This window comes from Budorcas taxicolor, chromosome 7, assembly GCF_023091745.1.
Source record: "Budorcas taxicolor isolate Tak-1 chromosome 7, Takin1.1, whole genome shotgun sequence".
NCBI classification, from domain to species: domain Eukaryota; kingdom Metazoa; phylum Chordata; class Mammalia; order Artiodactyla; family Bovidae; genus Budorcas; species Budorcas taxicolor.
The window spans coordinates 20185671-20237694 of NC_068916.1; the positions used below are offsets into that span (position 1 = coordinate 20185671).

At 55.8% G+C, this 52024-nt stretch overlaps 5 protein-coding genes across 5 annotated transcripts; 3 read left to right on the top strand and 2 right to left on the bottom strand.

Moving 5' to 3' along the window:
* The first annotated feature begins 471 nt into the window (after positions 1-471).
* On the top strand, positions 472-7940 carry MATK (megakaryocyte-associated tyrosine kinase). Its single transcript, XM_052642837.1, has 13 exons — positions 472-537; positions 1652-1711; positions 2087-2200; positions 2288-2403; positions 2492-2711; positions 3114-3207; positions 5025-5090; positions 6336-6435; positions 6517-6601; positions 6749-6822; positions 6937-7132; positions 7509-7595; positions 7701-7940. Exons 1-13 carry the CDS (start codon positions 472-474, stop codon positions 7938-7940), a joined length of 1518 nt encoding a protein of 505 aa, XP_052498797.1.
* Positions 7941-11832: 3892 nt separating this feature from the next.
* On the top strand, positions 11833-12995 carry RAX2 (retina and anterior neural fold homeobox 2). The gene is made up of 2 exons (XM_052643861.1): positions 11833-12048; positions 12657-12995. Exons 1-2 carry the CDS (start codon positions 11833-11835, stop codon positions 12993-12995), a joined length of 555 nt encoding a protein of 184 aa, XP_052499821.1.
* Positions 12996-15424: 2429 nt separating this feature from the next.
* On the bottom strand, positions 15425-17426 carry MRPL54 (mitochondrial ribosomal protein L54). Its single transcript, XM_052643862.1, has 3 exons — positions 17293-17426; positions 16424-16589; positions 15425-15797 (listed from the first exon to the last, which is right to left on the bottom strand). Exons 1-3 carry the CDS (start codon positions 17408-17410, stop codon positions 15665-15667), a joined length of 417 nt encoding a protein of 138 aa, XP_052499822.1. The 5' UTR covers positions 17411-17426; the 3' UTR covers positions 15425-15664.
* A 1860-nt stretch (positions 17427-19286) lies between these two features.
* APBA3 (amyloid beta precursor protein binding family A member 3) lies at positions 19287-26691 on the top strand. The gene is made up of 11 exons (XM_052643848.1): positions 19287-19374; positions 20373-20966; positions 21052-21091; positions 24013-24158; positions 24279-24365; positions 24470-24631; positions 24980-25159; positions 25273-25485; positions 26042-26161; positions 26250-26390; positions 26479-26691. Exons 2-11 carry the CDS (start codon positions 20400-20402, stop codon positions 26548-26550), a joined length of 1728 nt encoding a protein of 575 aa, XP_052499808.1. The 5' UTR covers positions 19287-19374; positions 20373-20399; the 3' UTR covers positions 26551-26691.
* A 219-nt stretch (positions 26692-26910) lies between these two features.
* TJP3 (tight junction protein 3) lies at positions 26911-46535 on the bottom strand. The gene is made up of 21 exons (XM_052643841.1): positions 46518-46535; positions 41544-41600; positions 41319-41428; positions 40542-40644; positions 39946-40294; positions 38554-38657; positions 37264-37423; positions 36881-36989; positions 36297-36355; positions 35811-35877; positions 35444-35600; positions 34447-34555; positions 34016-34253; positions 32900-33111; positions 31618-31713; positions 29903-29973; positions 29258-29468; positions 29075-29175; positions 28410-28697; positions 27375-27421; positions 26911-27013 (listed from the first exon to the last, which is right to left on the bottom strand). The coding sequence occupies exons 1-21, from the start codon at positions 46533-46535 to the stop codon at positions 26911-26913; spliced, it is 2769 nt and encodes a 922-aa protein (XP_052499801.1).
* Positions 46536-52024: the final 5489 nt, after the last annotated feature.

Consider the following 52024-nt stretch of genomic DNA (forward strand, 5'->3'; position numbering starts at 1 on the left):
CCTGTGCCAGCGCTGTCCTCTCTCCGGGAGGCGTGGATTCCCGGAACGCGCGGGTTGCGCGCCCCGCGGCGCCAGGCCGGGAAGTGGCGTGGATCTCGACAGCGCCGCGCGGGAGGCGCCGGGGGCCCCGGAGGCGGGGCGGGGAGGGGCCGCCGGTGGCTGCGGCGCGCGGAGCAGACCGCAGTGCGGCCGGCGCTAGGACCCGCGGGGGCCGCTCAAGCTGCCGCGCCTCCCGCTCCCCCCACCCCGATTCCAGCCCTTCCCCCCCAAAATGAGGAAACGCAGCAACTTGCTCCAAGTTGTGCAGCCGGGGCCGCCTCGGGGTGCGCAGCCGGCGCGCGGGGGCCCTCCTGGGGGCGGACACGGAGTGCGGCCCAGGGGCGACCCCTGAACAGGTGAGGGCGCCGGAGGGGATAGTGGGGAAAGACCGTAGGACAGTGGGGGGGGCCCCAAGGTCCAGCGGGTAGGGGGATGCTGGGCGAGCGCGGGAGGGGCCAGTGTGCGAGCGCGAGCGCGCTTGTCCGGGGCGTGCGGCCGGTACGCGGCTGGGGCGGGTATGGTTGGATGCGCCCAGGAGTCGGGTGGGGTGGTATTTTTGTGGGTGCGGGTATGCGCGTCTGCAACCCCTGGGTGTGTGTATCCGCGCGTCCACGTGGAGGGATGTGCGCGCGTGTCTCTGCGCTGCGTGTGCGCGGCCCTGCGTGTAGCCCTGCGTGCCCGGGTGGCCCAGCGTGTGGCGCCCAGGTGTTCAAGTGTGGGTTGGGGGGGGGGTGGCACACACGTTTCCGAATGTCTGTGCGTGTGTTCACACGTGAGACGTGTGTGCACAACTGTCTCTAGGAGAAACTGCTTTTGCTTGCATACCCGCGTGCCTGTGTCCACCTGTGTCCAAGCCCTGTGTGTTTCTGTGTGTTCTCGTGTGTACATGGATCAGTATGCGTGTGAGTACACAGAGGGCTGGGGATTTCTAGGGTGGAGACTCACTCCTCCCCACCTGTCCCACTGCTCTCGCCACCTGGTGGGATCCGTGGGGAAAGCAGAGGACAGAAATGCCCCCACCCCAGCAACTGTGCGGGACTTTGTTTCTTCTGTCCTCTGTCCTCGGTTGGGGAGTAGGGGGGAGCGGTGTGGGGGGAGTCAGATCAGAGACCCAGCCGGCAGCCAGAGGAGCCCAGCAGGGCGGCACTGCCGGGCCTCACCCCCGCCAGGGTCAGAGATTCTTGGGAATGACCTTGAATCATCCTGTTTCCTCATGTACCCCTGCCTACTTTACCAGAAAAGAGGAAGAACCAGGCTCCGTTTAGTGGCTCCAAGCGCCCCATGTTTAGTGGCTCCAAGCACCCCAGTGTGGGCTGCTGGGGCCTGAGCCAGCCCCTGGCCACTCACTCTGAGCCTGCCCTGTGCCTCTGTTTCCCTTTGGGGATGACGGCGCAGCCAGGCTCCATGCTAAGGAACTCTCCCAGGGAAAGACCACCTCCCCTAAGGGGCTTGGGGAGCCAGCCCTTGGGCCCCCCACAACCCCTGGGGGTTGGGGGGAGCCCGCCCGACTGTCACCTCCACCTGGTCCAGGCTGGAAGCTGTAGTCATGGCCCCTGGGCCCCCAGCCTGGCTTGAATCTTGAGCTCTCCAGCTGGTCTCTGCCCCTCCCCAGGGAAGCCCTCGCTTCCTCCACGCCTGGCACCCCTCACCCATCTCAGCCAGGATGCCGACGGTGAGTACTCCCAACTGGGTGCCTGGGCCTAGGTCCCTCCTCTCCTCCATCCACAGGGCCTCAGCTCCACGGGGCTGGAGGGTGGGGGTGGGGGGCCATCTGACCTGTGTCCCCTTAGGCAGTGTCCGCAGGTCTTTTTCGGTCACTTGGTGTTTTTTCCCACTCTTTCCTCCCGTCTTCTGCCCCGGGGGGTCCCTCTGTTTGTGACTCCGTTTCCTCTACTGGGTGCTCTGCGCACCCCCCACCCCCATCTTCTCTCTCCTGTGGTCTGTTCTGGGTCTCTGCCTCAATACAGTTTTTCTTTCTCTTTTGGGCCCCACCCCCCCCCACCATCTCTCTCATGACCCCTTTCCCACTCTCGCCACTACCCCCCAGAGGCGCTGGGCCCCTGGCACCCAGTGCATCACCAAGTGTGAGCACACGCGCCCCAAACCCGGGGAGCTGGCCTTCTGCAAGGGCGACGTGGTCACCATCCTTGAGGCCTGCGAAGTGAGTAGGGGGGAATGTGCTTGGAGAGAGGGGGGTGCTCCTCCAGGAAACATCTCCTCCCACTGACCCCTGGCTCCCTCCCGGCAGAACAAGAGCTGGTACCGTGCCAAGCACCACGCCAGCGGGCAGGAGGGGCTGCTGGCGGCTGGGGCGCTGCGGGAGCGCGAGGCCCTCTCGGCGGACCCCAAGCTCAGCCTCATGCCGTAAGTCGTGGGGAAGCGCCCCCGGGACGCGGGTGGGGTCAGCAGGGCCCGGCCAGTCCCGCCCAGCCCGCCCTTCCGACGGCCGCAGGTGGTTCCACGGGAAGATCTCGGGCCAGGAGGCGGTGCAGCAGCTGCAGCCGCCCGAGGACGGGCTGTTCTTGGTGCGGGAGTCTGCGCGGCACCCGGGTGACTACGTGCTGTGCGTGAGCTTCGGCAGCGACGTCATCCACTACCGCGTGCTGCACCGTGACGGCCACCTGACAATCGACGAGGAGGCCTGCTTCTGCAACCTCATGGCTATGGTGGAGGTGCGGCCGCCCAGGCCTCCGGTGTAGAGATGTTGGCAGCCAGGCTTCAGCCTGTCCCAGCAGCTGGGGAGACATGGGACCCCCCCAGAGGCTCATGCTCCCCAGTGTGGACAAGGAGGCGCTGGTCCCTGGACCACCAACCACAGTTCCCCCCCGCCGACCCGTCTCCAGGGATACCCAGGAACCTCCAGTTTGACACCAGTCCCAAGACACACACCCCCATCCTCCTGTTTCCATGGAAACCAGCCTAGAGAGTCCTGTGGGAACCCACCCCCTCTCTTCCTCTTCAGCGCCCGCCCACCCCTCTGGAGAACCCCCTGGGAAGGGGATGGGAGGCAGGGGCTCACCGGATGTGGGGGGGTCACACTCACGGCTGCCTCTGCCCTGCCCCACCCCCTGCAGTATTATAGCAAGGACCAGGGGGCCATCTGCACGAAGCTCGTGAGACCGAAGAGAAAGCAAGGCACCAAGTCGGCGGAGGAGGAGCTGGCCAAGGGTAGGGGGCCCCCCCGCCCTTCCCGCCTGAGTTGGCCTGGCCTGGGGAGGCAGGGCACACGGCCAAGGCTGCCTCACCTGAGTAGGTCACAGTGCCAGGCTCTGCAGGCGGAAGACCTGGGTGCCCTTGGGCTGGGTGGGGCATGCCTGCACACACCCATCAGCACACTAGCCATCTATTTCCCACACCAGCTGCTCCCCTTGTTTCATTATCCTTCACCTGAGTCAGAAACCCTGGGCAGATCCTTGATGCCACCCCGCCCCCAGCCCCCCGCCCTCCCACAACCCCTCCATGGCCAAGTTCTATTAACACTAGTTTAAATCTGGCCCCTCCCTGTCTGAGTGCCCCCACCCTGGCCCAGCCTTGGACCTTCCCATCAGACCACCTCCTTCCTGAGCGGGGAGTCCCCCTTCCTCCCAAACCCTGTGGCCTCGGAGGCAACTTTCTACGTGAAAATCCACCCACATCACTCCAGTGTCTAAAGTGGGGAGGCCAGGCAGCTCCACTGCCTTGTAGAGCCTTCCCTTGTGGCTGAGCTATCTTTCCTGCTTCAGCTACGAGGCCCTTCTTTTCCACATGCCCCTGGGGTTGTGTGACTCTGCGCTTACCCTCATGCCTCCGGACTGTTGTGCATTCTGTTCCCCTCACCTGAAATGCTTTTGCCACCCTTGAGTAGTGAGATCTCCCACATTTACAGCAAGCGCACCCTGCCCTGGCCACCCCTCTTTGAACCTGGTGATCGTGGCTGTCTTCTTGGAAATGTCTTGGGGGTGACACCCAGGTGGAGGCTGGTGTCACTGTGCCTGGTCATATCCAAGGGCTGGTGATTTTAAGAGGGGATTTGTTGGGGAAGAGGAGGAGACCTGCAGAGCCTGTCAGAGGACAATGCAGGGGGCGGGAGAACACAGGTGTGCTTGGCAGAAAGGTCAGGGAGGCTAGGACAAAGATGATGCCTTAAAATATTTATTTGTATTTGACTGCGCTGGGTCTTACTTACCACCTATAGTGTGTTATTCACTCAGTCGTGTCCGACTCTTTGCAACCACATGGACGGGCATTCTCCAGGCAAGAATACTGGAGTGGGTTGCCATTCCCTTCTCCAGGGGATCTTCTCGACCCAGGGATCAAACCTGGGTCTCCCGCATTGCGGGCAGATTCTTTACCATCTGAGCTACAGGGAAGCTCTTCACTTACCACCTTTCCTGATGGTAAAGAATGGACAGAGGAACCTAGAGGGCTACCATCCATGGGATCGCAGAGAGTCGGATACAACTGAGTGATTCACACCCCTTGGGCCCTTGCACACTTCTGTTTTATTATTATTTGTATTTTGGCTGTGTAGCCTTTCAGGTCTTACTTCTGGCACATGGGATCTAGTTCCCTGCCCAGGGATCGAACCCACGCCCCCTGCATTAGGAGCATGGAACCTTAGCCACTGGACCACTAGGGAAGTCCCAAGATGATGACTTAGAGTGCTGGAATATTCTAAGAATGTTCCAGAACCTTAACCAGAAGTTCTGGAAACTTTCCCAGTATCTGTTGTATATTTCGGTCTGTGTATCCCTGGTGGAGAGAGGAGGGAAAGCACCGTAAAGGAAGATTCTGCAGGGTCCTTGGAAGGACACAGTCTCCAGGTAGAAGAGAAAAGGGCCCTGACTGGTGGGCCCTGTTGCTTTCACCACCACTCCCAGCTCCTGGTGCCAGGAGTGTGGTGCCTCAGACGTGGCCGTGGCCACTGCTGTGGGAGACCAGACAGGGCCTGGCCTCCTGTCAGGTGGAGCCACCGGCCGCCCTCTCACTGGGTCTCCCCTCTACAGCCGGCTGGTTACTGAACCTGCAGCATTTGACGTTGGGAGCGCAGATCGGAGAGGGAGAGTTTGGAGGTGAGCAGGGGACCTAGTAGGGGCTAGGGGAAGGGGGGGCTTCCAGAGATGAATTGACACCCACATTTGATACCTGCTTTCCATGCGACTGAGGCCACATGGGCCCCTCTCTACGGAAGGAGGTTCATGACAGCCAGGAGGAGGAGAGAGGTGGTGAGGGCAGGTACCCAGTGGGCGTGAGTGAGTCCTTCACACCCCCTGGACCCTTGCACACTTCTGTTTTATTATTATTTGTATTTTGGCTGTGCAGCCTGTAGGATCTTAGCTTCCCGACCAGGGATTGAACCTGCATTGGTAGTGCAGAGTCTTAACCACTGGACCACCAAGGAAGTCCCAAATGTTTAAAATTTATGTGTTGTTATTATTATTTGGCCATTCTGCACAGCTTGTGGGATCTTAGTTCCCCATCCAGGGGTTGGACCCTTGCCCTCAGCAGCGAAATCTCAGAGTCCTAGCCACTGGACCACCAGGGAAGTCCCAGGACCCTCTGTGTCGAGGCCACAGCCTGAGGTTATTATTCTGGGAGGTCCCAGGGCTTGCATCAGGACCTTCTCTGGAAAGGGCTGGCGTGCGCTTGTTTTCTGTCACGTCTGCTCAGCTCTGCCCTTGATACAGGAAAGCAGCCACAGGCCACAGGGAGACAAACAGCCAAGGCCACGTGCCAATAAAACTGTATTTATGGACAGTGAAATTGAATTTTGTATCATTTTCATGTCATGGAATAGTCGTCTTCTTTTGATTTTTTTTTTTTTCCCCAACCATTTAAAAATGTAAAAACCCATTCTGAGCTTGCAGGCCTTGCAAAAACCCTTGAGGGGACTAGATTGGGTTCAAGGGCTGCAGTTGGCAGACCCCTGGCTTAGGTGATTATCTTTGCTCTGGGGTCTGGAGCCTGTTGGCTTCCCAGGTGGCTCAGTGGTAAAGAACCCACCTGCCAATGTAAGAGACAGGGGTTCGATCCCTGCATCTGGAAGATCCCTTGGAGGAGGAAATGGCAACCCACTCCAGTATTCTTGCCTGGAGACTCCCATGGATGGAGGAGCCTGGCGGGCTACAGTCCCTGGGGCCGCACAGAGTCAGACACGACTGAGCAGCTGAACAACTGGAGCCTACCGGGAGGGGTTTCCAGGCCTGGGGACCCGCCACGGCACTGGCCTCTTCCACGGCTCACGCGAGTGGGAATGTGCATGTCTGTCTTGCCTCTGTGGGGTCCTGAGCCCCTTCCCACTCCTGCCTGCCCCTCAGCTGTCCTGCAGGGTGAGTACCTGGGGCAGAAGGTGGCCGTGAAGAACATCAAATGTGACGTAACAGCCCAGGCCTTCCTGGATGAGACAGCGGTCATGACGTGAGTCCTGGGTGTGGCAGGGGAGGGCGCCCTAGGGCCAGGGTCCCACCCCGCCTTCACCCCATACCCACCTGCCCCCAGGAAGGTGCAGCATAAGAACCTGGTGCGTCTGCTGGGTGTGATCCTACATCAGGGCCTCTACATCGTCATGGAGCACGTGAGCAAGGTGGGGCAGGACCCAAGGGTGGGGGTGGGGTGGGAGTGGGGCAGGACCTGAGGGTGGGGGTTAGGAGTAGGGCAGCACCGAGGGTCCGGTAGGGTGCTGGTGGGGTGGCTGAGCAGCCTCCAGCACTCATAGACCCTGCCCCCACAGGGTAACTTGGTGAATTTTCTACGGACGCGGGGCCGGGCGCTTGTGAACACCCCGCAGCTCCTGCAGTTTTCCCTGTGAGTGGGGCTCCAGGGGGTGGCAGGGAAGTCGAGGCACGGAGCAGGGAGGAGCCTGGCCTCGGGAGTCTGGCCCGGGCGTCCCAGCCCCTCGCCCGGCGCCCCCTCCCCCAGGCACGTGGCCGAGGGCATGGAATACCTGGAGAGCAAGAAGCTGGTGCACCGCGATCTGGCTGCTCGCAACATCCTCGTCTCGGAGGACCTGGTGGCCAAGGTCAGCGACTTCGGCTTGGCCAAAGCCGAGCGGAAGGGGCTGGACTCCAGCCGGCTGCCCGTCAAGTGGACAGCACCCGAGGCTCTCAAGCATGGGGTGAGTCTCCCTTACCCCCAGGGCCCTGGGAACCCTAGTTCCACTATGAGCCCCTGGGCGTGTCTCTGGCCTCTGAACTTCCAAAGGAATGGCTCCACCTCCCCTGTAAGCCCTTGGCCGCTAATTGTTCCTTTTAGCCCTTCTCTGAGCCTTTGTCTCCTTGTTTCTGCAACAGTCTTGGGCTCAGAGAGGGAGAGCAAGAAACACCTTGTTTTGGCACTGAATCTGGGTTGAGGGGTTGGAGGATTCAGGGGCAGGAGTCTATTGGGAGGAGACTACAGAGTGAAGGTCAACCCAGGGGGACTTTCTGGAGGAAGCAGGGGCTGGAGCAGAAGCCCTGAAGAGGTCCCTCTCATCCTGATCTCGGGCCCCACAGAAGTTCTCCAGCAAGTCGGATGTCTGGAGCTTTGGGGTGCTGCTATGGGAGGTCTTCTCATACGGCCGGGCTCCATACCCCAAGATGGTGAGCAGGGTCCGGGGGTCGAGCGGGGAGGTGCTGGGTCCCCTGCCGGTCTAGGGGGTTGTGATCCTGACCCCCAGCCCACACTGGAGTGGCCTCTGCCCGCAGTCGCTGAAGGAGGTGTCAGAGGCCGTGGAGAAGGGGTACCGCATGGAGCCCCCCGAAGGCTGCCCTGGGTCCATCCATGCCCTCATGGGCAGCTGCTGGGAGGCTGAACCCACTCGCCGGCCGCCCTTCCGCAAACTGGCTGAGAAGCTGGCCCGGGAGCTACGCAGCGCGGGTGCTTCAGCCCCCAATGGGGGGCAGGACACGGACGGTCCCGCCCTGCCCCGTAGCCAGGAGCCCTGACCCTGCCCGCGGGGCTTCGGGCCCCAGAGGACTGAGAGAGTGGGGGGCTCAGGGTGGGGATGCGGACAAGGCCTGAAGAGGGGCAGGGCCGGTGAGCTGCCTGCCCGGCTCGAACCACAGGGGCAGGCCCAGGGCGGGCGCTCCAGGAAGCCCATGGGCACCTTGACCCCAGGAAGCGAACGATTAGCGCCTGGATAAAGACTGGTTCCAAGAACTGGGTGTCTGAGTGTCTCTCTGCTGCCCCTTGTGTCCGCCCTGGGGCCCATCACTCAGTCTGGGGGCCATCTGCCTGCCCACTGGTCTGCCCACTGAGGGGGCCACCTGGCTGGGAGCTTGCTGCCCCTGAGGGCACATGTTTTCTTGGGTATGTCAGCCAGGGGACCCTCCAGGCCAGGGTCACAGCCACCTGAGGACCCACTTGCCATCACCTGCAGGCCCCCCGTCTCCTGCTGTAGCCCTCGGGGTCCCAGGTGCAGAGGACCATGGGAGGGTTCCAGGGGCCGTGGAGGTCTGAGCCCCCTGTCCTGGCACCCTCTCCTACCTCTGCCTTTCCCCTGGGGGCAGATGGAAGCCCGGACCGGGGAGGGGGCTGCGAGGGCAGCAGCGTCCCCTCCCGGGGCACTCCAGGGTGGTTATGTCCTCCACCTGTCACCCCCCCAACAGCCTCACCCAGTGACTCCGGGGAACACTTGCTGGGAAAAGCCAGCCGCACAACCTGTCCCAGGGCCCTGTCCATTCTCCAGCGGGGGCTCCCGGCTTGCAACCCCAGGTTCGAATCCTGACTCCACCACTCTGTGGCCCGGGCTCACCGTGACCCAGCACCTCAAACTGAGGGCGTGTCTGGGATGGGGGTGTTGGTGCTAAACCTGGGGTGTCCCAGGGAAACTGCAGCAGAGGGGGTGGTCTCCCTCCCTGCCCTACCCCTGCAGCCTCCTCTGTGATCAGGCGTCTTCCAGGGGAGCCATGAGGACCCCGAGGGCTGAGTGCACACAGCTGGTGCTCAGCTGTTACCGTGACTGTCAACCACCCCCTCTCCAATGAAACTCCCAGATGCTTCAAGGTTGCCTGGGAGGAGTGTCTGGCCTGTGGGTTGTGGCCCCCACCCCAGGAACCCCTGAGCTAGTGCAGGAACCCCAGGCCACGGCATGGCCTCCCACTTCCACTGGCCCACCCCTGTCCAAGTTGAGCTGTTCATACGTCTCAAGGTCACACTGGCCTCCTGCAATTACCCCCCTCCCGGAACCCCACCCACCCTCTGGCCTTAGTTTCCCCACCAGCACCTGAAGGGGGTTAGTGATTCTTCCTGGGGGAGAAATGCAGGGTGGGAGTCCAGAGAGGCTGAGAGTGGCCTGTCCACCTCCCCTACCGACCCAATCCAGCTGGAGAAGGCCGCCTGTCACCGTGGCCCCACGCCACCCTGCCCACCCCTAATCCAGCCCTCTAAGCTGACACAGCGTCTGGGCCTGCAGCTGCTGGCTAAGTCGCCAAAGCGCCCCCCCTCGCCCCTGCGCCTAACACCCAGATCCCTCCTGTACCTCTTAACCCACTGGGGCCAATTAGCTAATTGGGGGCTGAGAACAGAGCAGCTCATTAGCGTTTTAAAGTGATGAAGCAATTAGGGGGATTACCTCCCCCCACCCCCACTCCCCGTCTCCTGAGGCCTGGCTCCCCCTGCCGCAATGCCCCAGCCCATCTCAAAGATGGGGCCACTGAGGCCTGGAGGGGCCTCACTCACTGCCCCTCCAGCCTGGACTCAGAGCTCCTGGAACCTCCCTGTCCGGCTGACTGCTTGGGTGCTAAGCCCCCTGCCCACCCAGACCCCCTCCTCCTCTGAGGTCATTCGCCCCTGCCAGCACTCCAGGGCCTGCGCCTCGGTGCTGTGAGTGTCCGACTGGGCACACATGCCCGTGTGAGCACCCGCCTCCCTATCTCTGCGTGCATCTCCCCCTACAAAGCCAACATTCTGGAGGACTTGGCTCTGCTTCCTCTTGCGCTCACTCTCTGGTCCATCCACAGGCCTGGGTCTCCAGCCTCACTCCACTGAGACAACCCACCTCCCTCCATCCCTCCCGTCCTCCTCCTGGGCCTCATTTTGCCCCCTGTCATGCCCAGGGGCCCTCCTGTTTTCAGGGTACCCCCTGCCAAAGCACCCCCAAGCTCCTTGGATTGGGCAGGGGGTTGAACATCCAGTCTCAGGGTATCACCAAGGTTCTACTTGGCTCTCAGGCCACCGCTGGAGGGACAGTCCCATCACCCACTTGTCCCCAGACAGGGGCTGGGTTCACCAGTCTTCTTCCCTCCTCAGACTTTCTCTCCCCAGAACTTTAAAAAATATTTTTATGTATTTGGCTGCACCGGGCCTTAGTTGAGACATATAGGATCTGGTTCCCTGACCAGGGATCCAATCCAGGCTCCCTGCACTGGGAGTGCAGAGTCTTAGCCACTGGACACCAGGGAAGGCCCCCGTCCCCCGAGAATTGCTCTCCTGTCCCCCTCCCCCCAGATCTAGCCCTGACCAGGCCTCTAGCCTCCTCCTGGCCTCCCATCTTGCCCGCAATACTCATCCAAAATGCCACCTGTGCCCCTCTCACGCTCCACAACCTTCCATGGCTCCTCAGTACCCCTTTCACACCCAGTTGTGTCCAGAATTTACACCCTTGCACTCCATCTCCTATTCTGCTTACCTTCCTTAAAAGAACCACCTTTCCTCCCCTGCTTGAGTTTTCCCTCCAGTTTTCTGACTACCTGACATGCTGTATTTTACTTACATAGTTACGGATTATCAGTCCCCCACCAGGATGCCAGCTCCAAGAAGTGTGTCTGTGTTTTTTTGTTCCCTGCTGTGAACAGTACCTAGTATACAGTAAGCACAAATGTTTATTGTGCTTAAATGTTTATTGAGTGACTGAAAAGTGAGCTTCTATTCATACCTCAAAACACAGCTAAAATGTCCCATACTCCTTTGCCCTGGACAGTGCCCAGGGGAACCAACTGGAATTACCTTCACCTCTGGGGATCTCAGCTTCCCCAACTCCCCTTGACATCTGTGAATATGAGAGGTTCTTTTTCTCACTCCAGATGATAACAAAAGGGGTTAACAGTGGCTAATTTAGTGAGTGCTCACTAAGCACTCACTGTTGGCCAATCACTGTGTATCTTTCCATCAGTGTACTCTTTCATCAGCTCATTGAGTCCCTGTGAGAGTCCCACGGAGTAGGAAGTCCTGTTGCTGGGGAAACTGAGGCCCAGGACGGGGAGGCTCTTGTTTATGTTCTAGAGCAAGGTGTGTCCTGCTGCCTGGCACTCCCTCTGTGGCTCAGAGCTACCAGCGCCTGGGCGGGCGGGGCCCCCTCAATTAATCACCTCGCTAATCCTCCTCCCCGCCCGACCCCAACCCCCTCGGGTCTGGCGAGGCCAGGCCAGCAGCAGACAGCGCTGGGCCCACGGGGGCTGTTGGAGGGGCTGCCGGGAGCAGTGAGCACTGGGCAGGTGGGCATGGGTGGGCCTGGGTGGGAGGTAGGAGCACAGCCAGGCCCCCAGGGCAGAGAGCTGAGGGGTGAGGAAACATTCCTTAGGGCAGTGTCCCAGATCCTGCCTTCCTGGGGGCCACAGAGACAAAGGGAGAGCCAGGGAGCTGCAGAAGGAAAGAGAAATAGAGGCAGAGACAGAGAAAAATAATCAGAGAGAAGGAAGTGGAGACAGGGAGGTCGTCTGAGACGCACAGAGAGCCAGAGGGAATGCAGGACCCAGTGGAGGGAGAAGCCCCTCCATATCTGACCCCAGATCCAGCAAGGGGTGGGGGGCGACCCCGCCCTCCCCAGCCACTGTCCCTCCCCTGTCTCACCGCCATCTGTCCTGCTGCCTTCCGGCCAGGTGGGGGCAAGGAGGAGCCATGTTCCTGAGCCCAGGTGAGGGGCCGGCGGCTGAGGGTGGGGGGCCGGGGCCTGCAGAGGAGGCCCCCAAGAAGAAGCACCGGAGGAACCGCACAACCTTTACCACGTACCAGTTGCACCAGCTGGAGCGGGCGTTCGAGGCCTCCCACTACCCAGATGTCTACAGCCGCGAGGAGCTGGCAGCCAAGGTGCACCTGCCCGAGGTGCGCGTGCAGGTGAGGGCACCGCAACCACCCTCGGAGGCAGCCGGCGCCGGGCGGACCCTCCCAGGGCAAAGCAAGGCTTCCCAGGGGAGGGGATGTGGCACTGGAGCCTCAACATTTGAGTAGGAGTGTGCCAGCCAGAAAGGAGAAAGGGCATTTTTCTAGGCATCCAGAACTATGAGTGTAAAGATGTGCAGGAGTTAAACTGGAGGCATTTCTACTGAGCTAGGTGTTGAGGCGGGTGGAAGGGGAGGCAGAGAAAGCTGGTGAAGCCCCTCAAATGCCAAACTCAGTGGCTGGAACTTCTTGCTGAGAGCCAAGGTAGACCAGGGAGGAGGCTGAGGAGCCTGAGGGGGGCCTGGGCAAAGGGAAAGGCAAGGAGAACCTGGACTCTGAAGACTTCGGGACTGACCTCATGGGGGCCAAGAGGCAAGGATCTTGCTCTCAGAACAGCCATCTCCTCGGGGTAGGTAACAATGTATGTTGGGATCGCAAGGGGTAGGAATCAGGTCAGACAGCAGGCAGAACCGAGGGGCTGGGAGGCCCAGGGAGGGAAAGCAGCCTTGCCTGGTGCCCACCAGCCGCCTCTGACTTGGGAGCACCTCTCTTGCCACCTCTAGGTGTGGTTCCAGAACCGCCGGGCCAAGTGGCGCCGCCAGGAGCGTCTGGAGTCAGGCTCTGGAGCCGTGGCAGCCCCAAGACTCCCCGAGGCCCCAGCACTGCCCTTTGCCCGCCCTCCCACCATGCCACTGTCCCTGGAGCCCTGGCTGGGCCCAGGGCCCCCAGCTGTGCCAGCCCTCCCGCGCCTCCTGGGCTCGGGCCCAGGGTTGCAGGGCTCCTTTGGGCCCCATGCCTTCAGTCCAGCCTTCATGGACGGCTTCACCCTGGAGGAGGGTTCCCTGCGGCTGCTGGCCAAGGAGCACGTGCAGGCTCTGGACAGGGCCTGGCCGTCGGCCTGAGCCTGGTGCCTGCCCAGCCCCTCCTGCTCAGCCTGTCCATGGCCACCCACACCAAGTCCTCCACCCACCACCTACCCCTGCCTTGCAGGGTTAACTGGCATTGACTTCAAGGTGGCAGCCAGAGGCACCCAGCCAGGGTGTGTGTCCCTGGCCTGGTCTCCAGGAAGCTGGTGCCCCTGTCTCCCCATCTGTCAAATGGGCCTGTGTGGGGTGGGTTCTGAGGTTCTTAAGGCTCTAAGGCTGTAACCAGGAGCAACAGGGATGTTAATTCTGAGTTGATGATTCTAAATCCTCCTGCCTGCTCCTAATTGTTCAACAGCAGGGCCGCCCTGAGAGATAACAAGTAATAGCTGCAGCAGTTCACATTCAACTGCCCCCTTTCACTGTGTGCTCCCAACGTGCCCATCACTTTACCCCAAGGGGGCATGGCCATCAGCCCCATGGTACAGGGGAAGAAACTGAGGCCCAGAGAAGGATAGCCAGTTTCCTCAGGCCACAGAGCCAGTAGATGGAGCTCTTTTTAAGCTCATTGCCTGACTCCATCACCCCAGGCACCTAGGACCCAGGCTGGGCGCTAACAGGGCGCTCCCAGGTAGAAGCAGCTGACACTGGGTGAACAGTCGATCTTTGCTCCCCCCAGTTATCAGAGCGTGACTTGTCTCCCCATCAACCACAGGCCCCATCACATCTCCCAGCCCACTGAGGCAGGGCTGGGGCCCTGGTAGCACGACAAGCGTTCCTTCTGTCCAACAACGTGCCCCCAGGGCTCACAAAGGCATGATGGCCACCCTTGCCGGGGTTCAGCTGGGCTCCAGGACAAGGAGGCTGGCTGGGCTGGGGGGGTGTGGCCCAAGTGTCCACATGTCAGGGGACCTCCCTGTGGGATGGAATGAGTCAGGACAGGAGAGTGTATGGTGGGGGGAACATGGCAGCACCCCACTTGCTCCAGGCTCTGGCCAGGAAGTGACCACAGGTGCTAGGAAACTCCAGAAATGTGGCTTCCAGGCCTCTCTCAGCTGGCCTGCTCACCTCCCATCTCAGAGGGCACCTCATGTGAACCCCAACGGCCTCTGTGTTGTTTACGCCGCGGCAGCGAGGCCAACCATCCCCCGAATCATTCATCCACCCGTTCCAACTCACAGCGAGGACACAACAGTGAACAAAGCAGAGAAAAACCCCTGCCCTCCTGGAGCTACCACTCCAGTGGGAGAGACCAGAGCCCTAACTTAAAAAATAAACAAAACGTGCAACAGCTGCTGGTGGTGAAGTGCTTGGGAGAAAAATAAAGCCAGGAAGGGCAGTCGGGAGCGTGTGGCAGGGCTGCAGTTTAATAGGGTGGTTGGCACCATCAGAGCCAAGGTCTGGAGGTAAAGAGGGAGCCCTGAGGACGCGGTGGGGCCGGGGAGAGACCCGGGCAGAGGGCCCGGGGGGCACCACGACTGCAGTGTTGGAGGAGCAGCCAGGAAGCCTGTGGCCATTACAACTTCAGTTTTCACTGTGAGAGCTGTGGGGACCCGCGCAGGAGGGTTGGGATGATGCGCCCGCCGAGCGCGGGCTGCAGGAGGGCAGGTGAGCAGGTGAGCGGTAATCCGCTTGGCAGAGTCCTCCTAAGAGGATGAAGTCTGTTTCCCTGGGACCAGACAGAATTAGCCTCAGAGATCCTATCCCGCCTCACCCGCCCAGCTCTGGAGGAGTTTGGAGGGTGAGAGAGCCCTGGTCCAGCCCCCTAAGCAGTGTATGCCACCCCAAACCCAGGTACCTACCCAGGAGAGGGCATGGCTGTACCACTGGCAGTGGGCCCTGGCACCGTGTGTGTGTCCTTCAGCCTCCTCTAAGCTGGTGGGGACCAGTGGGGGTGGACAGGATGGTGGGCAGGCTGGCCAACAAAGATAACCCCTGTGACCCTGGCAGAAAAGAAAAAGAAGTCCCTTCCTTCTGGCTGGGTTTGCTGAAATGGGTATGGGATGTCAGTCAGAAGTCCTGGAGCCACCCCTACCCAAGGGATAAAAGGACCTACCCACTGGAGTTTAAAGGACCCAGAGATGGAGAGCACCTCATAGCTGAATACTGAAGCACCTGGATCCAGCCATGCCTAGCCCTGGACATTTCCATTCCTGAAGCTCACGAAGACTCTCTTCTGCTCTGGATGATGTGCCTCGGGTATGAGTCCAAGTCCACTGCAATCCAGGGAAGCTTGGCTCAAAAAATCTCCCCCTCGAGGACAGAGGTTGGGGCCTCCTGGGCAATGCTAGGAATTCCAGGAATCAGGGTGAGAAGCTCAACGAGACTGGGAGGTGAACATGGACCTGCAGATGCCCAGCAGTCACTGAGGGTGGAGGCTGGGCCATGGAACCACTGGGTCTGAGGTGCCCACCTCCCCACTGCCTGTCCCAAGTCCCTCCTGACCCCAATATCACAGGACACTCAGCGGCTTCCGGGACCTGCCGACAATTGCCCCCAGAAGGCTTTATTGGCCCCCAGGCCCCTGATTCAGTCTCACTGTGGGGGCAATTCTCTTCGTTCTCAGAGATGTCTGTTTCTCCAGAATATAAAAAGTCCTGGAGGCAGGCTGGGGGAAGTACCAACTCCCCTCCAGCCCCCAGTCTGTCCTATCTCCTCCAGGTCCTTGGAGGGTCAGGGTCCTTTTAGAGAGCTCTGGCCCTCCCCCGCTAGAACTTCTGGTTCTTGCTCAGCCGGTTGTGGCGCCAGATGTTGTGTTTCCGGAGCAGCCGCCAGTACTCCCGGGTCTCCGGGTCCAGCTCCTCCAGCTTCTTGGGGGGGCCCACATTCATCTGGAACAGCCTGATGGGAAGTGGGCAGAAGTCGGGGTTACAGAGCAGCCCCCTTCCCCACGGCTCCCCGACCCCATCCCAGACACCTTGGGCACAGGCTGCAGCAGTACCGGGTCCCTTGGTGGCCAGCTGACCTCAGGGCAGTCCCTCCCCACCATGAGCCAGCTCCCGGGCTGTGGAACAGGGGGCGCCCCCATCCCAGTGGCCCTGGGATCTGAAGTAGGCGCGTGCCAAGCCTTCTGCCTCCTGGCCATTGTCTGGGCTGCACTGCCCGCCTGCAAGGCCCCCACCCCCTCGCTGAACCTTTCTAAACCTTAACTAGCTTGAAGGATGGGTGCATGGTGATGGCTTCCCCATCCTGCCACTGCTCACAGAGCCAAGAGCGGAATTCCCCCTGCAGCCCCCGACAGCCAGGCTTCACCAGGCTCCTGCCTGTCTCCCCCTACCCTCCACCTTGCTCCTTGCTATCCACTGTACAAACCAGGTGCAGTTCTGTGCAGGGCCTTTGCACTGGCTGTTCCCACCTGCCTCTGAAGCTCTGGCCATCCACTCAGGTCTTAACTTACCCCCCAACTCCCCAGGGAAGCCCTCCTGAAATCTCAGATGGGATCCGCAGGGCCCTCCTCACCCACTCACCACTCGGGGTACTCAGAATCCGGCTTCAGGACCACATCCTGGCCCTCCTTGTAGATGTTGACACCCATGGCGTGCGTGGTGAGCTGGACTGGGTCTGTACACACCTCGGGGTCCTTCAGGGTCTCTCCCACCGCAGCACCTTTGCCGCCTTTGCCCCCCTTAAAAACTGCGGTGGGGGAGAGTCATGTCAGCCCAGCTACACCCTCGGGAGGCCTGCCTTCCCTTTCTGCCCCAGCTGTACCCCGTGTACTGTTCTCAAAATGATTTTAACTGGGACACGGGCACTGCATTAAATGACATTGATATTCATGGGCACTACATTAAATGACATTGCTATTCACGGTAACTAAGTTCACTCCTTTTCAATTCCATTTTCATTCCTTCTATTTATCTCACGACGAAAATGTCCGCCGGCTGTCGTGTGTCTTTAAAACCTCACGTTTCGTTTGCCAAGTCCCTCCTTTCAACAAGGGAGATCAGGCAAGGATGCATCCGGAAAAAAAATTAAATCTTGTTTTGGCTTTAATAGTTAGATGCCCATATGGTCCGAATTTCCGGTGGTAATTTGCTAGGGACCCAAGTTCCAGTTCTCCACCTAACCACTACACACACACCCACACCCACCCACACCCACACCCCCCCACCCCCTCACCCACACCCCCCACACACACCCACACCACCCCCAACCTTGTGCCTGAGAGCCCACCTTCACTCTAGATACCTCACACTGCGCCTGCGCAAAAGCCGAGCTTAGCTGCCTCTACGCTTGCGCGCTCGTACTAGGACGCACCTCCCAACTAGCGCTTGCGCAATACGAACTCCCCAATGTCCCTACCGTTCCCATTTTGTTCTCTCTTAAGCCAGCTCACCCGGTCTCTTGGCATAATCGCGTACATGTAGTCTTACAAAACCCGCGGGGTCCGGAAGCTCCCAGGCCCGCCAGCCGGCCCAGCTCCGGGTAGCACCGATGAGGCGTCTAGCCGCCATGACGTATGCTGGCAACGTGCACGTGCACGTTTCCGGAAGACGTCAGCGATCGAGGGGTTGGGAGTTGTAGGCCCCTAGAGATTTATGGGAAATGTAGTACTCCAGCGGTAGGCATATCTTTATTGTGATTTCTTTAAACTTTTATAGCTGTCCCTAGTTATGGGAAGAAGCGACTTTCAAAGGATGTTTCATTGACCTCTTGCCCTCCAGTTATTATCACTTACTTTGAGTATCACACTTTTATACATTCCTGATTGTATTCAACAAGCAACTGTGTGTGCTCAATCTGGTCCAACTCTGCGGCCCCAGGGACTGTAGTCCACCAGGCTCCTCTCTCTGGGAGGGGGAAAAACTGTGATTTTTCCAAGCACGAATACTGGCGTATTTCCTTCTCTTAGGGCACCTTCCTGAACCCAGGGATCAAACCTGGGTCTCTTGCATCTCTTGCATTGGCAAGCGGATTCTCTACTACTAACGCCACCTGGGAAGCCTTGGATAGGGGATTATGTATCCTTTAAATTTATAGCAGTTCTGTTTCAAGTCCCTCGCTCCCAATTTTGTGGACCACAGATTACATATGGCATTTAAAAACTAAAATAAAGGCTCGGGGATCAGGGGGGAGAAAACTTTTTAGCGTTACATTAAAAGGTCCTACCACCCTATAAGTTATACCCATGTAGCCAGTGGCCCTCAAACTTTCGAAAGTCATCACATGCAACAGGTGATAAATAAGGGTTTGGTTATCCTAAGCCAATTAATTTTCCACAAAGCAGATCCACACAAGAGAAAAAGAAGTACGTTTAAATCAACTTTTCAAAGTGAAATATTTCTCTAGGTTCTGACACTGGGTTCTTCTCAGTAGCTAAATTACTGAAAACCTAGAAGCAAAGAAAGCTAACACTTATTAGACTCGATATTTTCCAGCCCTACTGCTAAATCTGCAACCAGCTCGATTTCGTTTAATTAGGAGGTAGGTGTGGGCTTGGAGAAGGCAATGGCAACCCACTCCAGTACTCTTGCCTGGAAAATCCCATAGACAGAGGAGACTGGTAGGCTGCAGTCCATGGGGTCGCTAGGAGTCGGACATGACTGAGCGACTTCACTTTCACTTTTCACTTTCATGCAATGGAGAAGGAAATGGCAATCCACTCCATTGTTCTTGCCTGGAGAATCCCAGGGACGAGGGAGCCTGGTGGGCTGCCGTCTGTGGGGTCGCACAGAGTCGAACACAACCGAAGCGACTTAGCAGCAGCAGCAGCACTCAGCAGTGGCTCAGCGGTAAAGAACCGGCCTGTCAACCCAGTAGACGCAGGTTCATCAGGAAGATCTCTAGAGAAGGAAATGGCAACCCATTCCAGTATTCTCACCTGGGAAATCCCATGGACAGAGGAGCCTGGCCAGCTACAGTCCATAGGGTCGCAGTCAAACACAACTCAGCAATTGAGCACGCACGCATGCACTATTATCCCCAGTTTACAACTGAGGAAGCCAGAAGCTCAGCGAAATAAAGTTAAGCATAACCGAGCCATTCTGCCAAGCCGAAAGCCTGTGTACAATATGTTCCCCGTGCCGCTTTTGGCACCCCTGCAGTCGGAAAGTCCATCTCTCATGCGCCTTTAGTATTTTTCCAGTCCCATTTCTTCTATCTGCGACCCCTTAGAATAATGACCAAAGAGGTAGCAGTCAAGCAGTGATTTTTGACCGCACTTTGCAGTTGAGGAAATAGGCTCAGAAGCCTGTCGGAGCTTTCACTCCAAGTAAATGAAGGCTTTGGATTCGAACTCGTGATCCACGTATCTGGCACTCCTGCGCGGGCGAGGTTGTCTGAGAGAACTACATTTCCCAGCAAGCCCAGCGGGAATGCGCATGCCCAGTGATCCAGGATCGCTGCGCGGATCTGGCAGGCGGCGGCGGAATTGGCAGGAATTGGCAGGAATTGGCAGGCGGCGGTCACTGGAAACACGGTACCAGCTCAGGTTAGGGATTTCGGCGCCCCCGCGGGTTGAGACCACCTCGGTTTGGTAAATGAGTGTCCCGGAGGGTCATAGAGAGGTCTGGAGCCAGCATCTGAAGTCACGGGTCTGAAGTCTTGAGTCTGGGGTCTACGAGAGGACTAGGGTCTTAACTCTCAGCTTTAAGCTCCAGTTTGTGTCTTCAGGCTGGGTCTGAGGTCCAGGTCTGAGTCTGGGGTTGATCTTGAATGTGGTATTGGAGCTTTTGAGGTGACTCTGCTTTCTGGCATTTTGGAACTCTAGTATTTAGTCTGAAGTTCTGGATCTGAAGTCTTGGACTGAGGTCTTGAGTCCCTGGGTATCGGGTCCCTACACCTGTCGGGTCTGTGTAGTCAGAGTGTGTCTCTGGGTCCCACATTCTGGGGAAGGAACACTTGGAAGAATCAGGGCTGGGGTGTACAGGGTCCACGGGTGGGAGGGGGAGGTCTGGGGTTTGGAGCCCAGGAATCCACTGCCTTACAACTGCTGATTCTACACCTCGATTTCCTCCCCTGTAAAATGAGGATCATGGCAGAATCTTCCTTGCGGGGTATAGTGGGGATTAAATTATGTGTTCTCTATGAACATTTACCGGGCTAGATTCTAGTACCAAGTTGGCAGCTGGAAAATCTCATCTTTTTTTTTTTTTTTTTTTGGTGTGCTTTGGGTCTTCATTACTGCATGGGCTTTTCTCTGGGTGTGGAGAGTAGGGGCTGCTCTTGAGCTGAGGTGCATGGGCTTCTCATTGTGGTGGCTTCGGCTCTACAGTGCAGGGGCTCCGGTAGTTGCGGCTCCCGGGCTCTAGAGCACGGACTCGGTAGTGTGGTTCACTGGGCTCAGTTACTCCATGGCATGTGGGATCTTCCCAGATTGGGGATCGAAACCCATGTCTCCTGCATTGACAGGCTGATTCTTCACCACTGAGCCATCAGGGAAGCCCAGAAAATCTCATTTTTGATTCTCCCTTTCAGATGCTGGCTTGAGCCCAGGGTCCAGGCATGGAATTCCTGACAGCCTCCCAACCCCCTCCAGGACCTCCAGCCATGGACTTGGAAGAGCCCAGGGACACACTTTTGCCCTCTCAGGACCTCACCCGTGATCGCCAGTGGGACCCCACACCAGGAGGCTCCAGCAGCCTGAGTCAGATGGAACTTGATGGGCTAAATATTCAGGACCTGGTGCAACAGTTTGAAACTCTGCCGGGTGACCTGGTGGGCCTGTCCCCGGATGGACCCCCGTGCCCCCTGCACATTGCCACCGGCCACGGCCTGGCCCCGCAGGACATGGCTGACGCCCATGGGCTCTTGTCCGCTGAGGCTGATCGGGAAGACTTGCTGAATCTGTTGCAGCAAGATGAGGGCCCTCCTTCCCAGAAACCTCCTCCGGACCCTGCTCCTCGCCTGTTACAGCCCCCCGAGGACCCAGAGGAGGACACTGGCCTCCAGGAGTGGACGGAGGGAGCCTCCGCCGAGCAGGATGAGGACAGGAGCTCCAGTAGCTCCCCAGAACCCTGGCTGGAGACCTCACCTCTGGTTACTCCTGACGAGCCACCTGCCAGTGTCCAGGTAGAGCCCACCCCACCCCCCAGGCCTCCACTGTTGGGAGCCAAACAGGAGGACTCAGGCCTGCCCCTCTTCTGTCTTCTTCCAGAGACCCAAGACCCTGGCTTCCTACCCTGCCCTCCAGGAGGGTGAGTGTCCCGCCCCAGGGGCTCAGGGGTTTCAGAACAGCCCAACCCGAGTTTCCAAAATCTCGCACAAAGTTAGCCCATGAGGAGTGGCTTCTCGAGAGGCCCTGAGGTTGGTTTTGAGTAGATTCTGTACACCCAGGAGAAGAGAGACAGTCTTGAGAATGTTCTGGAATGGAGGGCAGCCTTGGCAAATTGTAGGACTTGATTCTAGAGCAGGAGTTGGCACATTACCATCCATGGCCCTTCTGCTATGTCTGGTGAGCTAAGATGGCTTCTGCATTTTTAAATGGTTGAAAAAAATTAGAAGTATTTCTTGATGGGTGAAAATGATAGGCAATTCAAGTTTCAGTATCCACAAATAAAGTTTTATCAGGACAAACTCAAGCCCATTCATTCAAGTGTTGTCTGTGGCAGCCTTCATGTTGCCACAGGCCAGGTTGAGTAGTTGCATCAGAGACCATAGGAAAAATAATTACTGTTTGGCCTTTTGCAGAAGAGTTTGCCAGTCTGCCCTCAAGGCATGAGAAGTACTGTTCTGGCCACCTGGAATGTTCAAGAATATTCTCCCCCCATGCTGCCTGAGGCTCTAGGTCAAAGGACAAGTTCTGTAATCATGGGAAAGGACGCTGGTTTGGACTTGTAGTTCCAAGAAGGTTCTAAAGTCATGGAGCTATGATTGACCTAGCAAGTTCCAGAACCTGGCATTTTGCCTCTGGTTAAATGTGACCTGGGCTGCTTAGGGCGTTTTGGAATGATGAGCAGAGCTGTCGAGTTTTCCCCCGACTGAGCAGTCTAGAACCATGGAGTAAATAGAATTTATCTCTGATTTCTAGACCATTAGGAGCTGTTCTAGAACTGGGCAGGGCTGTCCAGTTCTAGAGTCGTCAGAAAGTTCTAGAGCTATACAGCAGAAATACAATTCTAGCCACATATCACTTGAAATTTCTTAGTTATCCACATTAAAAAACCACTCAAAATTAATTTGTTGTTGTTCAGTCGCTGAGTCACATCCAACTGTTTGCGACCCCATGGACTGCAGCATGCCAGGCTTCCCCGTTCTTCACTATTTCCCAGAGTTCACTCAAACTCATGTCCATTGAGTCGGTGATGCCGTCCAACCATCTCATCCTCTGTCACCCCCTCTTCCTGTTGCCCTCGATCTTTCCCAGCATTGGGGTCTTTTCACATGTGTTGGCTCTTCCCATCAGGTGGCCAAAGTATGGGAGCTTCAACTTCAGCATCAGTCCTTCCAGTGAATATTCAGGGTTGATTTCCTTTAGGATTGACTGGTTTGATCTCCTTGCAGTCCAAGAGACTCTCAAAAGTCCTCCCACACCACAGTTGGAAGGCATGAATTCTTCAGCGCTCAGCCTTTTTTATGGCCCAATTCTCACATCCGTATATGACTACTGGAAAAAATTAACTTTAAAGTTAACCCAACATATTTAAAATGTTATTTCAATGTACAATTAACATTTTATAATTATTATTTTGTAATATGAGGGTTTCAAAATCCAGTGTCACATTTTACACTTGCAGCATGTCTCAGTCCAAACCAGCTGCATTTCAAGTGCACAACGCCGGCCTGTGCCACTATACCCTAGTGGATGGTGCATCTCTGAAACCCCAGAGCAGAGTTGTCTGTTGTCCTGGAATGCTGAGCTCATGAAGGACAAAAGGACAGAACTGGCTGACCTTTGAGTTCACGGGTGTGTGGTTTCATTCCCTGGGGCCTACATCTGTGGTTCTCCAAAAAAGCAATAGCTATTGGTTAGCATATTCTAGAATCACTGGCATTCCTGTCTGGCTCTAGGTTACTCAGGGAATTCTAGAGCCGTGTGGGCAAAGCTTTTTGAGGTTCTGGGCTGGGTTGGGGGGTTCTAGAACTATGAGCCAAGTTGTTTGTTTCCGGACGTTCAGATCATTAGAATTTCCAGGTACACCTGCAGTTGTGAATCACGGTGGGGATTGTAGAACCCATGGAAGGGCTTCTGGATGCTCTCTGTTTTTAAAATTGTTTATTTATTTGGCTGCACCAGCTCTTAGTTGCAGCAGGTGGGATCTTTCATTTCAGCATGTGAGATCTAGTTGCCTGACCAGGGATCAAACCAGGGCCCCTGCATTGGGAAGATGGGGTCTTAGCCTTGGACCACCAGGGAAAGTCCCCCCAGTGCTATCTTGATTAAGAAGTTCTGGAATCATAGAGTGGAGAAATCTGATTCTAGGTTTCTAGAATCCCTGGCAGAATTCTGTGGTTTGAGACCCTTCAGGGAGTTCTATACTCGTGGATCAGGAGCCCCTGGGGTTCTCGATAGAATGAGAGTTTGAGCTATGTGGACAGTTGGCTGTTTGTATTCTGCACAGTTCTATGACCATGGAGTTGAGCTATGGTCCTAGGCTGATTGGAGAGAATTCTAGAACAGTGGGCATACCTAACTGTTTCTAGATTGATTGAGATTCCTGAACTATCCAACGGAGTTGACCATGGTTCTAGGATGTCACATGTCTTAGAAATAAGAGTGATGCTGTCTGGTTCTAGCCTGATTCCTGGAATTCCAGAAACACAGGGTGGAGGCGTCTGTGGGCACTAGAGCTGTTTTTGGGTCTGGCCATGGTTCTAGACCCACAGCCTGCTCCTGAAACTGCGTGCTCTGCCTGAGAGTTCTTGCGCCCTGGGCAGACCAGGCTCTAGATGGACGGGGGGCTCTCCATCTATGAGGATCAAGCCTCTGGTCCATGGCTCTGGCTGATGGAATGGCTTTGGGACCCCAGAATGGGTGGACCTGTGTGGCTCCAGGTGCTGAGCCGCAGAGCAGAACTTTGTGTTTCCAGACCATCCAGGACTCTGGGAGGAGCCCATAGGGGTGGATGAGGCTGGCGGGGGTTCTAGGGGGCTGACCCACCTCTGCTGTCACCCTCAGTATCCGGCCCCTGCGACCATGAAGACCTCCTAGACGGTGTCATATTTGGGGCCAAGTACCTGGGCTCCACCCAGCTGGTGTCCGAGCGGAACCCACCCCCCAGCACGCGCATGGCGCAGGCCCAGGAGGCTATGGACCGTGTGAAGGTGAAGCCCTGGGCTGGCGGGTGGATGGGCAGGCAGGCAGGCTCCTCCGAGACCCCCTGAGCCTGGGGCGTCAGAGTCTGGGTCTTTGGGGGTCTCCACGCCCCACCCTGCCCCCCACAGGCCCCCGATGGGGAGACTCAGCCCATGACGGAGGTGGACCTGTTCGTCTCCACCAAGAGGGTCAAGGTCCTGATGACCGACTCCCAGGTACTGGGTCGGGCCTGGCCTCTGGGGCGTGGGGGGCTCCACCAAGGACAGGGCCGAGCAAGCCTCCTGTAGGCCACCCAGCTCACTCTCCCCACTCCCGCCAGGAGGCCATGATGGACCACGCCCTGCAGACCATCTCGTACATCGCCGACATCGGCAGCACACTGGTTCTCATGGCCCGGCGGCGCCTGGCCCAGAGGCCAGCAGCCCAGCCCCACAGCCGCCGCCTCTATAAGATGATCTGCCATGTTTTCCAGTCGGAGGACGTGAGCAGCGGGCTCTGGGTGTCCTGGGGGCGAGGGGGTACTGCTTGGGCCCCTCCCCTCCAGCAGAGCCCCACCCTGTCACCCTTACGTTCTTCCATCCCCACCCTGCTCTGGGCCCCAAGCCGTGCATCCCTGGCCTTCCTGTAAGACATTGAGACTGGCAGCCGCCTCCACAAGCCCTCCCCGCCCCAGGCCTGTCTCCCTTCCCCTCCCCTAGATTCTCAGGCAGAGGCTTGGGAGGCAGTCCCACTTGGGGGTACAAAGGCCAGCTCTGGGAATATCAGTGTATTGGTGGGGGACCTGAAGGAGATAGGCGGGACCCCCAGAGAAGTGCCGCCCACCCCACAGGCCCAGCTCATCGCTCAGGCCATCGGCCAGGCCTTTGCCGTGGCTTACAGTCAGTTCCTGCGGGAAAGCGGGATTGACCCCAGCCAGGTGGGCACCCAGCAGAGCCAGGGGGCCATGGGTCCCAGCCACCTCCACAATGGGGACCTCGACCACTTCTCCAACAGCGAAAACTGCAGGGAGGTGAGCAACCTGGCCCCCTCACCCCAGCCCACCAAGTGGACCTGAAGAACCCTCCCACCCCGTTCCTCCCACCTCTTCTAAGCTTCCCTCAAGTGCTACCCGTGGCCCCACAGGTGTTCATCGAGAAACGCCGGGGTGAGGGTCTGGGTGTGGCCCTGGTGGAGTCGGGCTGGGGCTCCCTGCTGCCCACCGCTGTCATTGCCAACCTGCTGCATGGGGGCCCCGCTGAGCGGTCGGGGGCCCTCAGCATCGGCGACCGCATCACTGCCATCAATGGGACCAGCCTGGTGGGGCTGCCCCTGGCCGCCTGTCAGGCTGCCGTCCGGGTGAGTGCTCCAGGGTGGAGAGCCTGCGAGGCCCACTCTGCCCCACCCCCATGTGGCTCCCAGGCACTTACGGAAACCGAGGCTCAGAGAGGAGAAGCCCAGGAACACCCTGCTGGTGCCAGAGCAGGATGGAATGCAGACAGCGTTGACTCTGCCACGAGGCAGCAAGGGTGTTGAGTCTTGACCCTTGTTGCCCAAACGGGGCAACTTAGGCCCAGAGATGGGGAGGGACCTGGCCAGGCCAGAAGGGCAGGACTGACACGGTCCGTTCCGTGTTACTGTCTGTAGCCCTGTCCTGTGGGCACTGCTGGAACCTCACTTTTGACCATAACTGAAGCCCAGGGAGATGAGAGGTGCCACAGCTCTATTAGGCTGCCCAGCTCTGGTCTGGGTTCTTAATCACTTCTCAAGAGTTCTTGTAGAATCTACAGCTTCCATTTTATGAGTGGATAAACTGAGGTCCAGGAGGTTGCAGTTTGACTGGAAGTCTGGCAGCACCCCACCCACGACCCCTCTGTGGAGGTCCAGCCAGGCCAACAGCCCCCGTCCTGCACAGGAAGTTAAGTCGCAGACGCTGGTGACCCTCAGCATCGTCCACTGCCCTCCGGTTACCACGGCCATCATCCGCCGGCCGCACGTCCGTGAGCAGCTGGGCTTTTGCGTGGAGGACGGCATCGTGAGCTCCCAGCCCAGGGACCGGGGAAGGGTTTGGGGCAGCCCCAATCCCGGCCCCCTGAGCAGCATGGCCCTTCCTCTCTCCCCAGATCTGCAGCCTCCTTCGGGGTGGCATCGCTGAGCGTGGGGGCGTCCGTGTGGGGCATCGCATCATTGAGATCAATGGGCACAGTGTGGTGGCCACACCCCACGCTCGCATCATCGAGCTGCTCACAGAGGCCCACATTGAGGTGGGTGGGGCCTTGTGGGAGGAGCCAGTTGTGGGCATGGTCTAGTGGGAGGTGCCCAGCCCCAGCCTCGGCCTCTTCTTCACCCCAGGTCCACATCAAGACGATGCCCGCCGCCACCTACCGCCTGCTCACAGGCCAGGAGCAGCCAGTGTACCTGTGATCGACTACCTTCACCCCCACCACTGTGCCTTAGCCCCTGCCGGCCCTGGAACTCAGTCTGCGGAACCTCCTCGGCTGGCCAAGGTCCCAAGGTTTCTAGGCTCTATGTTATTTTTTGATGTAAAAAATTAAAGCTTGCTGAATGGGCAAAATCTCAGATCTGGGTCTGTGAGGTCGACAGAGGAAAGACAACAATGACTGTGGCCCCTTGTCCCAGGAAATCACTAGAAGCCAGTGCTGTGAAAATACTCTATTAAATACCAGGTGGAGGGAGGCAGGTTTCTAAGTTCTGTATGGGAGACTGAGTCTCAGCTCCAGGGAGGAAATAGGAGGACAGGCCAGCTGGCCACCTGGAAGGGGGTCACAGGTCAGTGGCTGGTCCCCAGTCGTAGCCGTCTTCATCAGAGGACTCCACATCTCTGGCTCGTGTAAACTTTTTCCTCAGAGCTTCCCTCTCATATGTCCTGGGGGTCAGAAAATAGAAGAGGCTATGGGTGGGGAGGGTGTGGACTTACCTACTGTTAACTGAGTTGACTCTGGACTAGGCACAGTGGGTGTAGTCAGAGATGGGCAAGACTCTCAAACTCCTACACATCCTTCAAAGCCCCAGCCCCAATGTCCCCTCCTTCGGGAAGCCTTCTCATCCTCCCAGGAAGAGGATTCCTACTCTCATCGCCCTGACTGCATGGGGCTTGGAGTGGCTCTCTCTGGCTCTATCTCACCCACGAGGCTCTAGCACCACAAAGGCACAGCTTGATTCTAAGCACCCCAAAATCCTGGGGTAGCGGGTTGAACAGCCCCAACGTGGAGTATAGGGACTCTTACCGCATGCTGTCTTGTCGCCGTTGACCCTGTGGGTGGCGGCTGTCCATCTTAGAGAGGGAGAAAGGCAGTTAACATTTACCCCCACCAAGGAATGAGAAATAGGGATGAGTAATTACCCCCATCCTACCTCCCTCCCTTTGCCCAGGCAGTTCTACCCACAAACTTTCTCCTCGTCCCCACAGAAGTCTTGAAATCATCCCCAATTTTAAATGAGAAAATGGGTTTGGACAGGACAAGGCCTTGGCTGAGACCTCCCAGCCTGTCGACAAAGGGAGAGTCGGGTTTTCCATCTGTGACGTCCCTCAGAGTCGTGTTGTCAGGAGTGCATAAATGAGTTCATGTATGTCAGCTGAGCATATAGCTGCCTCATAAACAGGATGCCATAGACAGTTGAACAGGTTGGGCACTGCACAACCCCACAGCACCCTTCTACCAGCGACATAGATTTGTACGTTTTTACATTTCCCTAGAGAGGGTCTGCAGAACTTTCTCGAATTCACAGAAAAGCACCTAGGGGGCTGAGGGAGCCCCACAGAGAATAAGTGCTGAGTCAATATTTGTTATTGTTAAATACCTGACTACGATGGGGAGGGACTTGGACCAAGTGTATTCCATTTAAACAACAAGCTTGTGGGAATTCCCTGGTGGTCCAGTGGTTAGGACTCTGAGCTTCCCACTGCAGGGGGCCTGGCTTCAATCCCTGGTCCAGGAACTAAGATCCCTCAAACCTTGTGGCCAAAAAAATACAAAATAAAGCAGCAGCAACAACCAAAATAAGCACTGAGCTTGTGATGTCGAGACTTAGCATCAATCTCTGAATCTAAGATAAGGAAACTCATGCAGAGTTTAAACATTTGTTTTAAGTGACTCTGGTTTAAGCACCCTAGAAGCAGGTCCCAGATACTGATGTGATCAGGGAAGTTTCTGCTCCTTCACATCCAGGGGGACAGGGTACAGGGGTGGTGAGTAAGAGGCCCCCTACTCTTCTCAGCCCCATCCCCAAACCCTTGGGTGCCACCCCCATGTGCTGTTCACCTGGGCTCCCCGGGGACCGGAGGGTCTCCCATGATCCTGCGGGATCCAGGGCTCATCCCCCAGCACGGGCTCTGAGGACCGGGCCAGGGCTGGCACCCGGGGCCCCTCATCCACGTCTGTGTGGGGCCCACCCTCGCCATCCGTGTAGCCTTCACCGTCCGTGTAGACGCTGCCCTCGCCATCTGTCTCATAATCGCTGTTGACCCGGCTGTCGCAGCTCAGGTCCGCGGAGCTGTCCGCCAGCCCGTGGTGGGGGAGGTCCAGGTTGTCTTCTGAGGAGCTGTCCAGCTGTGAGTGCACATGGCCGGGCTGAGCCAAGACCCTTCCCCCTCCTGCCTCCAGCCCCAAACTTCCTTGATCTGAGACCAAACCCCAGACCCATGACACCACCCTTCAAATTCCAGTCCTCAACCTCAAGTTGAGGCTTAACTCTTGACCCCAAGATGAGTTTTCACCATTGACCTTATTCGAGACGGAGCCAGCACATCTGAACTGAGCTGCAAGCCTTGACTCCAGCCCCCAGAGAAGACCCCAATTCCCAAACCCAACCCCCAGTCCCATCTCACCCCAGGAACCAGGTCCAGAAACCCTAACCTCAGGGTCAAATCTTGGCCACACCCCTCAGCCCCTAACTCCAGGCGGGTCCCACCCCCTGGCCCAGGTACCTGGTCCTCAGCCGTCCAGATGGGCCGCGTCTGCTGCTCCTGGATGACGGCCTTGAGCTCTTGGTACCAGGAGTCACTCGTACCTTGCAGGGGGATGGTGGCTACAGGGATGGGGCATCAGCATGGCCGGGAGGCTCAGGCCAGGGCCCACCACCCACCCCAGACCCTCGGCTCCCATCCCACCTGTGAAGAGGTGGTCGCTGTACTTCCTCAGCTTCTGGGCCTGGGCGTAGAGGCGGCGGGAGCTGCGGCGGGAGGTGGGGGCCAGCCACTGGCGCAGGGCTTTGAGGGCTGTGCGGCTCTCAGGAACACAGAAGACCACGATGGGGTAGTATTGCACGTAGTTGAGGCGCTCAATGGCTGAGGGTGTCACATCCAGGAGTGCGTGCTTGTCCTGGGCCGGGCCAGTGCCGGGGGCAGTGGTGCGAGGCCAGGAGGCAGAGAGAGAGAGACGGAGAGACAGTGGAGAGAAAAACCACGCCCAGAGACAGAGCATTGGGGACAGGTGAAGAATCAAACAGATGGAGATGAAGGGTCTGAGGTCAGAGTGGACCCCCAAGCCGCTCACATCTGCAGGCCAGCACGTTGGCCTGGATCACAGTGTCTTGAGCACAGAGCCCCCAGTTTGATTCTCTGCCTTTTCCCAGGGCTTGCCACTGCATGACACAGGGCAGGCTCTGTCCCCCTCAAGCCCTCCCCATGAAAAAGCCTCCAAAATGGGCCTCCATGGAAAATCACATCTGTGTGGCATGGGCCCAGAACAGGTTGGAAGCCTAGGCCTCAGTTTCCCCATCCATGAAATGGGACCCACAGCAGAGCCTTGCTTACTTTCTCCGCAATCACCCGCACGGTGTCCAGTCTGATGATCTTGGAAGGGCTCTCAGTCCTTGACACGCTCTCTGTGGAGGGGAGAGGCAACTGGCAGCTTCAGGAGGGCAGTCACTGGCCCTTCAAATTCATGTCTACCTGCCCCTCCCTTTCTTAAGAACCCACCATGGCTCCCTATGGCCCTTGAGGGAAATCCTAACACCAGCAATAATAGCTCCTGTTGGCCTCATGCCTGATACCACACTGGGTCCCCTCATGAACATGACCCTCACCTCCTCCTCCTGAACAGGAGTGGCTACTGGCCCATCTGGCAGATGGGAAAACTGAGCCTCAGGGACATAAAGTCACCAGCTCAGAGTCACTGAGCCAAACGGCATGAGGAGCTGGGTGCAGAATCTGAGCTCCAGACACTTAATCTCCAAGGCTCAGTCCCAACTCTAGGCCTTTGCTTGGGCTGTGACCGAAAAGAATCCACTCTCTCACCCCCATGTGTCTTCTATGACCCTAGATGGAGCACTGCTTCCTCCAGGAAGCCCTCCTAGATATCCTGGCAGCTGAGGGAGAAGGCATGCCCTGCTCTGGGGTGCCTAGAAGGGAGGGGGACACAACCTTGCCTTTTTCTCTTTGTTGTGGTAATCTGTGTAACATAAAATGTACCATCTTAACTGTTTTTAAGTCCACAGCTCAGTGGCATTAAATACATTCACAGTATCATGCAACCATCCCTACCATCATCTCCAGAACTTTTTCATTTTCCCAAACTGAAACTCTGTCCTCATGAAACACTGACTCCCCATCCCCTCCCCCAGCTCCTGCCCCACCATCTACTTCCTGTCTCTGTGGATCTGACTCATCTAGGACCTCCTGTGAGTGAAATCAGACAGTATTTTTCCTTTTTGTGTCTGGCTTTTCTCACTGAGCATCAAGTCCTCAGGGTCCATCCATGTTGTAGCAGGTGTCTGAACCGCCTTCCTTTTTTTAAGGCTGAGTGATAGTCCATGGGTAGATGGAGCACATTTTATTTATCCACCACCTGTTGATGGATACTTGGGTTGTGTCCACCTTCCGGCTGGTGTGAATCATGCCGAAACTTCATGTACAAGTATCTGTTCAAGTCATAGCTTTCAGTTCTTTCCACGTATCACCAAAAAAAATATTTTAACTTCTTTTCAACCATTTTAAATTTATAAATACCATTCTCCATTAGCAGGCTGAATACAAACAACCAGATTTAGCCCAGGAGCTATAATTTGCTGATTCTCTACCCTATCCTAATTGTTTCTGTAGTTGTTCACTTTTGGTCTCTTCCAGAAATTCTGTGTATTTGTTCAACACTGTGTCTAGAGCTCAATAAACAAATGTCTTGAACTAATGAATGGACAGTTGGCAACTGTCTAATTGGCTCCATTGTCAGTGACTGCCTGGTAAACGTGTTAAGAAGGATTCTGAGGCTCTCTGGGCAGAGTGCCAAGATCGATTAAAGCTGCATCATTAGCAGCTCCCTTACCACACTGCCTCAACCCCAGAGGCTGAGAAAGGGTTTCTTTTTATTTTTTAATTTTTGCCACACCCCATGGCATCTTGGTACCAGGGATCAAACCCACACCTCCTACACTGAAAGGTGGAGTCTTAACCACTGAACCACCAAGGAAGTTCCTAGGAAAGGGCTATGAAATGATTCACCAGTGAGGTTGCTAAAGGACCCAGTTTCTCACCTGCAATTTCAAACTTGTCAGGCATCTCAGCTGTCAACTTCTGCATAGCAATGTCGGCCACGGGTCCCAGTATCACCACCGGGCGCTTGAAACTCGCTGAAGGGCAGAGAATCAATGACAAGAATCAGGATCTCATGTGGGGCAAGGACTGCTAGACTCTTGCACAAATGCTTCTTCATTTTCTCCACAGTACATCTAGTGAGGCCCATGGCTGCCCAGCTAAAGACTACAACTCCCTGCATCCCTTGCAGCTAAAGGTGGCCATGTGACTGTGTCCTGGCCAATGGGATGCAAGCAGAATAAGTCTGGGTTGTATCCTTCATGGAAAGGTAGGAGCCCTCTTTGACTTCTTACACTAGGGCTGTTACTTGAAAGAAAAGGAAACTTCTTGTTTATACAGCTGTCCCTTGAGGTCTGTTAGAGCAGCTGAATCCAGCTAACTCAGTGGTTGGTAACTGCCATTACAACCCTCAGGCCACATCCGGTCCATTGCCTATTTTTGTAAATAAAGTTTTATTGGCATAGAGTCACATCCGGTTATGTCCCATTTTTCCTGTTTGTGTGTGGAGTTGCTCAGTTGTGTCCAACTCTCAGTAACCCCATGGACTTGTAGCTCACCAGGCTCCTCTGTCCATGGAATTCTCCAGGCAAGAATACTGGAGTGGGTTGCCATTCCCTTCAGTGAAATCTTCCCAACCCAGGGATCTCCTTTATTGTAGACAGATTCTTTATCATCTGAGCCACCTTCTCATTCTGGGTCACCTGCTATTCCCATCCTCCCACTGTTCTAAAAGCCTCTGCACCTGGTTTTAATCCTCTGCCCTGAGGCTGTATGAGCTTAATCTTTTCCCTTCCAGAATCTGGATAAGGTGTATTTTAACATCTGGTTCTCAGGTAGGGAAAGAATCTCCTGGTTTTGTGTGTATGTATTTTTGTCCTGGGCTTCCCTGGTGGCTCAGTGGTAAAGAATCTTTCTACAATGTGGGAGCTGCAGGAAATGTGGGTTCAATCCCTGGGGTGGGAAGATCCCCTGGAAGAGAACATGGCAACACACTCCAATATTCTTGCCAGGAGAATCTCTTGGACAGAGGCGCCTGGTGGGCTACAGTGCACAGGGTCACAAAGAGTCAGACACGACTAAAGCGACTTAGCATGGCATGACATGGCATTTTGGTCCTAAGGTAACCAAAAGTGGGTGTTTGGGGTGGAAGGAGGAAGGTAAGGATTATGGCTTTTGAACACTCTTATTTGAGGCCCTTCCCCTCCTCCCACCCTGGCCCACCTTCTCTCAGGACCACGCGCTCGTACGGTGGGTAGTGACCCTGTCTGGTCAGAGCCGACAGATCCTCACGGCTCCGATGGGCTGTCTTCTTGGCTCCCCGACGAAGACCCCGCAGCCGCCAGAACTCGGCCCGTGAGTTGGAGCCCGCTGAGGCTCCAGGTATGACCCCCACAGCCCGCTGGGCAGCCTCCAGACTGGCCAGCTGCTCAGCCCTGGAGAGAAGAGAGGAGGTAAGTGAGCACCGGAGTCCAGCGTGACAGCCCCAAAGATGTCCATGGCCTGAACAGGGGGCCTGTGGACATGTCGCCTCAGTGGGCAGAGGAGACTTTGCAGGAGGGATTAAGTTAAGGCCCCTGAAATGGGGATGACCCTGGCTCCCCTGGGACCCAGGGTCATCATAGGGTCCTTATAAAAGAGGGGTGGGAGATACTTCCCTGGTGGTCCAGTTGTTAAGAATCCACCTGCCAATGCAGGGGACACGGATTCAATTCCTGGTCCAGGAAGATCCTAATACCTCACAGCAACTAAGCCCCTTCACCACAACTACAGAAGCCTGTGTGCCCTAGAGTCTGTGCCCCAAAACAAGGGAAGCCACCGCAAGAAGACACCAGGGCCCTGCAGCCAAGAGTAGCCCCTGCTCACTGCAACTAGAGAAAGCCCGTGTGCAGCAAGGAAGACCCAGTGCAACCAAAAATAAATAAAATTTTTTTTAAAAAAAAGGAGGGGTGGGAGGGTCAGAGGCAGAGAGAGACAGGAGATGCTGCGCTGCTGGCTGTGAGGATGGAGGAGGGGCCATGAGCCAGGGAGGTGGCGCCTCTAGCAGCTCGAAAAGGCAGGAGCTTACGCTCCCCTAGAGCCTCGGGAGGACCCAGCCCTGCCCACATCTCCACTGAGCCCCATCAGACGCATTTCGGACTTTGGACCTCCAGAACATGAGATGATAAATGCATGTTGCTCAAGGCCCACAGGTTTATGGTAATTTGTTACAGCAGCTGCAGGAAACTGATGCTAGTGCTGACTGGTTGGCTGGACCCTTCTGCATGGCTCTCCAGAGTGCACCACCAGGGATGCTAAGTAGCGATGCTAAACCTAGTCCAGTGTGCGGTCGGTCCCCACCTGCTCTGGTTGGGGATGATGCCCCGCTCCTTCTCCCGGAGGTCACGCCCCATGCGCACTGCCAGCCACTGGCCTCCCCGGGCGGGACTCTGCCCAGCGCCGGGGTACAGCGTGTCCAGCACGTGGAAGACGTCTCCGCGGGTAAAGCCCAGGCCGGATGGCGGGCTGGGCTCCATCTCAAAGTGCGTGCGGATGTAGAAGGAGTCGCCCAAGCCAGACCTCACCATCTTCTGGAAGACTGGATGGGGAGACTCTGTGAACTGGTGGGACCCAGACCCCACCCCTCCCCAGGGCCTGACTGTGGATTGCACTCAGCCGTGGGCCACGCACACCTTTCTCTCTCTCAATCTCTCTCTCTCTCTCTCACACACACACAAACACACACACACACACACACACACACACACACACACACACACACACACACTCACTGTCCTGCTTGCGCTGTGTCACTAGCTCCACTTCCTCGCCAACTGGCAGCCCCAACAGGAAGTTCACAGCCTCCTCCCGGGTCAGGTTCTGGAACGGGGTATCATTCACCTGCCAGGAATGGGGTGCAGGGGTGGGACGATGCCCCGGGTGAGAGATCCCAGCTCTTCCTCTCAACAAAGCTCTCAACCCTCTCCTTCCAGGGCTGCTGTCAAGAGTCCTGGAGATTAGGGGATGGCTTTCCAATGGAGGCATTGCCTTGTGGCACCCGGGCTTCACACACACTCTTGAAGGTTTGACCCAGAAACCAGGAAACGGGAAATATAATCAATTCAGGCACAACCAAGTCTCAGTGAGTGGTCAACATCAAGACACAGGAACGGGGGGGGGGGGGTCTCAGCTGTGACAGGACCAGGACACTGGTGGGAATTTGGTGAAACATGAAAGAGGCAAGATAGGGACTTCTCTGGTGGTCCAGTGGTTAAAAATCCACCTGCCAATGCAGGGGACAAGAGTTCGACCCCTGGTCCGCGAAGATTCCACATTGCTGCAGAGAAGCTCTATACAGTCAGCAAAAACAAGACCAGGAGCTGACTGTGGCTCAGATCAGGAGCTCCTTGCTGCAAAGTTTAGACCTTAGTTGAAGAAAGTAGAGAAAATCACTAAGCCATTCAGGTATGACCTAAATCAAATCCCTTATGATTATTCAGTGGAAGTGATGAATAGATTCACGGAATTAGACATGACAGACGCAGTGACTGAAGCACTATGGACAGAGGTTTGTAACACTGTATAGGAGGTGGTGACCAAAACTATCCCCAAGAAAAAGGAAGACGCAGAGCAGCCAAAAATAAATTATATATATATAAAAATCCGAACATCTCTGAGGGCCTTGCCAATTCCCAAGGAGGCCCAAGAGGAGGGCTTACAGGCAGCAACAGACTCGGGGACCACCCAGAATGCTCACCGCCAGCCACCCCAGCTAAAACTCCCGCTCACCTGCAGAATCTCATCTCCCTCCAGGATGCCCTGCCCGTCAGCCGGGCTGCCCGCCTGAACCCCGGACACAAAGATGCCCACGTCATTGCCTCCGGCCAGCCGCAGCCCGATGTTCGTGCCCTTGAAGAAGCGGACCACCCTCGAGTCTGGGCTGTACCTGCGCAGAGAGGCGGAGGAGGAGTCAGGTGGGAGGCGGAGTCAGGGCAGGCAGAGGCGGAGTCATGCGGGAGGCGGAGTCAGGTGGAAGGTGAGCTCCCCTGCTTCGGAGCCGAACCTCCCAAACAGCCCCACATGGGTGTCCCGGGAAGGCAGGTGCTGGGGACCGGGGAGGCACCCCGGTGTGTGTAGGTCCTCTTGGGGCACATACCCGTGGTCCTCCACACTCTGACCGCTGGGCACCCTGTAGATGTCATAGTTTCTTGGCCTCGGGGAGTCTGAAAGGGAACAGCCAGTTTTCCCCAAGTGAACTGACCGGTCCAGCCGCCAAACCTTTGCTGTAGGGTGTCCCTGCCCCTTGGAATGTGGCTGCCCAACCCCCGCTCCTTCCAGGGGGAATTGTCCCTGACCTCTGAGGCCCATGCCAGCCTTTCATACTCTGCATGGCACAGCCTCATTGGCTGATATCAGAAAAACCAGAGGAGAGGTGCTCAGAGTGACCACAGAGGTGCTCACCTGTTTGGTTTTAAAAATATATATTTGTTGATGCCAAATGAGAAGTCAGCATTGTTGAAATGTCTTTTTTTTTGCTGTGCCATGTGGGATCTTGGTTCCCCAACCAGGGATTGAACCCAAGTCCCCTGCATTGGAAGCACAGAGTCTCAACCACTGGACCACCAAGGAAGTCCCTGCTCACCCGGTTCTGACGTGGTCCTAGAATCCACTGAACTTTCCCGCCGAAGCCGGTGGCTCTCCCTGGTGAGGAACAGATTTGGGGTGAGGTCGGGGGCGGGGGGATGTTGAGCAGCAAATTTTAGAATTTTAATTTATCAGCACTTGGGGTTTAATTCTAGTCCTGCCCCTCTGCAGCTGTGTGATCTCAGGCCCTCTGCTCCTTATGACATGACTAGTCAATGACCTAAAGAGCCAACAATGAAGTAAGAGTTGGAACCTTGGCATGGGCTGTCCTCTGGCCTCTAAGATGGACTGCGGTGACCTCTACCCCTGGTTGTTACTCCTGTGTGGTCCCCTCCTCTAGACAGACCCCCCCCTGCTGAGGGTCTGAGTCCTCCCACCAACAGCCATAAGAGGGAGCTTAGAAGGGGATTACCCACTCCCAAAAGCCCATAGCCCTAGACCACATTTTGGAACCTCCTATGGACAGGAGAGACCTCTTCTGGGCAGGCCACCATGGCTGCACCTTCAAGGTTACCCAATGTGGGAAAAGACATGCCCATGTTCCCCCCTCATTTGGCCATTCTAGCCAATGGGGTTACATACACGGGGGAGTTGGTTCGGCTGGTGTCTGGACTCTGCTGCCCATGCTGGGGTGGCGGTGGGATGTGAGATGGTGGTGCCTGGGACAGTTCTGAGCCGAGGTCTGAGATGTCTGTGGGGAAAAACCTGTCTCAGCCATGGGCATGGCCTTCCAGGCTGGACCCATTTCACGGAGAGGCACATCAGGCCCCTCTAAGCAAAGGGGCCCAGACCAGAGTCAGGCTCAACTGGGAACCTCCAGCTCTGATTTGCTGTGTGGCCTTGGGCAAGTTTCTGTCCCTCTCTGAGCCTCTCAGGGCCAGGCTTACCAACCTCTGCTTGGCCCTGCCAGACACAGCCTGCTTCCCTGGCCCTCCGTTCGAACCTCCCTGCCCAGGGCCCCTCACCCTCCAGGAGGGAGCTGTCGCTGTCGCTGACGGCCGGAGGGATATTCACCAGGAACTGGCCTCGGTCCCTGAGCACCAGCAGAGTCAGTTTCCCTTCTGATTTCTCAATCAGTTGCCGTGTGTCACTCAGTGACAGATTCTCACTGGACACCCCGTTGATCTAAAAGGAATCGGGAAAGAAGAGAGGAAGCAAGTTCACAAGAGATAGGGGATACTAGAAACAGATATTTTGGTGGGGGGACTACAAACATACAACTCTCAGGGGTTACTAAAAACAGACATTCTCAAGGGAAAATGATAGAATTGCATTCCTTCTGTGAGAGGATACTATGCTGAGAACTGACCTCCGGAAGAATTCTAGAGACAGATAGTTTTCTAAGAGGGGTGGGGGATGCTAGGGAAAAATTAAAAATGGATTGACTCTCTCATCTCCTCAGAGAGGGAAATTTCTCAGGAAACATGGGGAACAGATATTAGAAACAACTCAGGAGTAATAACAGAGACAACCCTAATTAGGGGTGAGGGAGTAAATACTTAAATACTAGAAACAGATAATCTCTAAGAGGTGCTAGAAACAGATATCCAGAAGTAGACTGGACACAATTCCTAGGAAGGGTTTAATGTCATCTCAACTCACCAGGAATCCATTTCTAACCTCTTCTCTTGGGAATGTCCGTTTTCAGTAACCCTTGCGATTGTGAGTTTCTAGCCACTGCCCCCCCCCCCCCCCGCCCCCAACCACCTCTAAGCTCTAAGTGTCAGCCCTAAGCCACTAGAAACAGACAATTCCTCAGGGTCACTAGAAACAGACAAGACAATTCCTCAGGGTCACTAGAAACAGACAACTCTGAGAAGAGTTTAAAAACAATCAACCAGAAATGATTTGGAAATCAAACACCAGGAATCACTAGAGACAGATTTTTCAGGGGAGGAGTCTAGAAGGAAATGAACTCTTAAGGCAGAGCTGCTCCTTGCAGCCTGGTTTCTGGATCACTAGTATCCAGCCACCTAAGGCAGGTCCATGAATCAGTGCTGTAGCCAGCTGGCCATGAGATTCTGAGGACACTAGAAACAGACAACCCAAAGGGAGTACCAGAAACCAACATTTGGCAATGGATTAGCAGCAGATAGGGGAAAGGGGGGGAAATCCTGCATAGCCATCTCCAACCTTTGGAAAACAGGTAACAATGCAGCCGGCAAGTGGTTCAGCTCTGCTGACCTTACTGGGTCTTGGTAGCACTTACTCTCTGGCCCTGGTCTCCCTGCCTCTGATGGGAAGCCCGGGCTTACCTGGAGGATGAGGTCTCCTTCATGAAGCCCACTGTTCTGGGCAGCCAGGCCCGAATCTGTGATGTGCTTGATGAAGATCTGACTGCCCAGTTTGACCCCAAAATCTGTGGGAAGAGGCAAAAAACTGAGGCCAGGCCTGGGGTCTAGGCTGCCAGGGGCTCTCAGATCCCAGCCTTTTCACCTGCTCTCTACCACCCTGCCTGCAAGCTTCAGCATTTCCAGCGGGCATTCTCCGCCTCAGGCACCTGTCAGCAGGTCACAGCGGACCTGGTGCCCCGTAGCTGAAGATGCAACACACAAGCCCCAGGTGGTGCCAAGAGCTGGGAAGACGGAGCAAGCGGGAGGTGGGGGAAGCAGCCTTGGCAGGAAGCGGGGAAGCTGTTTGGGACGAGGTGGTCGGGGGACAGCCTCTCTAAGGGGGTGGTGTCTGAGCCAGGTCTCAGATGAAGCAAGGGAGCAAACCCTGCAAGGGTCTTGGGAAGGTTGTTTCAGGTGGGAAATGGTCTGTGCAAATGCCCTGCTGCAGGGATTCTGATGCCATCGCATGGTGGTCGGCAGCAGGCACCTGAGAAGGGGTAGAGCCCGGGCTGTCCCTTCCGGACACCCTGATGACACCAAAAGGGCTTCGAGGTCACAACCCCCAATATTCAATGAGATCATGATGAATGTTTTCAGGATTATTAAAGTTACAATGTGGGGTAGAGGTCCCGGTGCCATTTGTCACGTCGTAACCACAATTCCGAGATCATGATGCTGTCCTTGAATCAAGAGCGAGGGGTGAGAGGTCATGTCTCTCTACCCCTGTAGAAGTAGAGGTCTACTGTTGTCTACCTATGAACACCTTGACAATCTACTGATGTCACGATGTGTGAGCTTCCTGTTTCTCTAAGAACAGGCCACAAACTTAGTACGTATAATACAACACAGATTTATCTCACAGTCTGAAATGGGCCTCATGGGACTTAATCCAGGTGTGGGCAGGACTGGTCCCTCCAGAGGCTCCCAGGGAGCACTGGCTCCTGCCTTTCCCAGCTTCGAGGCACCACCTGGCTTGTGGCCCCTCCCTCCATCCTCACAGCCAGCAGCTCAGCATCTCCCGTCTCGCTCTGCCTCTGATCCTCCCTCTCCCTCTTCTAAGGACCCTGTGAAGACACTGGGGCCCCAGGGAATGTAGGGTCGTCCCCATCTCAGGGGCCTAGCTTAATTGCACCTGCAGAGTCCCCTCTGCCCCGTGAGGTGACATGTCCACAGGTCCTGGGACAGGGCGTGGACATCTTTGGGGACTGTCATTCTGCTGACCACACACCACGCAGGACCGAATGTCAGGGCAGAAATGTGGCCCTTTCCCAGGGACTCCAAGACCCCTGCCGACAACGTAGCCCTAAGGCTCACCATCACTCTCTCTCTTCCGCACCAGCACGGACTTCACGGGCCGCATTTGCACGTCCTGCCGTGGCAGCCGCTTGAAGCCAGACACCAGGGCCAGCCCGTTGGCCTCAGAGCCGCCACCTGGGCTCCTGCGCCCATGGCTGCTGGCCCGGCTCCGGCGACCTGCCCTTGGCCGACGGGAGCGCTTGCCCCAGGAGTGGCCAGAGCCGCTGGACGTGTCCCCATCGTAGCCCCGGCCGTGGTCAGCCTCCTCCAAATGCTGCAGCCTGTCTTCCTCATCTGAGTTCTGGTGTCCCGGGGCAGAAGTGACCTTGGTGGCGGGCACCTGGACTTTCCGGGGACGCTTCACCGTCTGTTAAGGGAGGCAGAGGTGGGTGGGGAGCCAGTTCAAGGCTCTGGCCCATCCCCTGGGCAGCCCTGGGGGACTGTGGTCCCTCTGAGCCTCAACATCCAAGCTGTGAAATGGGGACACAATTCCATTGGCTCGGGGAAGCTTATATTCATCTGCCCATGGGCAACAGGATTGGGAATTGGGGGGTGGGGTGGGGGACTCAGCCAGGACAGAGGTGCTGCTGGCAGGAGCTGCCCCTCCCACTCACAATGTTGGCCATCTTTGTGCAGGTCTTGAGTATCTGAATGGCGAAGGTGGAGGTGACACTCTCCATGGAGACCCCATTCACCATGACAATGTGGTCCCCTGTCCTGAGGGAGAAGGCCAGGTCTCAGGGAGGAGGCCTTGCTGGGAGCCCCTCTCCCCAGGCCTTCCCTGAGGGCCCCTGGCAGGTACCCCCAGCTCTATAAGGCCTGGTTCCAAACCATCAGTGTCCCCAGGCTCACAAAGACATCCTTCTGGGCCTCAGTTTCCTCATCTGTAAAGTGGGGCTGATCAAAGAACCCACATAATAATGAAATGCAATTGTAGAACAGAAACAGAAGCAATTGCAACCGGCATCTCCACACCCCCTTACTTTTTCTCTAGGCCCCCCCTCTTCGTGCTTTTCTTCCCTTCTCTCTCTGTTTCACACTCTATTTCTCTCTGAAGCTGGCTCCCGATTCTGAGTATCACGTCACCTGTCAACCACTCAGGCCCAAGAACCATTTTTCCTGAAATAACTCCCAGGAGCCTCCTGCCCCCAAGACCTCAGGATACTGGGTCACTCTCCCTCCAGCCAAAAAGAGGTTTCCAGGATATTTGCTCCAGGAGCATTCCAGGGCCACCATGACCCCGAGAACAGTCAGTCCTGCTGCCAGCTTCCAGTCCTGTGTTGTCAGAGCTGGAAGGTGCCAGACATATTTTAGCCTCCCAACTCTGGTCCATGTAGGTCCCTCCTTCTTGACATGCCTGTCCCCTGTAACCCAGCTGCCTTGACACTTACTGTAGCCAGCCCTCAGCCGGCCCTCCAGGCACCACATCGGATACAACCACAGATCCACCGGACCGGTCTCGGCCACCAGAGATTGCGATGCCAAAGCCTCGGCGGGGGTCCTGAGAGGGGATGAGAAATAGAACGCTATTTTGCTTTTCACTGGGGCAAAGGCCATCCTGCGGGGACCAGCCCACCATTTTTGTTGGCGCCCGTGAAGGGAGAGGGAGGCCCCACCTTGCTGATCGTGGCAGTGTACTGTTCCCAGATGGTCAGCTCCTCCATGTCCAGCACCTGGAGGGGGGTGACAGGGAAGATGGGTGTGGGGATTCAGGGGTCTCCATACCTGGGTGGGGAGCCTGGCTCTGACACTCTCCTGGCCCAAGCCTGTGGGCTAGTTGCAGTCTCTCCTGAGACTTAAGTTTTTTCATCTGAAAAGCGGACTTCAGTCAGTGGTTCTCAACCCAGAACTGTTCTGCCTCCTCCAGGGGACACTGTGTGGTATCTGGGATCATCTGTGGTTGCCACAACTAGGTGTGCTCCTGGCATCGAGTCGGGGAGGGGGGGGGGCGCGCTAGGGGTGCTTCTCAAATTCCTTCAGTGCACAGGACAGACCCCACCATAAAGAATCATCCATGGGCTTCCCTGGTGGTACAGTGGATAAGAATCCACCTGCCAATGCAGGGGACATGGGTTCAATCCCTGGTCTGGGAAGATCCCATATGCCATGGGGAGCAACTAAGCTCATGCGCTACAACTACTGAGCCCACGCATCTAGAGCCTGCACTCTGCAACAAGAGAAGACACCTCAGTGGGAAGCCCGTGCAGCGCAATGAAGAATAGCCCCTGATTGCCGCAACCAGAGAAAACCCACGCATAGCAACAAAGACCCAGAGCAACCAGAAATAGAGAAAAAAAAAAACACACACAGGAAAAAATGATCCTTTCCCAGATGTTAATGGTGCTGAACTGTAATGGAAAAAGAGAAGGGGCAAGTCCTTGTTGCTTTCCCTCTGAGAGATGTGACTCGGTTCCTGGGGGCATCGAGCAAGGCCCACAGGCACAAGGGACTCACTCTGCTCCAGACCTGCAGGCCTCCTCGCCATTCCTCCAAAACGCCAGGCCTGGTCCTGCCCCAGGACCTTTGCACACACTTTCTCCTCTGCCTGAAACTCTCGTCCACCAGCGATCTCTACCTGGCTTCCTCCCTCACTTCCTTCTCCCAGCCACCCGGTCTGCAACTGGCCCCTCCCCAGCCTACAACAGACCAGTTTATCTGCCTCGCCCTGATTCCCAGTTCACAGAACCTGTGATCCCTTGACATTCTCTGAATTTTAAATATGTGGTCACTGCATTTCTCCCTCTAGAGTGTCTGCTTCGGAGGGTGGAGATTTTTATCTGCCTCGGATTCTGTCTATGGAATGATTGAATGAAGTGCTTCCTTTGCACCAGGCTTTTTCCAGTAAGATCTCATTTAATCTGCTCACTAATAGGTGTTCTGTTAACAGATATTCTATTATTCATCTGTTATATGATTTTTTTCCAGTAGTCATGTATGGATGTGAGAGTTGGATCATAAAGAAGGCTGAGTGCCAAAGAATTGATGCTTTTGAACTGTTTGGAGAAGACTCTTGAGAGTCCCTTGGACTGCAAGGAGATCAAACCAGTCAATCCTAAAGGAAATCAACCCTGAATATTCATTGGAAGGACTGATGCTGAAGCTGAAGCTCCAGTACTTTGGCCACCTGATGTGAAGGGCTGACTCATTGGAAAAGACCCTGATGCTGGGGAAGACTGAAGCCAGGAGGAGAAGGGGACAACAGAGGATGAGATGGTTGGATGACATCACCAGTTCAATGGACATGAGTTTGAGCAAGTTCTGGGAGATGGTGAAGGACAGGGAAGGCTGGCATGCTTGCAGTCCATGGGGTCGCAAAGAATCAGACACGACTGAGTGACTGAACAACAATCACAGATGAGGAAAGCTGGGTCCAGAGAGGGAAAGTCACTTGCCAAGACAACAGAGGAATCGGAGTGTAGGGCTCAGGAGGCGTGGCTTCTGTTATTTTCAAGTCCAGGGTACAGATGAGATCAGAGGCTTTGGCAATAGAAATCACGCAGCCAACAAAAGGGGGTATGTGGCCCCCACCTATCCCTTACTTCTACCTGGATGTGCTGCTGCCCCTGGGGAGCCTTGTAGAAATGATGCCCCCTCCTCACATAGGATAGCAGGTGTGGGGGGATTCCCTATGCAGTGTGTGGTGTGTTTCCCTGCCTTTTCTTAGAGGTTCCTGGGAGAGCAGCATTCCAGGCTCCAGGGAGGTAGGAAGCTGAGGAGAAGAGCGGAGCAAAGCCAAGGGCGGGGCCTCATGAGCCCTCCTGGGAGCCAGGTCTGCTTTGCACCACCAAGATTCAAATCCTCCAGTGTGCACTTGACAGGCTGTGGTGGTACTTCTCCAGCCTCATCTTCCCCATCTGTACAATGGGTACCTCCCTCACCCCCGCTGCCCCATCTTTCAGTGCTGAGGTGTGAGAAGGGGGCCTGGAGTCTCCCACAAATAGCAGTAGGAGCCTCTGGAGGGACGGCAGTGGTGGTAGCGAGAAGTAATAATAATGCCCTTTCTCCTCTGTGCAACATTAATAAGCAACACCATCTCATGAGCTGCCAGCAAGCACTATGCAGTACCCATTCCTTTACTCCTGAGGACCTCAGGAAGCGGCACTGCTTCTGTTCCTGCCTTCCTGCCTCACAGGGGAGGAAAAGGAGGCCCAGAGAGGTTCAGTAACTTACTAGAGGTCACACAGCACTACGTGAACCTTGGCAGTCTGTCCCATGCCTTTGCTCTCAACTACCTGGTCCCAGCATCCTTCTGTTTTTTTTTTTTTTTCTTCTAAACTTATTTTTTGGAACGAAATCTTTTCACTTGCTCTGATTTTATGTTTGGTGTCATTAAATGATTCCCTTGCATTTTGAGTTCCTGGCTCTATTTTAAGAATCAGCCCCCAGGGAATCACAGCCCCTGAGGGGGCAGGCACAGGTGGCCGTGGCTTGCTCTGGCTTGTGCAGGTTTGCCTCCATGGATACTGGCAGGCTCTCTGACACCCATAGGGTCACAGCCCACCTCAGCTTAGTTCACCCCCAACCTTTCCCTGGCTGACCCCTGTGCCTGGACACCCTCCCAACATGCATACAGCTGTCCCCTGACACTTGGGTCTCAGCTCAAATGCCACCTCCCCAGGAAGACCTCCCAGACTAGCCAGTCTTCTCTGGCTGGCATCCTACCATTCTTCTGCTTTATTTATTAGGTTTTACTCATGGCATCCAAAACCATCTTCAATTACCCTGTTTAATCATCAATTTGTGATTTTCTGATCTTTCCTCTTGGGTGTGAAGGCTAGGCGGGGCTGTCTCTCTGGGTACTTTGCTGATTGGTCCTCCAATCAGCCTCCCTTCCAGGCTTTTGCACATGCTGTACTCCCTGGCAAACTCCTATTCATCCTTCACAGCCCCAGGGGGACTGTGTCTTCCTTCAGGAAATAAGTCCTCAACACCTCCGCAACACACACACATTTCTTGCCTCTGATTATTGAGGCCTGGGAGGTCCCAGTCCACCTGTCTCCCCTACACCCCTGAGTCTGGGGATTCCTGGTAGGCAGGGTTGGGGGCCCTGGGACCCCATCATTATCCCCACAGGACAGCGTGCGGGGGGGGGGGGGGGGGATAGTTTGAGGAATGCACTAATGGTAGAATAAAAGGCTGATTTTGCCAGGAAATCTAGGTTCTCTGGGAGACAGTGGAGGACAGAGGAGCCTGATGTGCTGCAGTCCATAGGGTCGCAAAGAGTAAGACACGACTTAGCAATTGAACAACAACCAGCACCTGCATGTACGTCCAGAGTTCCTAGCCTCCTCAGCCCCGCCCCCCTCCAGGTGAGCTCCGAGGGGGCGGGGCCCGGGCCTACATCCCTGCCCTTTGCCACGCGCGGGACAGAAACACCGGAGACCAGAGGCCTCCAGAGGGGACTGGGCTTACCGAGTCACACCGGCCCGGGCACGTGGTTGCCAGGCTGCTGATCACTCTCCCCCTCCCCGCCCCCACCTCTGGGAACCACAGCGGGGGTCGGAGTGGAGGAGGGGAAGGGAGGGGACCACAAATACTCGAGTTGAGGACGGGATTCTGGGAGCTGCTTCTTGCTGCCGGGAAGGAGAAAGAACTTCCCGGCCCTAGAGCCTCGGGTGGTCTGGCCTGGGGCCAGCCACAGATCTCCCAAGCCTGTTCACCTGTTTACCCCTCTGGGGCCCGACCTGAGACGTAGAAGGGTGGGTGTGAGAAAGCCGGTTCAAGCTCCAACACTAGAGAACGAAGCACATCCCCCTCGCCACAGAACCACGGGGATTCCCGGCCCCAGCCCCGATCTGCCTGCCCGACGGAGCAAAACTGGGCTCTCAAGCCAGATCCCCTAAGTTAACGACTCTTTATACAGCAGACACTCAATAAATGGTGATCCCCTCTTTCACAGCCTCACTGCCTTAGCCAAAGCCGTTCCAGCCCACAAAGTCCCTGCCTACCGTCCCACCCTTAGTGCTCAAGCTCAACTCGGCCCATCCCCCAGGGAAACTGCACACCTACTATGTACCAGGAGCATTTTTTTTCCCCCTCCTAGGATCCTCCCCACGCCCTTCTATAAAGTGACCATCACCCACTTTATAGACGAGGTTCTCAAAGGCGTGGACTCACTGGCTGGCTCAAAGTTACACAGAAAAATCGGGATTTGAACACAGGTCGGCCTGCTAAGGGGCTTCCCAGGTGGAGCTGGGGGTAAACATCCCGACTGCCTACACAGGAGACGTAAGAGACGCGGGTTCCATCCCTGGGTCGGAAAGATCCCCTGGAGAAGAGCATGGGACGGAGGAGCCTGGCGGGCTACAGTCCCCTGGGTTGCAAACAGTCATACACAACTGAAGTGACCTAGTACACACACGAACGCTATCTGTTAAGGGAGGCAGACCCGGGGCAGAGGGAGCCCCCGGAGGCAGCGGTGGAGGCCAGTGGGCGCAGACACTCCCCCCGTGCTAGCTTCCACATTCTCCTGGGCCTCAGTTTCCCCATCTGTTACCTAGGACGGGGGTGATCTGGAGTCCCGGGTCCCGGTCCCAGCCCCGACCCCACCTCGGTCCCCTCCCCCCTCCAGCCCTCCGCGGGCTACTCGCCTGGAATCTCACCGCCATAGTCCCCCTGGGGGCTGTCCAGCGCCTCTGGCCCAGGGCGGGGAGCCTAGAAACTGTCAAAACTGGACCCCACCCTGGCGTGCGAGAGGAGGCTGGGGAGGGTCGCGGCGAAGCAGGTGTCCAGCACTTGCCCTCCTCCCGCCCGCTCCGCCGCCAGGTCTGCACCTGCACCTCTTCCTCCTGAGTCCCCTCCCGGCCCCGCCTCTGTCCCGACACGCCTCCGGGACGCCGCCCTGGCTGCCTTCGCTCCCACCCCGCCACCCCTCCCAACACAGGATCCAGGCCCTGGGGTGGGAATTCCAGGCCGCGTTTTCCGCCCAGCTGCGCACTAGCCGGCGGCCGGGTTGGAGACCCGCCAGGCGAGGCTGCAAGAAAGACCAGGCAGGGATTAAGGCCGCGTTTGGAACGGAGCCTGCGCTTTGGAAGGGGTTTCATCCAGGAAAACCTATGCCTGGAGATTCTGTAGAGAGACGTGTTATGATTAGGAGCTAGCCAAGGGTCAGACACCTCCCAAGAGTAGGGCTGATCTTTCTCAGTCACCTCATCTTCAGCAAGTTCACCCGATTTTATTTGATTTTTTCATTTTGAGGAGTTTATTTTAGAGAGGAAACTGAGGCCCAGAGAAACCTGGGGTAGGGTGAGGGGTGTGGACTTTCTGAAGGTGTAGGCTGATATGAGACTTCCCTTTTGATGTCCCCTACAGTGGAGGATCCAGAAGGTGCACAGCGGTCACCTCTGGGCCTGGCCAGAATCCAGTATTATCAGCCTGTTTTCACACCTAGCCCTGGGCTGGGTCCCCAGCTAGGAAGGGCACACAGCGGGAACAAGGAAATTCTTTAAGATTCTTGGAGTAAAGGTCATGCTTCTTTCTCCACCCCTTGACTCACCCTCAAGGGACCTGTCTAGGAATAATTGGACCAGAGCAGGAAGCCCTCTACCTGGGGGTGTGGAAGGGAGAAAGTCACCTGGGTGGGTGGAGCCACCATTGGCTCTACCCTCACATTCCTTCTTGCTTAAAAAAATAGACCCTGAGGCCCAACTGTTTCCTTGCCCCACCCAGGTCAAGGTTGAAGGGGCAAACCTGGGCATAGACACCCCTTCCCAGCCTCATCCAGTCAAGACTGGGCAGAAAGAAGCTCCAGATTGGGGGAAGAGGGGAGGCAGAGGGGGAAATTAGGGATCAGGGAAGTCTTCCTGGAGGAGGGGGCATTGCCACTGGGGTTTAGAACGTTGAATATTGCTGTTGTTGGTCAGTCACTAAGTTGTGTCCGACTCTGCCACCCCATGGAGTGCAGCATGCCAGGCTTCCCTGTCCTTCACCATCTCCCTGCGTTTGCTCAAACTCACATCCATTGAGTCGATGATGCTGTCCACCCATCTCTTCCTCTGTCATCCCCTTCTCTTGCCCGCAGTCTTACCCAGCATCTTTTCCAATCAGTCAGCTCTTCTCATCACGTGGCCAAAGTATTGGAGCTTCAGCTTCAGCAACAGTCCTTTCATTGAATATTCAGGGTTGATTTCCTTCAGGACTGACAGGTTTGATCTCCTTGCAGTCCAAGGGACTCCCCAGAGTCTGCTCTGGCACCACAGTTTGAAAGCATCAATTTGTGATCAGCTTTCTTTATGGTCCAACTCTCACCTCCATACATGTCTACTGGAAAAATCAGCTTTGACTATATAGACCTTTGTTGGCAAAGTGATATCTCTGCTTTTTGATACACTGTCTAGGCTTATCATAGCTTTTCTTCCAAGGAGCAAGTGTCTTTTAATTTCATGGCTACAGTTACTGTCTGCAGTAATTTTGGAATCCAAGAAAATAAAGTCTATCACTGTTTCCATTGTTTCCCCATCTATTTGTCATGAAGTGATGGGACCAGATACCATCATCTTAGTATTTTGAATGTTGAGTTTTAAGCCAGCTTTTTCATTCTTCTTTTTCACTTTCATCAAGAGGCTCTTTAGTTCCTCTTCGCTTTCTGCCATAAGGGTGGAGTCATCTGCCTATCAGAGGTTGTTGCTATTTCTCTTGACAATCTCAGTTTCAGCTTGTGATTCATCGAGCCCAGCAAGAAGGTTGGATAAGAATTTGCCAAATGTGCAAGAATACAATCAAAACCTCTGAGGCCCCCAAGGTTGACATCTCACCTCTCCCCAAAACACTAGTCTAGAGATCCCAGTTAGCCAAAATTTACCCCTTAAGGGTGCCCAAAGGCTTCCAAGGCAATAACCCTTTGCAAGAGCCCCCTTCTAAGGATGTATCTGGACCCTCATAAGTAAATCAGTGTTAGTTGCTCAGTCGTGTCCAACTGTTTGGGACCGCATGGACTGTAGCCCGCCAGACTACTCTGTCCATGGAATTCTCCAGGCAACAATGGAGTGGGTAGCCATTCCCTTCTCCAGGAGATCTCAACCCAGGGATCAAATCAAGGTGTCCTGCATTGCAGGCAGATTCTTTACCATCTGAGCCAACCTCAGCCTTTTCCGATGTGACCTTGGACCACCAGCAGGTGACCTTGAGCCAAACATGAAATGATTTTAGGTAGAAGAAGATGAAACTTTTTTAAAAAATAGATTTATATTTGCTTCAATGAGTTACAGGAAAAAACATAAATTCTCCACTGCCACATGTATATAGGAATTCGCGGCTACAATTACTGGGGAGGAGTTACTGATTGGGATGTAGGTCTGGCAAAATCAGACAAGTAGACTGCTTAAGGAGTGTTAGCTTTGCTGCAACCACTGTCACACAGGTATCCATGTGCCCATTTGCAGCTGAGAAAACTGAGACCAGATGTGTCAAGTAGCGGGCCCAACTAGAAGAGCTGGATTTGGCTCTGTTTGATGCCACACCCCTCACTCTATATGCAGGGTGATTTACCCCTCACTCCCCCTCAAACTCCCACTTCAATATCTGAAGACATGTTTAGTAGACACTGTTGGCATTGAATGGGCTTCCCAGGTGATTTAGTGGTAAAAAATACACCTGGCAATGCAGGAGACGTGGGTGCCATCCCTGGGTCAGGAAGATCCCTTGGAGGGGGAAGTGGCAACCCACTCCAGTTTTCTTGCCTGTAGAATCCCATGGACAGAGGGAGCCTGACAGGCTACAGTCCATGGGGTCGCAAAGATTTGGACACAACTGAGCATGCACACACTCCTATTGGCACAGGTGGACAGAGGCCGGGGATGCTGTTCACCACCGCCAAGTGCCCAGGACGGCCCCACCCCAGAGAACCATCGAGCTCCAAAAGTCAATAATGCTGAGGTACAGAAACCCCACTTTAAAGCCCTCTACAAAGGGGGGTAACCACCCCAAGACACATGGTCTTCCTTCAGCCAGCTCACATACTTCACTCCCTGCTCAAGAACACTCAGCGGCTCCCCAGTACCCATAAGATAACCTGTACTCAGATTCAGGGCTTTGGAGAAGGGTGCATCCAGTGCTACCTCACAGAGGGAGCGTCATTCATGCATTCATTTTCTCACCTATTCAGTCGTTCATGCAAAAAAATATTTCAAGCCCTTGTTATGCACCAGATGAAGGAGGAAGTGAGGGCATAAGGAATTCCCACCTGAAGTTGCAGTGCTGATTACCACCAGGAGGAGGCAATGTGCACATGCCCTGAAGTGATGTTGTGGGAGGGGAGGATACTAGGAACCTGGGGGATGACCCTGCTCTGCCCCTTCTGAGCCCCCGAGGGGGAAACTGAGGCTCAAATGGGGTGGGGACAGGGTTGAGGTCTCCCTGAGTGGTGGCCACCAGGAAGGGTGGGAACCTGGAGGGAGGGAGTGGTGGTCATTCACACCTGAGGCTTAAAGTCTCTCTGGTGGAGGCTGCTTTGCTGGGCTGCAGGAAACGGAGGTCTTATTTGTGGTCAAACAGGTCTGACCAGAACCCAAGAATGAAGCTGCTCAGCCACCTGGCTGGGCGCTGGCTTATTCAATTACTGAGCGCCCACTGTGTACACCCAGCTCCTACGCAGGCAGACCCTGCCCTAAAGAAGGCTCAGCACCGAAGAATTGATGCTTTCGAACTGTGGTGTTGGAAAAGATTCTTGGGAGTCCCTTGGACAGCATGGCAATCAAACCAATCAATCCTAAAGGAAATCAACTCTGAATATTCATTGGGAGGACTGATGCTGACGCTCTAATACTTTGGCCACCTGATGGGAAGAGCCGACTCATTGGAAAAGACCCTGATGCTGGGAAAGATTGAGGGCAGGAGGAGAGGATGAGACAGTTGGATGGCATCATTGACTCAGTGGACGTGAGTTTGAGCAAATTCTAGGAGATAGTGAAGGACAGGGAAGCCTGGCGTGCTGCAGTTCATGGGGTCGCAAAGAGTCGGACACTACTGATCACTGAATGACAACCAAAAAAGGAAGCCCAGGGCCCTCAGGGAAGACAGACAATGGTCTAATCTTCAGGTAGCAGAAATAAAATGTCCAATCTAGATTTCTGAGAGCACCTGCACAGAGACACAGCTGGTCTGGGGACTCCTGGAGGGCTTCTCTGAGGAGGTGTTACTGAGATTAATAGGAGTGACCTAAGTGAGAGGGATCTGGGAGGAGGTAACAGCTAGACCTGAAGGAGGTAAGGGAGGCACCATGGGAGAGCTGGGTGGACAGCCAGTGCAAAGGCTCTGGGGCATGACTGGGCCTAGAATGTTGGAGGAACAGTGAGGAAGACTTTGTGGCTGGAACAGAGTGAGCGAGGGAGAGAGAAGGAGGAGGGGAGGGCAGGGAGGAGACAGGGGCTTCTGGCCCCAGGGAGGTGGGACCCAGGCAGGAGTGGGGGCCAGGGCCTGATTCAGAGGGCCACTGGCGCCCTCTGGTGGCCCACTGCTAGGACGACAGACTGAGTGGAGGGCAGAAGCTAGGGGAGCTGCGATCCCAAACCCAGAAGCCCTGCAAAAAAACAAAAACGTTTTAAATCAAGTTTTATTTTGGGAGAATTCCCTGGCATCAGGTGACTAGGACTCTGCGCTTTCAGTGCCCGAGGGCCCAGGTTTAATCCCTGGTCATGGAAATAAGATTCCACAAGCTGCGATGCCAAAAAAAAACCAAAACATTTTATTTTGGACCTTTTAATTTATTTATTTAATTTTGGCCGTGCCTCTAGCGGGATCTTAGTTCCCCGATCAGGGATTGAACCCAGGTCCTCAGACAATGGAAGAGAGGAGGCCTAACCACTGGACCAACAGGGAACTTCCTGGACCATTTTTAAATCGACAGCAAAGTTGTAGATGTAATTCAGAGTCCCCCTATGCTTCTCACCCAGTTTGTCCCAACATCATTTTTACATGACCACGATGTAGCTGCCAAAGCTAAGAAACCACAGTCTCATCAGTGCTAACTCCACTCCAGGCTGCGTTCAGGTTTTACTGCCCCAGGACCCCATTTAGCATCTCACGGTGTGTCAGGTCCTCACATCCCCTCAGGCACCACTCCCCCTTGCTCCCTGGACCTTTCCAGTCTGGAGGAGATCAG

Bases quoted from the DNA above. Each gene is read 5' to 3' on its own strand.
- RAX2 (XM_052643861.1), top strand. From the start codon at position 11,833: ATGTTCCTGAGCCCAGGTGAGGGGCCGGCGGCTGAGGGTGGGGGGCCG. The intron at 12,049-12,656 runs GTGAGGGCACCG...TGCCACCTCTAG, and splicing joins TGCCCGAGGTGCGCGTGCAG to GTGTGGTTCCAGAACCGCCG.
- MRPL54 (XM_052643862.1), bottom strand. From the start codon at position 17,410: ATGGCGGCTAGACGCCTCATCGGTGCTACCCGGAGCTGGGCCGGCTGG. The intron at 16,590-17,292 runs GTGAGCTGGCTT...CCCCCACCGCAG, and splicing joins CGATTATGCCAAGAGACCGG to TTTTTAAGGGGGGCAAAGGC. The intron at 15,798-16,423 runs GTGAGTGGGTGA...ACTTCCCATCAG, and splicing joins GATTCTGAGTACCCCGAGTG to GCTGTTCCAGATGAATGTGG.
- APBA3 (XM_052643848.1), top strand. From the start codon at position 20,400: ATGGAATTCCTGACAGCCTCCCAACCCCCTCCAGGACCTCCAGCCATG. The intron at 25,160-25,272 runs GTGAGCAACCTG...GTGGCCCCACAG, and splicing joins ACAGCGAAAACTGCAGGGAG to GTGTTCATCGAGAAACGCCG. The intron at 26,391-26,478 runs GTGGGTGGGGCC...TCTTCACCCCAG, and splicing joins TCACAGAGGCCCACATTGAG to GTCCACATCAAGACGATGCC.
- MATK (XM_052642837.1), top strand. From the start codon at position 472: ATGCTGGGCGAGCGCGGGAGGGGCCAGTGTGCGAGCGCGAGCGCGCTT. The intron at 6,602-6,748 runs GTGGGGCAGGAC...CTGCCCCCACAG, and splicing joins TCATGGAGCACGTGAGCAAG to GGTAACTTGGTGAATTTTCT. The intron at 7,133-7,508 runs GTGAGTCTCCCT...CGGGCCCCACAG, and splicing joins CCGAGGCTCTCAAGCATGGG to AAGTTCTCCAGCAAGTCGGA.
- TJP3 (XM_052643841.1), bottom strand. The intron at 38,658-39,945 runs GTGAGCCTTAGG...CTCTTCCCACAG, and splicing joins GCGGAAGAGAGAGAGTGATG to ATTTTGGGGTCAAACTGGGC. The intron at 31,714-32,899 runs GTGGGCCAGGGT...TCTGCCCTTCAG, and splicing joins GCGCGTGGTCCTGAGAGAAG to CGAGTTTCAAGCGCCCGGTG.